The following is a 72,089-nucleotide window of genomic DNA, read 5'->3' on the forward strand; positions in this document are numbered from 1 at the left end:
CCCATTTTTGACCGTCCTCAAGACTTGGACGTCATCGTTTGAACACGCGATGATCATCCATGCTCGTGTTCGTTTTGAGTTCTCGGGGGTCTCGGTCGCGCGCCTTGTCTCAAGATCTCTCAACTTGTCTATTTTGTGCTTGGTTGTAGACCAAGAACTTGTGTTTTTGCTTCTGAGGGAAGAGGACGGCTTATTGGCCATCCCCTCAACCCATCAGCCAAGGCATGAAGCCATTGTTTTCTTGCCATCAGCCAAAAGTGTTGGCCGATCGGCACTTTTTTTAGTCAGTCGGCACTTATGTTGGTCAATCGGCCATATTTTCTAGTCGAGCCCTGTTCATCTGCTTTATGCAGATATTTTATGCCAGCTGTCATAGCTGGCATGCACAATTCACATCCTCCATACACGTGTATGGAGAGATTTGATTCAATTGCTTAACTTGCTCAACAAGCTTAGGAATTGAACTTCTATAAAGAGGGAGCTCCTCCTCCCTTTTCAGAGGTTCAGAAAATTAGGGTTAGGGTGATAGATATAGTTTTGTATCTATTTTGCCTTGATTCTTCATTTTTGTGCTTCAAAAATGTCATTTTGTCTTACTATTGTACACAAACGCACACTAGAACACCATCCTCTTGGAGCTGAGGTCCCTTGAGGGTGATTTTAGTGTTCTTGGGCTGGTTTTGATCAGAGAAGTCTGCTGGAGCAGTGTTCTTGAAGGTGGTCTTCAAGGGTGAGTTCCTTACTTTTAAACCCCCATTCTTGTTTTAGCTTTTAGACCTACTTGCTTATTGTTTTAAGCTTAACTCTTAACTAATAAAAGTTCTGTTTTTCGATGCTTTAGATCTTTGTTTAAGGTCATTTTGAGGTTGGGGGTGATCTACCACCTCTTAGGCCTTGTTAGGCCTTGTTTTAGGCCATCCCTTTTGGCCCTTGTTCTTGGCTTTGCATGACCTTTGTACCACTGAAATCCAGAGGATTTTCAGTGGTGGAAAGGTAGTTTTGAGGTCTTAAATAGGAGAGGGTCATCCCCTCTCCTTGATGTCTTGTATGCTTGCATAAGTGACTTATATTGGTAGCATGTTGGCTTAGCTTGTTTTAGCTTCATTTCAGTATGTATTAGGCTTTGTTTTTCCATGATACAACACTATTTTTGCTTGGTTTTGTCACTCCATGCATGCCTAATACACTTGTAGTGTAAATTACACAAACTAGTCTTATATACTTCATGTTTGAGCATGTCTTTCTAGCTTATGTTGACTTCATTTCAGTGGATTTTTGGTGTTGTTTTAGCATGCCATGACTCTATTTTGGGTGGGTTTAGTTGGCTCTTACATGCTTCATGTACTTGTCTTGCAATCCTCTCATTTGCCTTAACATGTATCTTGCGTTTAGCCTATCATTCTTGCATGTTTTGACTCAACTCAAAGAAGCTTTTAGCCTTGTTTTACCATCCTTGAGCTCTGTTTTATGTTGTTTTAATCATATATGCCACGCTTTGTATAGCCATAAGACATTCTAGCTTGTTAGCCTTGTGTGTCCAAGTCACTAGCATGCTTTATTTGGACTATTATCATGATTTGGCATCATTTGAAATACTATTTCAGTTCATGTTTCATGCTCATATACTTGCACTTATCACTCCTTTAATGCTTTAAAGAGTTGATGCCTTATGCCTCATGAATGGACCATTGTGTATGCCTCCATGCTTAGGTCTTTGGGATGCCATCTAAGTGGATTTTTGGGCTTATTTTGATATTCCATAACTCTGTTTTTCATTGGATAATTCATGCCATGTTTGGTTTTGATAGGTGTAGTGTAACACCCCTTTGTAGCCTTACATGCCTCATGCCTTTTGGAGTTGCATTCTAGCTTGTGTTGGCTAGTATCGAGCATGTTTTTGGTCTTGTCTTGACCTACCTTGGGACTGTTTTGAGTGCCCTTAGCCCTTTGGGGCTTGCCTTGCATGGCCATGGTTTGAGTCCCTTGGTTAGCCTCAAGCTTTGGGCTTTCTTGTATGCTTTGCTTGCTTTGTTTGGTTGGTTTGACACATTTCCATGCATGATTTCAGAGCTTATAATGTTTGTCATATGTCCATATTTGTCCCCTTTTAAGTGCTCTTGAAAGTTGCCCTCCTATGCCTAGGTGTTGGACCATTTACATGTGCATATTTGTTTCGCATTTTCATGCTTCCAATTCATAACTTTGGCCACTAATTTAGGCCTGTTTAAGAGCTGCCCATTTTAGTTTAAGCCCATTTTCGCATGTTGTTGCATGCTTGCCTTGCATATTGTTGCATGTTGTTGCATATTTGGTATATTGCATGTTGTTACATGCTAATTCCATTACATGTTATTGCATGCTAATTTCATCACATCATGCTTGCATGTTTGCATAGCATTGTGCATGCATGCTTTGCCTCTTGATCAAACATGATAGAGGTTGAGGTCTCTTGTGTGATTTTGTGCATTCATTCCATATTGAATTGCACACTTGGCTCTTTTGGCCATCATGCATTGAAATGCGCGATTGGTGGTCCAAGGGTCGGGAACTACACTCTTTTGAGTCTTAAACATGATAAGGGGTGTAGTTGCAAACATTGTCTTGTAAGTATTGTAATAATTAATTGTAGCTAGTTATTCATTTGATTGTGTAATAATTAATTAGCTTGTTAGTTAGTTAATTAGATGGTTTGTATTGTTTTTTCGGTCTCTCCCTCGAGAGAGCCAATTGGTGTAATAAGCGTGCGTGAGTGTGTGAATGTCTTCCAACCCCACGTCTTTCTCCATTTTACTTAACCGCTTACGATGGTTAGTTTTAGGGCATATTTCATTTAGCATCCTTATGCTATGCATGTTTGCATCATTCATCTGTACTACATGCACTGGGCTCGGCGCATCATACTAACTGCATCGTATTCCAATTCCTACTTGAATACATGTATTGAATTGTCACATCTCATATGCCATCTTAGGATAGTCGAGCCTATTTCTAATTACATTTTGCATGTGTTGCATTAGCCATCTTAAACATAGCTAGGATCATGCATGATTACTAACTAGCTATTGTTTTGGCTCGGAGTACACTGTGAGTGTTTATGCTTTAACATCTTGCATGTGTGTAAGTGTTGCCATGATAGCATGCTTACCATGAGGCTATTTGCTTATGTGATATAACTGTCTGAATACCTGTGGGTGAAGGTTGGATTGCTTCAATTGGAACGATTCATTGAATCTTCGATTTAGCCTACTTGCGAGTAGCAAACTTCAAACCATTTTTTTCAAACAAACATGAGATGTTTTGTTCCAACTTAGGCAATCTGGTATATACTTGTATGCTGTGCGCATCACATAGTAATTCTAGCTAATGAACCAGAATAAGAAGACATGTGTTTTCAAAAATAAGATATCATGCTTAGTACAGACCGATCTTTGATCGAGCGAGCGGGAGTGCTCATTGCATGACATTCCCTTCTCGTACCCAAGTTCCCGACCCGTGGCAACTTTGGTGATAACGGACACGTGGCCTTAGGCAACGAGTCAGGGTTTCCTAAATTTTCCAAAACAAAATATTTAAGTGGCGACACTGTATCTGGCAAACCAGCCCATGTTTGGCACTTCTTTACAAAAATTAATTTTCCAAAACGATTTGCCAGATTTGGACTCTTTGGTGATTTATCGGTCTTGCATTGCACTTTGCGAGATTAGATTTAGAACCGTGACATTGAGTCCGAACTGTAGTAGCTAGAGAACAAAACGAGATTTTCTCGGGAGTTCTCCGGGCACGTCTACACACCCCTTGCATATCAAATCCTCTACCTGGTCTTTAAGGTTAACACATTCCTCAGTATTGTGGCCGTAGTCCTGATTGAAGCGACAGTACTTTGATTGATCTCAGTGGTCGGAGGGAGATCCTGATGGTCGGGGCCATTTCAGGTTGCAATCTCATTGAATTTGGTTCAAGACTTATTCTATGGGGAAATTCAGACGCGTGTATCGTTCGAACCGACCAGGTGGTCGAGTAAGTGCCGGTCAGTCGGCTCAAGCAAGTCATTCAGTATATTGAGGGAGTTGTCGTGTATATTGGGAGGATCTGGTCTCGAGTTCCTTTCTTTTGTCCTTAGGGGGTGGATTTTTAGGTGTGGAATCTTGGCGGGCTGCCAAAGAGTCTTCGGCATTCATGTATTTTTGGGCTTTGGAAATGAGGGTGGCTATGGCGGTCGGGGGGTTTTTAGAAAGGGAGAAAAGGAAATCGGATGGTCGTAAATTGGCCATAAAGGCTGTGAGGGTGACCTTGTCATCGTTTTCCACCACCTATAGGGCCTCAGTGTTGAAACGGGTGACAAAGCTGCGTAAGGACTCACCTTTCGTCTGCCGGATATTGAGCAATTGAGTTGTCGGGCATCGTTGGTGCTGAGCACCAATGACATGGCTCAGGAAGGAATCACTTAGATGTTGGAAAGTAGAGACAGAGTTCGGTGGTAGCTGACTAAACCATAGTCAAGCCGACCCCTTAAGCATTACGGGGAAAGCCCGACACATGATCTCGTCAGGGAAATCATAGAGAATCATGAGGGTCTTGTAGGACTCCAAATGGTCGACCGGATCGGTTGTGCCGTCGAAGGTGTCGATCGAGAGCATTTTGAACTTGGGAGGTAGGGGTTTGTCCCTGATGGAGACAACAAATGGGGAGTTGGTTGTACTGAAGGGTTTGTTCTGTATGTTCTGCATGACACCCTAAAGTTGGTGTTTCATGGCTCGGAGTTCTGCATTCCAAATAGGAACATTGTCCCCTCCAAAGTGCAGTGGGGGTTGAACACTACTAGCCTCCCCTTCAGGGATAGGTGCTTGAATTGATGGGTGTAAGCCCCGAGGTGGTGGGTTCATGTCTTGGGGTGGGGCTTGTAAACCTTCTAGATTAGAAAGATAGGCTTGTTAGAAAGAATGGCTCAGGCCCTGTTCTCGATTATGAGGGATATCTTGTGGTGGTGGAGGAGGTATAGGGAGATTTCGCTGGAGTAAAGCGTTGATCAAGGCCTGGTTTTGTTCAGCCAAGCAGTTGATGTTGTTGGTGAGCTCTATGAAGTACTGAGGTGGGTTGTTTGGGTTAGAAGGGTTGGCTTGGGGGTTAACGACATTGTGTTGAGAAACGATGGATCTCGTTGTAACAATCCACCTTGGTGGAAGGTAAGGAGAATTTATCGGGAACGGGTCTCCAGCAACAATGAGCACAACTATTAACCGGAGTGGTGTTCCCACAGACGGTGCCAACTGATGATTTTGCTGGACGGCCAGGTGGACGAGTTGGGCCGACCCACATTTTCTACACCTTTTACCGATCTATGAGCTCGCTAGTGTGCCTGCAAAAATGTCCAATGGGGAATAGGAGTCCCCCAGTGGACCCTCCAACGATCAAGTTAGAAGATAGGAGATTGACTGTGTAGAGAGAGAGAAGAAGAATGTAGAACTTAAACTTTGATGTGTCTTGGAAACCTCCTTATATCCTTTGTCCATCATTTCTTTGTCCACTCTAACTTGTCGTGTTGGCCGAAAGTCTATACTCTAGCGTGCATTGTTCGGTGAGGCTGTCTATTCCGACGTAAAGGGGTTATCATAGTTAATGTTGTGGGAGCCTCATTAATGGCTGATGTGTGGTGCAATAACTTTGCAGGATCTTTGTCTGCTTACGTGGCTGGTTCCCTGTTTGACACGTGTTTAGATGCCATTGGTTCCTTGGTTAACACTGGGTTCTCAAGAGTGTTGGCTTTAATACTTGAATTGTGAATTGGGCTCTAAGTGGTGGGCCACAACCTTTTGTGGGTCCACCGATGTCAAAATACATATAAATTATTAGTCATTACATGATATTAAAGTAATTTAGATTATTAAATTATATTCAATATATTTTATATATACAAATAACACAAAATCTTACTCTTTTTTTATTTTTATTTTCACTCATAAATTGTAAAGACTACTATAGCGACATTTCTCTTATATTATATAAATTATTTGTTTTGATATTATTAATGATTTTCTTAAAAAAAAATGTAAATAGAGTCAAATTTTAATAATTTAAAAGAAAAATCATTTACAATTTGGGCAACTCAGGCAATTCAGGTTTAACTTGGGTCGAATTTGGACAAGCAACCTCGGGCTACAATTCGGGCTTAGGCAGGTCTCAGCACAACTTAGGCTGGGTTTGGACAATCTCCTAGTCCAACTGAACCCGCTTGAGTTGCACTCCTACAGTCGAGTGGACCGCAATTGTGAATGTTTTGGGGATTAATTTTTTTAGCAATTTATTTATTTTACAAAATGACAGAAAAGTAAAGAGAAATTGACTTTTTATAATGATTTTTTTTTAGGTTAAAATTATAGTATTTTTTTTATTAAAATTGTGACTTTCCAAAATAGGCATGATTCTCAACTCTGAGTGGGACAGATGATCCGCGCCACATGACAAATAATAACGCACGCTACTTCACAAGACTAGCTTCTCGACTTTTTAGAAGCCAAGGGCTCAGGAACCTCTCGCATATTTAATCAATATGGTACTCTCACTCTACCTACCACTTTCCGAGCCACATGGCAAATAATAACACACGCTCCTTCACAAGACTAGGTTCCTGAGTTTTTAAAAACCAAGGGCTCAAAAACCTCTCGTATATTCTATTTTTATTTATTTATGGTTAGGAACCTCACTCATTTTAATCAATGTGGTACTCAAACACTACCTACTACTTTTTTTTTTTCTTTTTTTTTCCTTGGAGGGTTGTTTCTGGGTTAAGTTTATCTGTATGATTTTTTTTGGGTCCAGTTACAAAGCGTGCCTTTAGATTGATTTGGATTGGAAATTTTTAAAAGAAAGAGATTGGATTGAAAGGCCCCAAATGCGAAGGCTACAGCAGAGGCAATATATATTTATATATTTGTTCTTCAACTAGTTGAAAGGTGCCTCACAATTTTCTTATCATTCATAATAATATGCTCATGAGTCTTGAAATTTTTTGAAGCTAGGGTTGGGGGTATATGAACATTGAACTAGCCTGTGTTTTATGAAAAAGTCCAGGGACACAAACTTAAGAGCCCAAATTTTTTTGGGTAGGGAATTGTATGGTGGAGATTAAATTTGGGTAATGTGGGATTCATATAAATTTGAACTATAAGATGATAATTCTAAATAATTTGTAGATAGTTAAGTTTGCGTTCGTAGTATTGCTGGTGTTTTATAGACTCTAGAAGAGTCAAGTCTACAATTGAAACAGGGCATGGAGACTCCAATAAGCTGATTTGAAAATCTGAACGTGAGACAACCGTTATGAAGAAGTTGAGTCTTATTTTAAAGATAAGTTGGTGTTAATGGGAAATCCTATGGTAAAGGTGTGCACCATATGCACCCTATCATAATTGACATAACATTATCACAAAAATTCGTAACATAAACCACAAAATGCATAATATTGCCACAAATTAGCATAACAAAATGTCCAAAATTTTGTGATTCATATAACAAAAATCACAAAATTTTGTAATTCATAGAACAAAAGTTTGCGACTTGGTTACGATATTTTTTGTTGCGTCAATTTGTGACGATATTACGCATTTTGTAATTGATATTACGAAATTTTACAAGAAAATTATATTAATTTATAATAGGGTGCATATGGTGCACACCCTTAGAGGGATGTGTACCATAGAATTTCCCTAAAATTGATTAAATTATAAATTTATAGTAGTATCGTGTTATTCCAAAGATTAGATATGTTATACAACCCAGATGAGTTGATTATTATAGAATTAATAGTTCTTAATCCCATCTAATCCAATTTGCCAAACAAATATGGCCTTCAAAATTGTGGCACTTAGGTTGTGTCTGTGTGGTTTATGAATTTCGGTAGGAATTTAGAGGGGGGGGAAAGAGTAAGTGAAATATGAATAAAATATAATTACATTTTATACATCTTTTCTCTTTTATTTTTTAATTTCTACCTAAATTTATGAACCTAACACATAAGAAAAATAAAACCTCTATAAAAGTAGGAAACATGTCGATATCGAATTACAAGCATTCAAAAACTAAACCAATCCATCTCAATATCTACTTCATCTCAATCTTTCATACCCCCCATTACTTGTTATACTATAGGAATTTGTATATATTTCTATGTGGGACTACTAGACCCTGTTCAATCCATTTTCTTTCATGTCCTCACATGACTAATAGTTTATGATGAAAATGATAACACCAAGTTGAGAACCATAAGCGACTTAGATTGGACATTTACGTTATGTTTGGTTAGAGAATTTGGAAAGTTATTTGGAAAGAAAAAAGGAAAATGGTGTGTGAAATTAAATGAAATGTAAGTATATTTTATTTATATTTCACCTACATTTTTTCCCTTTCTCTTTCTAAATACCTTCCCAAATCTCTTAACCAAACACAATGTAGGAATTCCTTTGCTTGGATAATAGATTTGAAAAGGTAAAGAGAAAATATAGATGAAATACGAATAAAATATAATTATATTTCAGTGGTATTTTTTCTTTTTCCTTTTATAACCCTATCAAAAGTAATGATCTAAACCCAACCTAAAAGTATAAAATTTGAACAAATGGAATCATGTAAAAAAATAAAAATACAATCTTATTAATTGGAGGAATAAATAAGTGATTGCATATAAGCTTAGACCATACACCATAAGATGACAACTTTACAAAAGCAAGATACACATATCCTTACCCAAAAAAAAAAAAAAAAAAAAAAAACTATAATTCAGCTGCAGATTTAATAACCAATTTAACAACATATAATGAAAAATGAAAAGAAAAGAAAATACGAGAAAATTAGCTATTAGTTGATGCGGGAACATATTTTTTAAATTTCACAAGAATTGCCAGTAAACCAAGCACAACGACAAAGAACTTTGCATAAACAAAAGCACAATTACTCTCAAATGCAAAGAGAACTCCTTATTAAATTAAAGAACCAACATGGCTATTAAATAGCCTTACATCAAAGCAGAAAGGGAAATAACAACCCACGACTTTATAGCCCTAGAATCGTGGTGCATGACTAAATCTAAACAAAAAATAACTTGCCCCTTAAGACTAGGGATTATTATGCAGGACTTCAAAGCACTACAATCCTAAAAACAAGGAAACCTGAACCCTATCAGGTAGAAGATCCCAACAACTTTAACATCCTCCTTAAACTGAATGCTATCAATATTCAGTTTATCCCTGGATATTCGCAGACACCCATAAGACCACGCATCTTCACGAACACCGCGAGCTTTAGTGGCTTCGTCAAAATATTTGCTATTTGCTCCTGAGTAGAACACTACACCAATTCAATAACTTCATCTTTGATGAGATTTTGAAGAAAATGAAAGCGCACATCAATGTGTTTGCTACGACCACGCATGACTGGACTCTTTGACAGTTTAATAGCTGAGATGTTATCATAGTGAACCACTGTTGGTTTGTATTGACCATGATTAAGCTTCTCCAAAATCCTCCTTAGCCACACAGCTTGTCAAGCACTAGATACAGCAGCGATGAACTCTGCTTCGGTAGTTGAAAGAGTGATTACTGGCTGTTTCTTAGAAGACCAAGACACTGCACTTGAACTCAGAATAAAAGCATAGCCAGAGGTGCTCTTCCTATCGTTCTGATCACCAGCGTAATCGCTATTTGTGTAGCCAGCAAGTTCCTTAGTTCCTCCATTCTTGTAGAATGATCCAAAACTTATTGTACCCTTCACATACCTTAACACTCTTTTCACTGCTTGCAAATGAGTCTCAGTGGGTCGTTCCATGTATCTGCTAATTAAACTTACTACAAACATCAAATCGAGACGAGTGGCAGTCAAGTACATAAGGCTTTCCACGATCTGTTTGTAATATGTCCCATCGATCCTTACTCTATTTTCATCCCTAGTAAGTTTAAAGCCAAGAACCATTGGATTGTGCACTGGATTGCACTGGGCCATATTGAATCTCTCCAAAACCTCCTAAGCATACTTCCGTTGACTGATGAAAATACCATCCACCCTTTGCAAAACTTTAATTCCAAGAACATAACTCATTTTACCAAGATCAGTCATGTCAAATTCCATCGTCATGGATTTCTTAAAGTGTTCAAGCATAATCTTATCATTACCAGTGAATATAAGATCATCAACATAAAGGCACACAATCAAAAATTTACCTCCATTGTGCTCATAAGGGCACTTCTCAAAGCTTTCTTGAACAAAATAGGTCTCTATTCGACTGTACCAAGCTCAAGGAGCTTGTTTGAGTCCATACAAAGCCTTCTTCAGTCAACATACTTTATGTTCCTATCCCTTTTGTTCATAACCTGGTGGTTGATTCACGAACACTTCTTCATCTATTTCTCCATGCAAAAACGTAGATTTGACGTCTAGTTGCTAGATCATCCAGCTTTTCTGGGCAACAAGTGAGATGACTACTCGAATGGTATCTAAACGAGCTACTGGTGCAAACACCTTAGCATAATCCACTCCATACTGTTGATTGCACGATTTCACAACGAGCCGAGCCTTGTATTTGTCCACTTCCCCATGTTCATTGAGTTTCGTTTTAAAAACCCATTTTACTCTAATTGTCTTTACTCCAGATGGCAGCTTGGTGAGTTCTCATGTATCATTCTTCACAATAGCTTTGATTTCTGCATTCATGGCTTGTCTCCATTTGCTACTCTTCACTGCATCCTTGTATGTCAAGGGATCATGTTCAGAGAATAAGGCTAAATGAGCCACATCGACATTTTCTTCATCGAAAAAGCCCTGCCCATTTACATAATCTTGCATCCACCCTGGTGGTCTTCGAACTCGTCCTCCATGAAAAGGACTGGCATCACTTGAAGACTCTCCCTTTTCGAGTAAGTCACTTGGAACGTATCCTATATTTTCAAGTTCATGTTCAAGAGTGATGTTTGCATCAGTTTCCTCCCCAAGGCTTTCATTTGTCCCTACATCTTCATCTTCCTCTCATTCCAAATCAGCCAAAATATTTTCCTTATGACTATCATCCCAGTTCTACCTATGGTCTTCTTCAAAAACCACATCTCGACTCATGATTATTTTTTGAGAAATTAGATCAAATAACCTGTAAGCCTTGGATGCTTCACTTACCCCAAGTAATATGCATTTCAGACTTTTGGCATCGAGCTTTACTCTCTTGCTATCAGGTACATGAACATGGGAAATGCATCCAAACACCCTAAAGTGACTTACTGAAGGCTTGAACCCACTCCAGGCTTCTTTTGGTGTCTTGTTTCTCATAGCAAGTGTCGGGCTTCTATTCAAGACATACACTGTCTAATTCACTGCTTCAGGCCATAAATTCTTTGGGATTTGCTTCTCTGACAGCATATTGTGCACCATATTCGTGATAATGCGATTCTTTCTCTCTGCAACCCCGTTCTATTGAGGTGTATAAACTGCTGTTAATTGCCTTTGAATGTCGTTCTTATCACAAAAGTGAGTGAACTCTTGTGATGTAAACTCATCCCCATGATCAGTTCGAAGACTCTTTATGAATGCACCGATTTCTTTCTCAACTCTAGCTTTGTAGGATTTAAAGGTAACAAATGCTTCTCATTTTTCAACTAAGAAACAAACCCAGGTTTTTCTACTAAAGTCATCGATAAAAGTAATGAGATACCTTTTTTTCCTATTCGAGATTGGTTTTATTGGCCCACATATGTTTGCATGCACTAACTGAAGAATTCCAGATGCCCACCATATGCTTTCCTTTGGAAAAGGATCGCGATGTTGTTTTCCTATCAAGCAGTCTTCGCAGATCTTTAAAGGAGCCTTCAACTGAGGCAAACCATCCACCATATTCTTTTGTTGGATCACCTTGAGACCATTCTAACTATGATGACCGTAAGAGCAATGCCAGAGTTGAGTTTGATCTGTGGTTATAGAGGAGAAACACTTTTCCTCTTTTGGTGGACAGTGACCAAGCACAGCAAACATTCTGTTGCATGCCATCTCGGTGTCCATGATTAAACCTTTTTTCAGGATGATAAATCTTGCACTTTCTATGTTGCATGAGCACTGCAAGACCTTTCTCTTGCAATTGATCAATGCTTAGTAAATTATTCTTCAACTCTGGCGCAAAGAAAACTTCAGTAATCACCTGCACAATCCCATTTATCTCCATTCGAATGTTGCCCGTCCCTTGCACAGTGAGACTCATATCATTGTCTAGCTTCACTTTCTCTCTGAAATTGTTTTCGAATTGTGAGAATAACTCTCTTTTCCCACACATATGATTACTAAACCCAGAGTCAAGAAACCACAAGTGATCTCTTCCAGCCTCATTACCATCTACATACGCCATTAAAAGCATTTCTTCACTGGTCTCGACAAAGTTGACCTTTGTAGCTTTTGCTCTTGGGGGGCATTTCCACTAAAAATGACCCAACTCATGGCAGTGATAACGCTCTAGGTTAGATTTATCAAACCTACCCCTATCTCTTCCTCTTCCTCGGTAAGAACCTTTACCACCACCTCTTCCTCCTAGTTAAAGTCTGTAAGTGATTTGAAAGGCTTGTTCATCCATAATGTGATGGCTAATCCATTATTCATGCACCAAAAGACTACTTTGAAGCTCATCTATGGATAAAGTATCCAAATCATTTGATTTCTCGATTGAGCATACAATATAGTCTTACTTTGGAGTCATGGATCTCAAGATCTTCTCGATGATCACCATCTCCTCCATTCTTTTGCCATGAATTCTCATCTTATTGGTTGTGATGAGGGTTCTTCCAAAATAGTCATTCACTAATTCCCCAACTTTCATGTGCAACATTTCAAACTCTTTGCGAAGGGCTTGGAGTTGAGCACATTTAACTCGTGCTGTCCCTTGGTATTTTTGCTTCAAAAAGTCCCAGATATCCTTTGTTGTGTCCTTTTTCAATATTGTCTCCAAAATGATCGATTAATGGCTTAGAATAGATAGTTTTTAGCCTTCAGGTCCTTCAGCTTTTGATCCTCAATCACCTTCTTCTGTCCCTCAGTGAGATCCATCTGTTCCGCTACTGCAAAGATTCCAGTTTCCACCAAACTCCAATACTCCTTTGAACGCAGAAAATTCTCTATAAGCATGCTCTAGTGATCGTAGTGTCCATCGAATCGTGCGATAGCAAGCTGCACAAAGTTTCTTTCGCTTGTCATGTTGTTCTTTCACGCTGATGGCTGTGGTACAAGCTGTTAGGCCCCGTGATAGAGCTCTGATACCATATGTTAAAACCAAGCACAACGACAAAGAACTTTACAAAAACAAAAGCACAATTACTCTCAAATGCAGAGAGAACTCCTTATTAAATTAAAGAACCAACATGGCTATTAAATAGCCTTACTTCAAAGCAGAAAGGAAAATAACAACCCACGACTTTACAGCCCTAGAATCGTGATGCATGACTAAATCTAAACAGAAAATAACTTGCCCCTTAAGACTAGGGATTATTATACAGGACTTCAAAGCACTACAATCCTAAAAACAAGGAAACCCGAACCCTATCAGGTAGAAGATCCTAACAAATTTAACAGACACGAATCTGACGTATCTTCACCATCGAATTTGCAAAATCTTTCAAGAAAGTAGATCCTTTGGGAGTTTTCTGAAGTTAGACTTAAGCATTGGTAGTACTGTTAGTGAGAAAAATAGCGTCGGATTGAAACAATCCTCTTCTTTTACTCACTACAGTGTAGTAATCAGTATCAAATATTTTTGAGCTTCCTGGGTCTATCTGAACAATTGTAGTTGTATCTCCTGGCTTGCATTTCTTCTTCGACTGAGCTATGTAATTCTGGTCCATTTTCGGGTCAGTGTCACCTTTGCCGGTGAAGTTGTACAAGCCGTTCGAGAAGGAAGGACAGTGAGAAATTCCTATGGTGTGTCCTCCTTTAACCAAAAAAAAAAAAAAGAAAAAGAGAGAGAGAGAGAGAGATAGAGAGAAAGAAAAGGAATTAAATCAATATTAAGTCAATTTTTTGGGATGATTCTTGAAAGATTTCTTATTACTAGTTCAAACACAAGAAAGGTTTTAAATAGCCCAATCCACCGTTATCAAAAGTATAAAGTAATATGTATAAAAAATTGAGTAATGCAATCATGAATATTTTAGAAAATCCAATGCCTAAAAAGTACTTTATAGCAATGAATTGACTATATCAACTATGAATCGACTATGAACCAAAATCGGTCAATATGCATGTGATTTTCATTCCTATTGAGAAATTGGGATATATGCGTATCATAAACACAAAAATCTAATACGTATCAGATGATACCGTATATATATTTAAAATAAACTTCTAATTTACTTGACAAAATTGCAAGGTCTTTAATGTTTAAACCCTTAGAGGCAAAAGATGCTTTCAATTGAGTTACGTTAAAAAAAAAAGGGTTGGTAGATTAGTCAAGACTTCAGCGGCAATTGAAATCTTTCCATCTCTTCGTCCGGTTGGAACTAGCCAAAATGGTCCATTTATCTACAAAGAAACTTCATAATATTAGTGAACATGTGAGTGATTGATTCTCAAGCTTGATAAATCTAATAGAAGATATTTGTTACCACTAAACTGCATTACAAGCTGCTAGGCCTAAAATATCTGCACATGAAACAACACCAGGACATGCTTTCTCTATTGCAGCTTTCACAGCATCAATAACTTGGAATCCTCTCAGGCTTAGATTGGGAATTGCATCTCTCTCTGCTTGGTTATTATTGGTAGAGTTCAAAAGCACAGATGCCTCACAGCCCTGCACGAATAACTCATTAGATTCAAACTTTCCCAAAATTACATAACTAGAAATTTGCACTTTTTTTTTTTTTTTTTTTAGCGGCAAGCAAGAAATATTATATTAGATAAAAGAGAGAAAAATATACAAAAGTTAGGAGGAAAGTGCATCATTATCTTAGCAAAGCATCCCAACTAGGTTGACAGCCAAAGCAAGACTAATTATGTGCAACCCCAAGTCCCCAAAAGGAGTTAGAGAGATTCCAACTACAAACACCCCAGTAGCCTCCTCCAAAACAAAAACAAAAACAAAATGTCAAACACCACAATAACAGAACCTCTAGTTCCTTCCACCTAAACAAGATCTCATTTGTGACAAGTTATGAATGAAATCATCAATCGAGAATGGAGTCCCCTTTGTTGTAACTTTATACCAAATAGCAATCCTTGTGATAATAAGTTCCTATAGCTCCTGCATCTTTGGTTGAGAGCTTGCAAAAAGACACTCATTTTTGTGCTTCCATATCGGCCAAAGAGCCACTAGTGGAATTGCACCCCAAATTTTTCTTTCATTTTTCCTGCAGCAGTGCCCTACCCACCAGTGTAACAGACCTTGTATAGATCCAGGTGCAGCCCATAAACCCCCCCACTGTTGCAACAGCCCAGACCAAACCCTCCACACTATGGGACAAAGTATTAGTACATATTTGGATGTGTCCTGATGAGCTTTACAGAAGATACACAAGGTATATCCATCCCTATCCAGAATTCCCAGCCTTTGCAAGAACACTGGAGTTTTCACCTTATTTTGCCATGCTAGCCGTCCAAAGAATTGCACTTTGGGGGAAGATATTTGATCCTTACCATTCTACAGAAGCTGACATTTTTCTCCAAACTCTAGATTAGTATGTTTATAAAAAACAGAGACAAGGGATTGGTCAGATTTTGCCACTAACCACACTACTCTACCCTTAACCTCCAGATTCAGTGCAGGAGCTGCTTGTAAGATACCATTGAGTTTGAGAAGTTTTTCCTTTTCCCATTCAAATAGGGGTCTTCTAAAATTGAGTAACCAGGTTTGTGGGTTGGTTGTGCCCACCACTAGGTCCTTAAGTGAGCTCTCTTTAGCAGTAGACAACCAAAATAACCTTGGGAATTCCTCTTTAAGGTAGATATCTCCACACCATTTATCATGCCAGAATCTTATTCTGCAACCATTGCCCACTTTTAACTATAGCTTAAAGACATAGTACAATAACAGATTATCTTTTTGCTCAACAGCTGCTAGAATGTCACTCCAAGTTCTTGAGACAATAATACCTAAGCTGAGATTTGGTAACCATTCCCCTCTTTCAAACCTGTATTTACTGCAGAGTACCCTCTTCCATAATGAATCATGTTCAGTGACAAACCTCCACTACCGTTTGAGAAGTAAGCAGATGTTGACATCTCAATTTTTCATACACCTAATCTACCTTGCTTGATCCAATGGTTGAGATTCAGCTCTCAAATCTAGAACATTAAGCTCTTGTTCGGAATCTTGTAGTTTGGATGCAATATTTCCATTAACTTTTCTATTTCATTTTTTAGTGCCAACTTCATACTATGCATCTTCCTCTACAGAATAAAACTAGCAGCTCTAATCCACTGTGATTATCTCCAAGTTGTTTCCACAAATGGAGCAAAATTAGGATGCAGAAGCCAGGCATTCAAAACCATGAAGGGTTTAGGTCCCCAATCCCTCTCATCCTCCATGAGCACAATAGGGCAGTGATCAGATGTTATTCTGGGAAGACCCTACAGTTTGAACTTAAACCTTTTCATCCACTCAAGGTGAAAAAGAAACCTGTCTATTCTACTACATCTATTTCTGTCAAACGCATTGCGCCAAATATATTTTTTACCTAGCAGTTGCACATCTACCACGTTACATTGATCTGTGAAATCATTGAACTTGTAACGCCCTTAAAAGTACACACTAAATATAACCCGAAAGCATACATAAATGACAGCAAAATTAGAGTATAATATTTTTTCATTTCATAACATTAATAGTACAACGGAGTTTAACGTAAATAGATGTTTTTCAGGCTTACACTTTTCCAAGTCTTGGTTTGGTTGCAACAAAAGTGAGACTGGCTCATACAATTTTAGCCCTAGGCTACACAAAAGTGAAACAAAATAAGAAGCTCTTGCTTCCCAAAAGTCCCTCAAATGCTATTGTCTTGGTAGAGGTATGCCATAATTACCTGAAAATGTTTTTCCCAAATAGGGTGAGCCATAGCCCAGAAGGAATAATCTAACACAGTATATGAGGTTTAACAAAGGTATAAGTGCAATATGCATTTATAATACCGAAAATAAAATGATCACATTTATATAGTCGTAGAACACCAAGCTCATATATCATTTGATTTCCCTTCAATCCGTTTCAATACATGAGCCAATTTTATTATCTTTCAATAACCCAAATGAGACTACAACTCAATGGTTTAACAATTTCACAAACAACACACAAACACTTCCAATTGTCATTTTACGGATATTTCATTCTCGAGATTGGCACCCATGTATAAATTTTAGGACTTTCACCCAGGACACTCCGGCCAACTTAATTATAATGGAGTCCATCCTCTTTCTCCTTCTAAACAATCATACATATACAATATATATAAACACAAAATCACACATGGAGTACATCCCCTTTCTTCTCCTCAATAATCATACATATATATAATTGTGGGAGCCAGAAAATTATAAGTACTAGCTTATTGGGCCTAACCCCAACAAAGCCTACAATGGGTTCAACCCAAACAAATATTACACCCCCCATCTATATAAAGGAGGGGCCATCCCAAGTGGAAGGTATGTTCTCATCTCTCTCTACAAAACACGCACCCCTTCAAATGTATATACTATTTCTTCCTTGATTCAATGACTGACTTCATCATCGGAGACTCCCCTACCAGCAACCCCGATTGGGTGGCACCAACTATGTTCATCATTGCAGATCTACAGGGGTGAAGCTCTTCTCTTCGTTGGATCTCCACAACATCCATGTGAGAGGATATTTCATGGTCTCACAATTGGCGTCGTCTGTGGGAACGACTGAATGAGATCAACGAAGAACACAACAAATATACTGCTGTAAGTAAAGATATATTAGTTGCTTTGAGGTCAGTGCACTTTCTACAAAAGCAAAATCAATCCCAAGTAATACGGCCCACAACTGGGTTTTTGGCTTCTTTCATTCTGATTATGTTTTTTGCTAAAGTTCAGGTATATATATCTGTATATATATATATATATATATACACATCTATGTATGTATCTATTTATGATCACAGATTTGATCAAAGCATTGTTGAATATTAATATTGCTTAGAAAGGTTGTCAAAACAAGATGAAGTTAGTAGCTGTTTTCTCTCTCTAAAAATGGGTTTCACACCTTTATTGGTACGAACATCTTTTCGGCAAGTCAATATAGTTGCTCGGCTAAATTAATACATGCGTCTATCTGTTTATTTATTTATTCTTTGTTTCACAAAACATATCTTGAAGGTGATTCTTTATATATATGCACATGTACACAAGTTGGTTTCACTTTTTCTATAATGGCTTACGTTGATGCCAACACAAGGTGATTCTTTATTCTTGAAGGTGTTGCATGCATAAAGCAGTCTTGCCAACCACATTCTCAGCAAAGCCAAATACAAAGAGATGCCGACCAAGTGATTCGGCACATCGTGAAGCTAAGAGAAGTTGCCAACCAAGATCCGGCTATTACAAACTTAAGATCCAGCTATTACAACTACGCCTACTCGGCAAGGCTACAAAGCTGCTCGGCAACCATTCCACACTAAACGGCCATTCAATCACGACCTCCACCCGTTTATTAATTCGTCTCTCAAACCATGTCTGACCTCCTGAACCACAATGTTGAGAACCAAGTGCTTCGGCCAGCCAAAGTGTCACCGACACCGTTTACGTACCCAATTTCTCTCTCTAGCAAGTGGGTCTACATTTTTCTTCATGCGAGCAAGAATTTGGTGGCCTACCACTAGGTTCACGTCAACTAACGAAGTCACAAACACCGACTAGTAAAGCCACGAGCTAACCGTAGGCCGCAATAGTTGCAAAATCAACTAAATGTCTCAAAATTTACATTTTTCAGCCTTGTCGAACTCAAGCTTTGACTATACCGGTGTGAATTCCTCATCAAGACGAGTCCAACGCCATAAGCCGCGTCAAAATCGGACTTAAAACGAAGGAGATACAAGGCCTCAAAGTCACGAGCTCAAAACTGGAAAACTCTGCCTTTCATGGCATGCAGCATGAAGGTGATGAAATAAGAATTTATCATGCACTTCTCGGCACAATGTGCTCCGTTGCATCTTACCGCATTCCAGTTAATCGGATGGTCCAGTAATTTCGAGGATGCCTACCCTCTAGTTTTTTGCTATGTAGAATCCATTTTTGAGGTACAATTTTGTGAATTTTGAGTATTAGCTTGGGATCAATCAATTGGCAAATCGGGGACGTTAAATGATAGTTCACCGGTCAGATCATGTCCAATCAACGTGCAATTTTAGTAAGCAGGCTCCTAGGGCTGGGCCATGATCATCCATCTTCACCGATCACTCACCTCAACTCGAATTTCTTTTACATTCGGCTATCACAACTACGGATATACGGAAACCAACGAACCAACTTATATCCACAATTAATTCGGCAACTTACTGACTCAATCAGCTCATTGCTTACTCGGCAACACTACTCGGCCTCAAGACTACTCGGCTGCCCATACGTCACTGCATCAGACAATCCCGCCCCATTATCTACGTTATTCGGCTCACAACGTTATATGTCAACTTATTCGGCAATATAATTCATCGGCATTATGAACCCTGCTTGCATATGATCAACTCGGCTTATAACTTATTCGGCAAAAATTACACCGCAACATTTCTTATTCGACACATTCTTTGACGTCTGCAATATCATTCTGCAGCATTATGCGGCAACTTTGTGACTTATTCGGCACTAATATCTCGGCATAGAACTAGCATCTCAGCTTGCCGAAATCCACGTCTGAACTTACCACAGGATTCATATCAGCTCAAAGAGTCCAAACCTACCAACCCGAGAAGTCCAGAACCAAAGTATGCCGAAAATTGCGAGACGACTCACATTTTTCGACAACTGAAATTTTCAAAGCTGTCAAACTCAAGTTTTCCCCATACCAACGTGAAGTACTCATTGAGACGAGTCCAACGCAACAAATCGCGTCAAAATCGGAGCTCAAACGAAGCCATAGGGGCCGTTCAAAGTTTGCCCAAAAAATGAGTTCTTTCTCTTGGGAAGACGATCCAGCAAGATATAAAGAAACGATCATGTGCTTCGCGGTTGCATTACACCCTATTGATTTGAGCCGTTAGATCCATTTTGGCTATAATTACGCCATCAGGAGTCTGATCACAGCAATCCAATAGTCTTTTCCAGCCATCTGACGCATTCCGGGTCCATCCGTACAGTCAGAGTTTGCAAATTCAGCTCAAAATACATAAATAAATAAATAATTACAGATTTTATTCAAAAATTGAGCGCGATGACTCATTTCGCATATTACCAAGCACCTTACTTTGTCTCAGCTTCATTCCGATTTCGCCACGACACCTAACAGGGGCACGAAATCCGTTCAAATTGTTATCGGTCTAACCGATGTCATTCCAATGCAATGGGGCAAGTATACGTTGGACAAGAATCTCAACTTCAATAAATTGGCAACCATTGCCAACCAAGTTCTTAGCATATCCAACTCCGAAGTGATGCCGACACACCGCGAAGCTAAGAAAAATCGCCGACCAAAAGATCAGCACAATCACCAACCCGTGTAACTGCCCAACTTTTTGGCAAGATCACATTATATATGAAACGGGCACCGATGTTTTGGCACTAGTTACTCGGCAGTGCATCAAATTTACTCGGCAAGATTATTCGGCACCATTATTAATTCAACACTCATTATTCGGCTGTGTATCAACTTTATTCGCCTAACAACATTATTTGGTAAAACAATTGCCCACTGGGACATCTTAGTCAATTTTCTGCTTTCTAATTGGGGCACATCAGTCGATCACTATCTCGGTACCTTTGATATGCACGCATACTCGGCCAACTTGGTACAAACATTACAACGACATTTACTTGAGTTACTCACTCCCGCTCCTTTTCACACTGCTCCAAGCAAGCGCCAATTTTGGGGCAATACATTACACTTGGCATTCGGCCGATTAGCACTTGGCAATTGGCAATTCGCATTTGACAGCAGTTTGAACGTTGTTGTGCACCGTCATTTTACCAAAGCCGAATCTTCCCTGTAACATAGGGCAATGGGAATCTGCATTCCTTCCGACTAACACCTGTCATTCGAAAGCAATGGGGCAACTCTACCTTGGACTAAACGCAATCCGAGTAACTCGACAATTAAATAGTTGGCCCAATATCTACTTAGCAATTCCATACAAGCGGAACAATATTACTGGTGATTAACACGTCTACCTTACTCAGTACAGGATACATTATTCAAAGTCCTCGCCATATTGGCACTTGGTCGCCACTTAAAACCAGGAAAAGTCTCCGAGTACAGCGTAATCTTCGCACTCGGCACGGAGCGCCATCAGCAAAGGCCTACACCTATGCCCGGGGGTTAGAATACCGCGGCCTACACCTACGCTCGGAGGTTAGAATACCGTGGCCTACATCCTCACCCGGGGGTTATAATACCGCAGGTCTACACCCTCACCCGAGGGTAATAATACCGTGGTTCATTTTTTGGTTGATATATCTACCTTATTTAATCTGTCTTATTTGGTTCAGGCAATCATTTCCGTGCTCGGCATATAGAAATATTTCTAGCTCGGCACGAAAGTCCATATTTGGAAGCAATCTTTGCATTCGACAATATACTACACCCTTGCTCGGGGTTATAATACTGCGGCCTATACCCTTACCCGGGAGTTATAATACCGTTTCCCATCGTTATAGAGATAGTGTTACTCACTGGGTTTTAACTCACCCCCCTCATCCTATGATCGACATATATACATTTATACATATATTCAAGACATACATACATTTATACATACATTCAAGCATACACGCAGTCATTTATTCATACATTTTATTCATTTATCCAAAGTATTCTTTATCAAAAAACCTAACGGCTATTTGAACAGCGTAACCTGGCAAGAAAAAAAACTCTCATTCCTTCTACCGCAGACAATGAAAGTTTTGGGGCAATTGTGGGAGCCAGAAAATTATAGGTACTAGCTTATTGGGCCTAACCCAAACAAAGCCTACAATGGGTCCAACCCAAACAAATATTACACCCCCCATCTATTTAAAGGAGGAGCCATCCCAAGTGCAAGGTATGTTCTCATCTCTCTCTACAAAACACACACCCCTTCAAATGTATATACTATTTCTTCCTTAATTCAATGACTGACTTCATCATCGGATAGTCCCCGGCCGACAACCCCGGTTAGGTGGCACCAACTATGTTCATCATTGCAGATCTACAGGGGTGAAGCTCTTCTCTCCATAACATCCATGTGAGAGGATATTTCATGGTCTCACAATAATGTATATAAACATAGTCATATTCAGTGACAACCAACAAAAGATTAGTTTCAATTCACCTAATCCACATGCAATTTCTACAACAATCAAAGCTATCCTCCACCGATAGCCCAATACAGATATTTCTAAACATATATATAATCTCGAGACAGATAATTTATTCAAAATTTCCAAAGGTATGAAGTATTACATACTCAACTCCACCATATATTTCAACACTCGCTTAATTCCATGTTTACAACACTAATCTCAATTATTTAAGCCCAATGAATATGATAATCATTTTAGGGAAAAAATTTCCCTTTTCAAATATCAATCCAAGTACCAAAATCAACCATTTTGACATAACATGACTTCATTTTCAAACCCCATGTTCTTTTATTTCATTTCCACCAAAGACCCCTCTTTTCCATTTACACTCACACCCAAGGTTTGTTCAAAATGCTCCCAAATCCCACCATTGTTACACAACCACAAATAACTAAGTTCAAAATCATAACAAAGTGTAGAAAATCCCTACCTCAAAGAGAGAAGACGAGCCAAGCAAGAGTGAAACTCCAAGGACACTGGAACCCACTTCTATTTGGATCAAAAGGAAGATCTTAAGACACTCTACCTTCTTCTCAAAGGCACTATGGTGGAAATCCCAATGGATCTAGATAGAATAGTAGAGAGAATGTGAGGTTTAGAGAGAGAAACTCAATATCTAGGTTTTTGGGAAGTTTTTAGAGAGAGAGGGGAATGGAAAAGTGATTTAAAATATCATCTTCACGGACTGTTATACACGTAGTCCGCTCGAGCGTGTAAAGTGACGCTCGAGCGTCAGACATAAAGCTTTGCTCGAGCGTGGGATACACATATCTAGAAGTTTTGCAGACAAAGGACCTTGCTCGAGCGTGAGACTGGACGCTCAAGCATCCAATGCACTCTCCTAGTATTTGCAGATCTACAAAGATACTGAGAGTTGACAAATCCCGCTTGAGCGTAAGAATGGCCACTCAAGAGAAGGAGCAAAATTTGTGAAGCCCACTCGAGCGCAAAAATGCCCACTCGAGCGAAACAGCCAAAATCTAGGCATCACAAGTTTGGAAAACAAGTAAGCAACATGTTCCAAACGCACAATTACAACCCAATAATCAAAATAGAGGGGAGACAAAGGAAACAAGATATGAATAACCATTCAAAACCATATGAACACGAGTCCGGAATACGACATGTGACGGGTCAAAGCCGGAATCGCTATAGAACTCTTTCATGCCCCTATCCCTGCTTGATGTACCTACTCTTTCCCCTAAATTCCTAATCGCATTGAAATCACCACCAAGACACCAGGGTTTTGGGAAAGAGTTTTTCAGATTTAGCAAGGTCTCCCATAATTTCCCTCTACTTATAACGTCATTGGGAGCATAAATATTCACAATTACGCAATTGAAGGAGTTGTGAATTTTACCTGATAGTAGAATAAAATTTTTATTACTGCAATAATCTGATAGCTGAAAGACATTAGGATTCCAAATATATACAAGACCTCCTGCCAATCCATTTGCATCCATAGAAATGAACTTCATCCGATCCCTAGGCCAAACACTTTTGACCATTTCACTAGTGATGCTTGATCTTTTTGTTTCTTGAAACAAAGCCATATCAATTTTCTTTTCTAGTAACAGTTTCTTAATTTTTCTCTTCTTTTCAGGCTTGCTTGACCCTCTAATATTCCAGCTAATTGTCTTTATAAAAACATGTAGTCACTGTATTCACCCATATGGATCTGGTTACTCCACTGTATTACCCCCTTTGTCCAACCTCTGTTTGTCCTTCTTCTCTATGTGTGTTATTTTACAGATAATCTCAGATTCCTGCCCTTTATAGTCAATGCCCAATCTTTTCCCCAATCGTAAAGTTGCCTGAGCCTCTTGAAATAGGTCATTTCTAGAAGGAGGTTGCTTTATATTTGTATAGTGGTTGGATTTAAGAGCAACAGTGGCTCTTGACAGTGAGCCTTTAAGAATACCCTTCCTTGTTCCTACTCCTTTATGTCCAAATCTTCTTACAAAGCTAGTAAACCTACCCATGAACAAAGGATTTTTAAGGCCCTCATTTTTTAGACATTTCCTTTTACCTTTTCTTAATAGAGCTTGAAAGTGCTGGGCTCGCAGATACACTAACCTCTGATGCAGATGCTTGACTGAGGCCAACACCAATAGGCCCAATGGGCTGCAGACCATCACCAGTTGGCCCAATGGGCTGCAGACCAGAAAAGATATTGTCAATAGGCTGCAGCCTAGATTGTTCAAGTCCAAGAGATACCTCCAGATTAATGCCGGGTCCAACCTTTAGTGTCTCACTTAGGCTCCTGATAAAGCCTGCAGTGAGTGTTTGACCATCCATAGTAGGAGTAACCACACCTACTTGTGCATCGTGATTGTTTTCCACTAGAGGAGCTTCTACACCTTTTGGATTGTCACGATTACACCCCTGCCGTAGTTGCAGACTGACCACTGGCAATGATGACTCCACCACGCATGTGCTTGCTGTAGTTGAATTTCCTACGCAATCTTGAGTCTCCTTTACTTCTGAAGCATGGCTCGAACTGCCACCAGCCGCTAGCTCATCTCTTCATTTCAACCTAGATGACGTGTCCCCATTTGCCACCACTTCATTTGCTTTGTCATCATCTTCTTCCTCCAAATTGGTTTCTTCAATAGGTTGAAGTAACCTATTTACTTTGGAACATCCATTTTCTTCGGCCCCGTTGGTAGTAGTTCCATTGCAGCTGGTGGTGACATCCTCTGAGCTCTGTTCCTCGAAAACTCTTATGGAATAGACTCTTCCTTTGCACTCTAGATTCAGGCTTGTACTTATCGGATCTATAACACTTGTGACTATTTTGAACCTTCCACATCAAAAAGATTTAGGTGTGCAGACATCACCATCTAAGATGATCATGTCCCCCAATAACCTGCCAATCTTTCTGAAGGTATTTGATATCCATAGATTAAGAGGCACCCCATAGCAACAAATCCAAACATACCTCTCCTGTTGAAGATACAAACCTGATCTCCACTCAGCGATGTACTCACACCATTCATGAAACCATTATGTGAGTGAAGACTTGTGACTCAAAAAATTGTCCTTGGAGTTAAATGATATGATTGCGTCTCGCCCACCTCCTTCTCGCACCATCGCATTTAGCAAACCTCTTCTTTTGAGTTCCTTTTTCACCTCCATAACAGAGTAGTTTGTTTTGAGTCACATGAGCATGCTCTCATATAGCCACCCATTACCTAACTCTTCTACCCTGATAGTTGTCTTTGGTGTGCATCTTGGTTCTGTCCCTTTGATGACCTCTGCAAATAACCTTTCATCACTGCCTTGATACCATATTTGTTTGGCTCCATGATGGATGGCTTATTCGCCTCTGTTTGTCTTGTTGGTATCAGTTTAAGCCTCTTCCTTTCTTCCACTCCATTACCATACTCTGCGATTTTGACTGTCAAAGATGTATCATCCACCCACAAACCATTCGCCTTTTGTTCTACCACTCGTACTACAGTAGAGCAGTCATACCTTACAAACCCAAACCATGTATTTGTTAATTTCCTTCGTTTGTATGGTATGAACACATCCTTGACAACACCAAACTTACTGAACAGATCATGCAGTTTTCATGGATTCATTGACTCAGACAAGTTATCCACAAAGAGCGTAAACAATCCTACTCTTTGACCTCCATACCTCAGACTATGATTCACTGATCGTCCTCTTTGCTTAACCACTGGAATCCAACCTCTTTGCTCTCTCATCCTATCACTTTTTACCTTTAAATTTGCACTTATTACTGGTTATAAATTGTTATAACCCTTATTGACCATTAAGCCATTCAACTTTTGAGAGCTAGGAATATATTCTCTATTCCCAAAATTCTTCTCCCTGCCTCTAATGCATTCTCAGCTGCACAATTATACTTAGAAATTCTTGCCACGTTGTGCAATTGAAATTGAGAGGGCATTGGGGTCATCGGGACAAAAATTTTGAGAACAAAAGATCCCGTGCCACTTTTGAGTCGTGAAAATTATCCTATTGTTGCAAGCTATTTGGTTATAATGGATTCTAAAAAATAGCCAGGGCCCTTACCATTCACATGAAAATTAACTATAATGAAAAGCATCATTTAGGTAAAAACTTTAGCCATGCAAGGTTGCAACCCTTGACAAGTACCATAAACAAAGAAATAAGCATCCACTCATACCCTAACAAAACAATCATGAAAATGCATTCTTAACAATGGAGCTGCAAGAGATGGAGCCTGATAAATAAATTGAGTTGTTATCTTTTTGGTGATGGCCTCGGCAGGGGGGCATGATGTGCTGTAGAACCCTAGTTTCAAGCTTTGTGCATTAGAAAGGTCTAAGAGGATAAGAACAAGTGTCAACTGAATAAACAAAACTGAAAGAGACTTTGGATTAGCCATTGACTAGAGACACAAGTAATATGAATTTGGTTCTAATTCTATTATATATGTGTTGGCTACATATTTTGTAAAAGCCAGTTACAGTTCGACACGTGGCAGAATAAGGGTAATAAAGGGAGGTTATTCAAGCCTTTAATCCTGATCGTACACGTGGCAACAAATATTGGTCCTCACATGATCTGAGTAACACTAGATCAATAACGGGATGCAAGATGACATATCTTCAACGGTTACTCATATTCAAATTCAAGTACAAGAGGGAAACTCAACTGCCAGTAATGGCGTAATGGAGCTACTTGTAAGGAAGCATGATCAGCGATCATGGAGGAGCAGTTCGACGGTTCGAAGTGCAGTTCGAAGGTCATCACTGACGAGTATAAATAGTAGGGCAGCCCCCAGAAAAAAGGACGGACTCAGATCATACAAACCAGTCATTTACTTCATATATTTTCTTTTCCAGTCTTTTACATTTCCAGTCTTTAAATACCTGTTCTTTAAATACCTGCACTTTAAATACCCGCACTGCACTTCAATTCATAGGAGTAGCTTCAAGTAGATTCAAGTAGATCGCTGTTGTAAACCTCTCTGAGGCTGAGTTCGAACCATTGTAAGTGTTCATTTTTATGAAATACTTCAATTGTTCTTCATATTACTATTATTTCTATTAACTTCTCCTAAGTCAAGCCACCAGTAAAAGTCCTCTTCATTGAGGCTGAAAAGAACTAAAACACAATCGTCTGATAATTGGTTGGCAATCACAATTTCTGTAAGGACTGATTGATCCTTACTGGCACGCTCACATTCACAAAAATACCCTTCGAAAAGCCAAAAAGCCAACATATATTTTTGGCACGCCCAGTGGGACTTAATTAAAAATGGCTACAAGAAGACGACAATGAGAAAATGAACGCTTGGAAGAAGGCGTGGAAGGAGAGGTAGAAATACCAAATCCAGAGGATAATGTGGTAACACATCCTGTGGAAACTCCTATATTGTTAGAACCTATGGTCGAACAGACCAGTACTTCTGGACAAGAACCATATGTTCATATTATTGGACAAAACCAAGGAATTGGACCGTCCACTGTGTCATTTATTCAACCAACAAATCCATGGGATGGTTTAGTAAATGCCATGGGACAACAATTAATGAACACAATGGAAAGGTGGGCAACATCCTTTTTGGATCGAATGAATACCCACCAACCAACAAACACAAGACACACGGAGGAAGTTGTAAATGTTCCCCAACAAAGATTGGCTAGAGAAAAACAGCCTATGCAAGTTAATGGACATTCTAATGGTCAAACTAGTACCCAAAACTTTGAAAGAACATCACCTCAGTCTTGGTATGAACCCATTTCAAGGCCTATAGCAGGCCAAAATGCCTCAGTACTTAATAATGAAGCCACACAGGTTGGTGGATCTGGCCAAGTACAAGAAACTGGCATAAGAATGGTTACAAATCCCATGTTCGAAGCCATGCCTGGCACAAGGGGGTACACTAATCCCTTATTCGAATTTACACCCGGGGGGTTGGAGGGTTTTCCTACAAATGGCAGAGACACGACACCTGTTCCAGCACCTTTTGCAGGTCCTTTCGCAGGTCAGGCTCAAAGGGGTTACCCATACCCTCAACAGCAACCTGCACCGCAAGGACAACCAGCCCCAAATTTACCACCTTATGGACCAAGAGGACCACAAGCACAAGTTTGTCCACCAAATCCTGTGTTTGCCCCTCCAGTAGTGGTTCAGCAGGCACAAAATATGGTCCCTAGAGACCAGATTGCTGATATTGTTAGGGAGATATGTGGACCAATGGCTCGGGGGGTCCAGACTCCTATATACAGAAAACCATACCCAAAATGGGTAGATAGGGTACATGAATACCCAAGGGGATTCAGGATACCAGATTTTACCCTTTTTTATGGGACTGGAAATCAATCAACGATAGAACATATTGCTAGGTTTGCCGCTCAATGCGGTGAATTTACTAACCATGACTATATGAAACTGAGATTATTTCCAAATTCCCTAACGGGGGGAGCATTCGTATGGTACATCAACCTTACACCTGGCTCCATTCAAAATTGGCAACAAATAGAAGAGGCATTTCATGCCCAATTCTTCCAATCAGAGCCAGAAGTATCTATGGCAGATTTGGCTAGATTGAGTCAAAGGCCTGAAGAAAAGGCTACTCAGTTTATTGCCAGATTTAAAAGGGCTCGAAATAAATGTAGAGTCATCCTGCCAGAACCAGAATTCGTCAGATTGGCTCAAAATGGTTTAGAATTCAGGCTTCGAAAGAAGTTTGATTCAACTGAATTCAGAGATTTGGTCGAATTGACCTATAAGGTGTCTCGATATGAAGCATTATTAGAAGAGGAACAAGATCGAAATAATGCATCATATAAGACATATTATAGAGATCCTAATTATGAAATAGATGCAGCAGAGATTGTAGGCAAAGAACCTGTAATTTGTGAAGCATTAATTCATAAGGATACAACTATAGACCAGCAGTTTAAAAAGAAAGACTTTCATAGAAAATACTCTTTCGATTTAACAAAGGCAGATGACATCTTTGATCATTTGCTCGCGGCTAATTTCCTTAAGTTACCTAAAGGAATAAAACTACCATCTCCAGATGAACTAAAAGGAAAAGCGTACTGTAAATGGCATAATTCTTGGACTCACTCGACTAAAAACTACATTATTTTTCGAGACAGGATCCAAGAACAGATTCGAAAAGGAAGTTTGAAGTTCTCAGCTAAAACAGAAAAAGCCATGGGAATTGACAGTGATCCCTTTCCAGAAGTTGGAGAGGCAGCAGCCAATGTCATTACATCAGACTTTCAGAACTTGTCCTTGACAGAATTGGAGGAAGTCAATGTGCAGATGCATGTTGCTAATCAAACCAACATCAAGAAGAATGCTAGAAGCCTACCAGTTATTGAACAAGGTTTCTCGCACCAGAAGGAACATTCTGATGAAGAATCACTAGATGATGATTCTTTAGAAGCAGCGGTGATGCAGAGAATGTGCCCCAGGTGCAGACTCAGTTACAAGTGGTTGAAGGGGCTCCCAACTGATGGGAAGCAATACTACAGGGATGTTCAGAGACGTCCTAAGTCAACCAATGCTTACAACAAAAGGCCGTATCCGGCTAGTGATAGGCAGAGACCACCAGTGGTTGAGCCTGTGGTGAACAGAATGCATGACAAAGGCAAGAAGCTCTTGCATGAATCCAGGCCACATAACTGTTATAGAATGGAGAGTAGCCATTCTGAAAGAAAACTGGAGAGAGGTTCGGTTCATGGAATCAAAGCCAGACATTGGCCCCCTAGACCAGTTTTACGCAGGACAGAAAATGGTCACCCTTATCGAAGGTCTGAATCAGATTCAAAACATAAGGACAAAACCAAGCACTTACCTTTACGGCCAGTTTCAAAGATAGCTTCGAAGGTGGAAAAGGGCAGTTCAGCATCTGAATCAGCAAGTTCATGGGTACCTGGAGTCCCAGACTGGTTTGTAATGCAAAACAAACCTAGAGAATTGCCTGTTCGAGGAGATGTTGTAAACCAAGGCAGGATGATCAGGCCTCCTATGGTGGCTCCAAATAATTGGGTGCTGCTTAAACACCCAAAGACAAGGGAACCAGATATGGTCCCAGTCATCTCAAGATCACAGAGAAGAAAAATTCAGCGCAGGTACACCCAGTATCAGAAAGATCTGAAGGGAAGTGGAGAAAATTCTTCACCAGTCAAAACGGAAGGAAGGAAGAACCCAAAGTCAGACCATGCTCCAAAGCCAGTTCCACAGAGCAAAGTGGTCTGCAGCCGAGAACAGTTGGCCAAAGTTCATTCTGAACTGAAAACCAGAGAGAAGGCTAGTTTGGTAGGGTTGGAGAAAGCTTTGATGGAGACAGATAGCGAGACCGAAGAAGAGATTAGCATAAGCCAGAAGAAAGAGGTCGTGGAAGAAGAGATGTTCGAAGCCTTCATGGCTGAGCAAACGTTTCTGACTGAAGAGCCAGTTGAGAAAGATCCTTCGAAGGGATCAGTTAGCAATGAAATACCAGAATACATCATGCAGGATGTTTCTGAGGGAGTCAACCATAGTAACCAAGAGGGGGAACAAGTACAGCCAGCCATCCAGTTTGGCTCGTTTCCCCCAGTATCAGTGAACATGGTACACATACTACCACAGGAATTCCAAGCTCGAGATGAAAATCAAGAGGGGCAGGAAGCTGATCTAGTTCAGATCTCTAGTGAAGACTCGCAAGCAAGCATGGTGCAAGATAACTTCGAAATGGTTACCCCGATGGAAGATGAATATGAAAGTGAGGAAGTGGTAAGCATCAATCTATCGTATCCATTCAAGTACCCCTCAGATTCGATGACGCAGCACGTCAGGCCATTGTACATCAAGGCTTTCTTTGATGGGATACAGCTGAACCGAGTCCTGATAGACAATGGGGCAGCAGTAAACCTACTCCCGAAATCTTCTTTGAAGAAACTAGGAAAAAAGAATCCCAGGTTGATACCAACTAGCACAACCATTGCTGGTTTTGCTGGAGATAAGCAAATGGCTCAGGGGATTCTACCCATTAATTTAAGTGTGGGAACCAGGGATTGTATGACAGCATTCTTCGTAATCGACAGTAATGCTAAATACAATGCTTTGCTTGGAAGGGATTGGATCCACACTAACAAATGTGTGCCTTCTTCTTTACATCAAAAAATCATGATGGCTTTAGGCAATGGAGAGACAGAGGAAATCGATGCAGATCCTCAACCCTTCATAGCCTGTGCAGACTTTGCGGAGGCTAAATTGTATATTGAGGGAGTGACACCTCTCAGTATACTGATGAAAGATGACAGCTCAGCCGAAGTGACGGCTGATGAGGAGGTGACGCACCTGAAGCACTTAGTCCAAAAAAGTGCTGATGAAGAGGTTGTCCTTAGAGATGACAATGATGCCTGGTTATAGGCAAAGAGAGGAACCACAAGAAGCCAAGTCCTTGGCTTTGATTAAATTTTCAGCATTGGACATAAAAGCAATAGTCCAGAAAGTTCAGGAGCAAGAGAGAGAGGTCATGATAATTGGCTGCAAACAGCAGCAGCAACAGGCTAGAGACTCTTGGTAAGTACTGTGCCTTGGACATTGAAACAAAAGTCCAGGAGATACAGGAAGAGGAAGCCTTGTGGACAGATTTTTTCTATGAGGAGGAGGACAGAGATATTGAATTGAAGAACCTGGGGGCAGAACCAAGCTTGAAGATCACTTCAAAGGTAGAAGAAACCAGAGGGAGTTCTCATGCACAAGACCCTTTAGAAGAAGTAAATCTAGGGGAAGGTTCTGTACAACAGCCCACCTATATAAGTGCTTGTTTGAATGCTCTGGACAGAAACCAGCTATTGGTTGTTCTGAAGAAATACAAAGATTGCTTTGCATGGTCTTATAATGAACTACCAGGATTGGATAGGTCATTAGTGGAACATAGACTCCCCATGAAGCCTAATTTCAAGCCTTACAAGCAGAAATCAAGGAGGATGAGTCCAGAAGTAATTCAGAAGGTCAAGGAAGAGATCCTTAGACTCCTCAAGGCAGGTTTTATTAGAACAGCCAGGTATGTCGAGTGGCTATCTAATATTGTGCCTGTAGTCAAGAAGAATGGCAAAATGAGGGTATGTATTGATTTCAGAAATTTAAATCTGGCAACTCCCAAAGATGAGTACCCTATGCCTATAGTGGACTTGCTGGTGGACAGTTCAGCAGGTCACCATGTCTTGTCAATGATGGATGGGCATTCCGACTATAACCAAATCTGCATTGCAGAGGAAAATATCCACAAGACAGCATTCAGATGTCCTGGGAATATTGGCACCTTTGAATGGGTTAAGATGCCATTTGGTCTAAAGAATGCTGGAGCTACATATCAAAGAGCCATGAACACTATCTTTCATGATCTTATTGGAGGATATTTGGAATGTTATATTGATGACATTGTGGTTAAGTCCCAATCCATGGAGGAGCACCTGTTTCACTTAGAAGCAGCTTTTGAAAGGATGAGGAAGTTCAAGTTAAAGCTCAATCCTCTTAAATGTGCTTTTGGTGTATCATCTGGAAATTTCTTGGGCTATGTTGTTCACAAGAAAGGAATACAGATTGATCAGAATAAAGCCAAAGCAATCATTGAAGCCAAACCCCCATCAAGTAAGAAAGAATTACAAAGGTTCCTTGGGCAGGTTAACTTTCTTCGAAGGTTCATTTCTAACACTGCAGGGAAAACTAAAGTATTTTCTTCCTTGTTAAGGCTGAAAGATGAAGAGGAATTTATGTGGACAGCAGAGCATCAAATTGCTTTCGAAGGTATCAAGGCCTACTTGGCCAACCCTCCAGTGCTGATGCCACCAAAGGGTAACAACCCCTTGAAGTTGTACATAGCTGCAGCAGAAGATTCATTGGGAGCTTTTTTGGCCCAAGACAATGAAGAAGGCAAGGAGCAAGCTGTTTATTACCTTAGTAGGTTTTTAAATTCTTGTGAATGTAAATACTCAGCTGTTGAAAAGTTGTGCCTTGCTTTGTATTTTGCTGCAATAAAATTGAGATACTATCTTTTACCTACAATTGTCTTGGTAATTGCAACCACGGATTTGGTTAAATATATGTTATCTAGACCAATGTTGAGGGGAAGAATTGGCAAATGGATGCTTGCCTTATCAGAATTTCATCTAGAATATGTCCCTCAAAGGGCAGTAAAAGGGCAGGTTTTAGCCAATTTCTTGGCAGATCATCCATCTCAAACAGAGAGCCAGGAGATAATGGAACTTGGTATGGCCAGTGTTGAGCCATGGCAAATGTGGTTCGATGGGTCGAAAGCAAATGGGTTAATTGGAATTGGTATTGTAATCAAGTCTCCACAGGGGACAGAAACTACCCATGGTTTTAGAGTGGATGAAGCTACCTGTTCCAATAATCAGGCTGAATATGAAGCCTTAATTGTGGGACTAGAGATTCTTATTGGATTACAAGTACATGCAGTTGACATATTTGGAGATTCTCAATTGGTGGTTAACCAAGTGAAAGGAATTTTCAAGTGTCAAAGCATAAGTATCCTGCCATATTATGTTGTTGCATTACATTTGCTTTCTCAGTTTCAAATAGCAAATGTAACCCATGTTCCAAGATTCTTGAACAATAGAGCCAATGATGTGGCTCAAAAGGCTTCGAACTTCAAGAGAAGGGATAATACCCAAAGGGACATAAGCCAAACAACATATCAGAGATTAATACAACCTTTGAATAAAAGGAATGTGATCTTGGAAGTCAATCATAATGACTTACAAGAACAAGATTGGAGGCATCCAATAATGCAGTACTTGGCTGGTCCATCTTCGAAGGCCAGTAGAAAAGTTAAGTTGCAGTCTATGCAATATATGATATATGGTAATGCTCTCTACAAAAGGGGGGGAGATGGCTTATTGTTAGAATGTCTAGGCCCGAAAGAAGCATTAATAGCCATGGCTGAGGTTCATGAAGGCATCTGTGGTGCTCATCAACCTGGTGTAAAAATGAGATGGTTGCTTCGAAGGCATTCCTATTATTGGCCAACCATCCTTAAAGACTGCATAGAATATGCAAAGGGATGTCAGGCATGTCAAAAGCATGGCACAATAAGGCACGTGCCCATAACTGACCTACATGCAGTAGTGAAGCCTTGGCCATTCAGAGGGTGGGCCATGGATATGATGGGAAAAATACACCCACCTTCTTCGAAGCATCATTGTTTCATTTTAGTGGCCACTGACTACTTCACTAAATGGGTCGAAGCTAAGCCATACAAGGCTATAGACCAAACAGAGGTTATTGGTTTTTATTAAAGATTTGATCCATAGATTTGGCATCCCGCAAACCATAACAGTTGATAATGGAACTGTGTTTGATGGGAAGATGGTGAAGGCTTTTGTGGCAGAATTTGGAATTAGCCTTGTTAATTCCACACCCTATTATGCACAAGCTAATGGTCAAGCTGAGTCATCCAATAAGTCCTTGAAAAAAGGAATACAGAAGGTTGTGGATGACAATCCCAGGGATTGGCATAACTTATTATTGGATGTTTTGTGGGCATATAGAACCTCACCGAGGTCAAGCACAGGAGTCACTCCCTACGCCTTGGTGTATGGACATGATGCAGTCTTACCAGTAGAGATTAATGTTAAATCTTTGAGAGTAAGATGTCAAGATCAATTGAATCCTGAACAATACCATCAAAGTATGTGCTTAGAAATAGAAGGCATAGATGAAGCCAGAATTTTGGCATTAAATAGCATTCTTTTCCAAAAGAAGAAAGCAGCCAAGAATTATAATAAGAAAGTCAAACACATTGGCTTTGATGAAGGTGATTTGGTATGGAAGACGATACTCCCAATTGGGATTAAAAGCCATAAGTTTGGCAAATGGTCACCTAACTGGGAAGGACCATATCAAATTCATAGGGTTTTGCCTTTTGGAGCATACCATTTAAGAAATTTGAATGGTTATGTACATCCCAAAAAGATTAATGGCAGATATTTAAAACCTTATTTTCCAACCATTTGGGAAACACGAGGGATAGAGTAAACATCATATGCAAGCATCATATGCAAAAACACAAGCTTGCTCAAATGATATACAAAATATTGTGCTTTCATAAAGAATCAAGTACATTGTGCCACAAATTGGCCCAAAAATCATTACAATGCTTTAGTTGTTTTTCTACAATAGCTTTCCTATTGCTAAGGGAAGGAAATAATTGGATAGCCACAGCCATGTCTTCTTTTCGATTAGCCAGCCCTTGATTGGTGATGTGCAGTTTCTTATCAGTTCGAACCAAGGCTTGGTTTACTGCGGCTAACTCTTCTTCAAGCTGAGCTTTTTTCTCCAGAAGTTGGACTCGAAAGTGGGAGGCAGAAGAGTGTTGTTCTTTCAGAGTCGATACTTCAGTATGCACTTGAGAAACAAAACTCTGGTCCTTAGCCAGCTTCTCATCCGCAGTTTTAGCAGCATGACAAATATCGAGATAAAAATCAATAGTAGCTGCAGCCTGAGATAGATGACTTGAGACACTCATGGCAGACTGCTCAGCAATGTTACAGCATTGAAGGAACCCATTCCTGATGATGGGCCTTTGTAGAGCCTCGAAGGGGATCCTTGAAAAAGAAGTCAACAGTTGCAAGCATGTGTCCAAATCTACTAAAGGTGCAAAAGGCTTGTTGCTGGAGGAAGGAGAACTCTTGAAGATTTCCAATAGGGAGTCAGCCAAGGCTAATGGCTCAGCTTCAGCAGTGGAGGTAGGAGAGGTACAAGGTATGTCAAAGAGACTAGCTAGTCTTCCTTCAAAAATGTCTACCTCATCCCTTGACATGAAGGGCATAGAGAGTGTTGTGGTGGAAGACGCAAAAGGCTGCATAGGGATGGGAGAAACGGATGGAGCATCTTTGACAGCCTCTATGGTCTTGGCCACCAGCAAATCAAGAGAAGAGGGACTGGAAGTGGGCATTGGTGATGAACCATGAATTGAAGGGCTACCAGTGTCTTCTGTGGAAGAATCAACTGCCATTGGGAATGGAGTAGCAGTTGGAGTTTCTATAAAGGATGGAGAAAGAGCAAGGCTTGAAGGAAAAGTAGACTGAGGTAGGTTGCGAGCCAAAAAAGGGAGGTATGGCTTTAATCCAAGAAAAGGAGATGCAGGAATACTGGAGTCTAAAGAAGGTATGACAAATATAGGCTTTGGAAGTGGAAGTACGACTCGAACAACCCTGACATTTTGTATTTGGTCAACCTCAACCGAAATTGAGGAAGGTCTCATTGGAAAGGTGAGTGCAGTAGTTGTCACTGCAAAAGGAAGAAATGCAGAACAATGTTAAACTTCAATACCACAAGCTGACAAAGTAAAAAACAGCAGAGGTATGAAAGAAATTACTTGTTCCAGAGGCGCTAGTACTGATGGGAGAACTGCGGAGAGAGTAATGTCCAGCAGTCTGCTGCCTTCTTACCATTTCCCCTTGTGTTGCATCGGCAGCAGCAGCTTCCTCTCTTTGCTCTTGCCATCTTTTCTTGGCCCTCTCAAATACAACGATTGCCTTGGAATGTTCTTGTTCGACTGCCTTGGCGGCTGCTTTATGAGTAGAGTCCTCAACATAGTCAGTGACAGGAACAGTCATTTTCTTTCTCTTCTCTCTTGGCAGAGATACAACCAATTCTTTTCCAACCTCCCCTTCTTCAGATCGGGGTTCAGACTCTCCAAAGATAAGTTCTTTCTCCGCTATTATGGTGGTTGCTTTGCTAACAGGATTTTCAATGACATCAGATGAAGATACAGCTACCTTTTGTCTCTTTGTTCTTTGTAAGGGCACTTCCTTCTCTGACTCAACCTCTCTTTCTTCTTCAAGAGATTCAGGTACTTCAGGAGGAAGGACTAGTCTCCTTTTTGTTTTTTGTTGTTGTTTCTTCTTGAGAATAGCTAAAGTCTCGGCTCTCTTGGGAGACTCTTCTTGTGGAGACCCTACACCAAAAGCATGAGTATAAGGAAACCAACAAAAGATTCAGAAATAAAAAGGGAGGAGAAGAACTTGAAGATACTCACCCTTCTTCGAAGCAGCTCTAGTAACCCTGGCTGGAAGGGGTAAAGTGGCAGGAGTAGTGGTGACAACTTCAGGAGGGGGAGAAGTGTTCTGGGCTGTTGTTGACTTATCCTTCGAAGGCAATCCCAACCCCACCAACAAGTTATGAGGGTGTGCAGAGAGGCGCACTTCCATATTGGCTGTCCACCAGTTCTTAAACCTTTTTAAGACTGAGCCAAAGGGGCGAAAGGGGATAAATTGGAATTCACTCAATTCCTTCAGCAATCTGAGTACTGCTGCCTCTGGCTTGGATTTGGGTATTCTCAAATCTCTGGCAGTGAGATGGACATTTGAAAGACTGCAAAGAGGAACAGGTATCCCTTGAGAGAGCCCAAATTGCCTTGCAAATTGAGAAGGGTAGTATACCTCAGATATGCATTTATAGGCTCGAGGGTTTAGAGTGCCAATGAACAGCTCCCTTGGTAATAATATAGAGGCCCACATATCTTTGTGGGGAGAAGTGGAACATTCCTTATCAGCCAGAAAAGATTGTAGCCAGGTTAGCCCTTTATTGGCTTCGAAAGGACAAAAGAAGGAAGCAGATGGAGAGATAGGAAGTTGATAAAAGAAGGTGAAGTAATAAGCAAAGGAAGCAGGGTAAAGGGCAATCCTAGCATATTTTGCCCCGTAAGTACTAGGATCCTGAACAAGGAATCGTAAACACTTGGGATGTAGGTCAGTGAAATAAGCAAAGAGCCAGAGTTGGAGCACCCAGAGGGGACCTCCTTGGTTAGCATCGAGGGGTTTTTCGCAAAATTGGGAGCAGGTTCTGTAGACATGACCTAGAAGATAAGGAGCAAGAGCGATATGTTTCTTCAAGACGAGTGCCTTCGCAAGTGGAGCAAACTCAGGCATAATCCTCTGAGATGAGGTGCAAAAGAGGAATTTGCATAACCAGTATAATATGAAGGAGAAGAATTCTCTGTCCCGCACAGGACCTTCTCTCTTATTTTCAGCCTTTACGAAGTCACTATAAGAAGAGTTTAAGGCTGGGAGAGAAAATTTGACAGGAAGGTCTGGATAGTTGGGAGTAAAAGGAGAACCATGGGGTGAAAGCCCTAGGAGATGGCAAATATCAAGAACGGTGGGGGCCATCATACCGCACCGAAACTGGAAGAAATTGATAGCCATATTCCAAAAACATAAGGCAGCAGGAATCAAAAAGGGGTCTTCAGGAATAATGAACCTCGAAAGTCGAAGGGCATCGAGGATATAAAGCTCTTGCAGGTCATCTTCTCTCGCAGGCACCACTCTGTCATACCATTCCTCCCATTCAGTCCTCAATGTCGGCCAGCAGCGATGAGGACGGTTTACCCTCCAAGTTCCCCAATCAAGCCTTCCTTCGTAAAGAAGGAAATGGTCCTCCAAACGAGGGTACAGAGCTGGGAGTTGAGCAGGAACCTCCCGGAAGATAGGACCTAGGACGTACTCCTGTTTGTTGCTGTGGCGAGGAACGAAAAGACGACCATCGATGTTACTTGACTCACCAGATGTCAGCTTGCTGATTTCTTCATCGATACAATGTTTCAAAGCCATGGTAGGACTGATATGGTCGCCAGCAAGTACTTTTAGAGAGGAAGGATCCATTGGTAGTAAGCAAAAGAAGAGCAAAGAAGATCAGAAGAACCAGTAGAGAGAAGGGTTTGTAAAAGGCAAGAGATTTCGGAACACGAAACGAGAGGGTTTTAAAACCTTTGTGTCCGAAATTATACCCCGTAAGTCGTTAAGTACTAAAAGTACGAATGCGAGGAATTTCTTCCAATATTGATAGTTTTGGAGGGAAAAGCTTATTTCGGGGATTGGGGCCAACTTCGAAATGAAATATTTGGCTTCGAAAACAAGATCTTGGCGTCAAAAAATCAAATAACAACGGCTTCGAAATACATAAGTCGGCTTCGAAGCCTAGTATATGCTTAAATGTGCTAAATTGCTTGGTTATGGGTCTGTTTAGGGGTTATAAATCAAAGTAACGACCTTCGGAACAAAACCTAGTATTCTCTGAGTATGAGAAACGTTGTTCGGAGCATACTACATGCTTAAAAATGCTTGAATGCTCAAAGTATTGGTCTACTTCAAAAAATCTAAAGACCTGTTTGAAAGTTATCAGTCAAAATGACAACATTCGAAGCAAACCCTAGGACTCTTTAAGGAAGAGGGGCACTGTTCGAAACATCCAAGACCAATCATTGGTTTCTATATGAGCAAGAAGGAATTGCCATAGGTTGCCCTTCGAAGCCAAAAGAGATCAGTTTAAAATTAATTGGCTTTATCAACCATGACCATATATTGGTTACAATTAGTGTTGAAGAGTAAAGTCATTCGAAGTACTAAAATAATATCTGCCAGAATTGTCAATTTTACACCATGAATTGGAAAAAGACATGATTGGTTCTTTTAGTACTTCATTAAACAATTGATTCGAAGGATGAGATTGTTCAAATTCGAAGTTACGAGTTAGCTGTTAAAGATAAAAGGAAACAGAGTCAAACAGTGTTAAGTACAGAAAGACTTTGTTTATATTAAAGCCAAGACGATTACATTAAGTGACCCTATCTGGGTACAAATTCAAGTTCATAAAAATAAGGAATAGAATAAATAACGAGGTCATGAAATTTTGTCCAGCAATGGTCAATAAATTTCTGTTCTTTCTTTATTATTTCTTCTATCTCTTCCAAAGTTGGCTGCATAAGCTGATGAGCTCTCACTTCATAATAGAGTTCTTCAGCCTTTGTTTCGAAAGCCTCTTCCCTCGATTTTTGTTCCAATTCATCTATAACCAAATCATCCCAGTACGCAGAATCTTTATTCTTGAAGTCATCGAACTCTTCGATAAAATTCTCTGCTTCATACTGGGCATGAATTCGGAGAGATGAAAGTTGATCCAGATTTTGGATGGTGATCTTAGAATTCTGATGCCAGTAGAGGAGCACTGGGAGTTGGTCCAAAAACAAATAAAGCTCTGCCTAGGCAAGAGGGTTGAGGACATGGCCCCTAGTTAGGATATCACAAGCCCATTGAAAGCTCTTAAGAGGAATGTCATCCTCAAGAACATTGAAGGGCATGTGGGAGAAAGCCGCGAGCAAAAGTTGAGCTTGCTTTCGCTCAGCTGGAGAAGGGGGTGACGGAGGTTGGTAAGGTGGAAAAACTTTGTCCATTGGAAGGGCAAGTCTTAGTTTCTCTGTCCAGGAAAGAATGGGAGAAGGAGAAGGAGAAGATGATCCTGCTTCGGAAGATGGGAAGAGAGTAGATGGCTCTGCTTCAGAAGACAAAGGGGAGGGAGTAGATGTTTCTATCTCAGAAGGTGCAGAAGAAGGTGTGGATGCCTCTATTATGGGAGATGGCACGGGAGCAGAAGGAACAAAGGCATTAATGTAATCAAGCCAATCAGAAGAACAAATCTTCGCCTTCTTGGCTAAGAATGAAGGGGTATACCCTTGTGCTTCTTCTGGTCGCCGGGCAGGGTGCATTATCTTTGTAGGCATGGAAGAAGTATACCAAGCCACAAGCAGAGTCTCTTCCAAGCTACGTCGAAGGTCAATGGGCACGTAAGGGTAGACCACTGAGCTTCGAGCGTAGGAGGGAAACTCCAAGGGGTCAGTGAACTCAACAAAATGGTGATTGATTCGCTCCCTTAAATCATAAGTCTCAGGAGTTGACCAGCTTGTCCAGCCAGAAGCCCCAGAGAGTGGAGAGGTTACAGTTTCATCCCATGCAGAGGTCTGTGAAGAAGAGTTTCCTAAGTCCATATTTTCAACTTGTCGAAGCAAAGGCTTGAGAGTAGTTCGGTCAAAATACAAAGGGAGCTTAGGGGAAGAACTCTTTGTGTCTGTAAGTTTGTAAACCAAGGGATTAAAGGCAATGTGTTCGTAGTCCAAAGGTTTATAATCTGCAAAAGCCTCCATTACCTGAATAGAGAAGGGCGGGTAAAGGTGGCTAATGAATGCGTGGAGATTCTTTCGAGGAGGAATAACATCACTCAAAGGCTCTTCATATGCTTGATCAGTAGTAAGGAAAGTTGATGCAGCCATAGCCTGTTCGAATACGAAGGTATTGGGATGTTCAACGAGTTAATGCAAATAATCACCAAATGGATGACGGTTGTATTTCCAGAATTTGGACTCCATACACGATCTAGAGGCGCGGGAAAACTGTAATCCACTAATATCACCAAGTATTGGGTATATTAGTGCGGGGGGTAATGTTGGCTACATATTTTGTAAAAGCCAGTTACAGTTCGACACGTGGCAGAATAAGGGTAATAAAGGGAGGTTATTCAAGCCTTTAATCCTGATCGTACACGTGGCAACAAATATTGGTCCTCACATGATCTGAGTAACACTAGATCAATAACGGGATGCAAGATGGCATATCTTCAACGGTTACTCATATTCAAATTCAAGTACAAGAGGGAAACTCAATTGCCAGTAATGGCGTAATGGAGCTACTTGTAAGGAAGCATGATCAGCGATCATGGAGGAGCAGTTCGACGGTTCGAAGTGCAGTTCGAAGGTCATCACTGACGAGTATAAATAGCAGGGCAGCCCCCAGAAAAAAGGACGGACTCAGATCATACAAACCAGTCATTTACTTCATATATTTTCTTTTCCAGTCTTTTACATTTCCAGTCTTTAAATACTTGTTCTTTAAATACCTGCACTTTAAATACCCGCACTGCACTTCAATTCATAGGAGTAGCTTCAAGTAGATTCAAGTAGATCGCTGTTGTAAACCTCTCTGAGGCTGAGTTCGAACCATTGTAAGTGTTCATTTTTATGAAATACTTCAATTGTTCTTCATATTACTATTATTTCTATTAACTTCTCCTAAGTCAAGCCACCAGTAAAAGTCCTCTTCATTGAGACTGAAAAGAACTAAAACACAATCGTCTGATAATTGGTTGGCAATCACAATTTCTGTAAGGACTGATTGATCCTTACTGGCACGCTCACATTCACAAAAATACCCTTCGAAAAGCCAAAAAGCCAACAATATGTTATGAAATGCTAGTAAACAAAACTTCAATATTTATAGTTATGTTGAAGCCTTTGAATTTGTCATAACAAAGCTGTCATTGAGTTGTTCAGAAGATTTGATTATGTCTTACACGAAGGGTTGACATCTGATTATTTATGCTATAAAGATGTTTGAAGTTGAATTATGGATGATTTCATTTGTTGAGAGCTTTAATTACAGGCGGATTGTGAAGACTAGAACACCACCTCTTATTCACACAAAAAAAAAAAAAAACACCACCTAACATGACTGACTAACGCGATTAATTCGCTAGTTGTATGTAACTAGGCTATTAAAATATGCAAATTCCCAATTCCTTGCAATATATTTTAAAGAGCTAATGCCAATTACTCTTATAATTCAAGTCATAATCAAATTCATCCTCGCTGGCCTCTTTCACCCAACAAATTCTAAAACTTAATTCCACAATCTGTTAAAAATTAGAAATATGATTTTTATTTTTTATTTTGTGTGTGATTAATTACACTTTGTACCACTATACTTTCATCAAAATCTCATTTTGTTCCTTTCATTTTTAATTGTGACAGTCAATAGATTTTAAATCAAATTGTTATGTCACATTTTTATTCATTTGGTTTTAATGAGGTTGACGGAAATTAACATGTGACCTTTCCATGACATTTTTTAAACCTCATTAGCCCTACATTACCATAATCCAACTTTGACCCCTTGTACATCTAACAAAATCTCAATTTAGCCACTCTAATTTTAATTGTGCAATTATTCTTTCTTTTTATTTCTGTCTTCTTTATGTTTTTCATTCTTCTACTAGAGTGGATTGTGATTATCACCTAGCCGAATTGCTTCTGGCTCTCTTTTTTTCTTGACACCTACAAATAGTATAAAATATACAATCAGATATGGGTTCTAAATCACCAAGGATCCTTTAGAGTGTTTTTTTCTTAAAGTTTCTTAAAGTGGTGTATTGTGTAGTGGTGTATTGTGTGGTTGAGATTTAATACTAAAAAATTGATGTGACTTGTCATTAAATCTCAACCACATAATGCACTACTCTAAAAAACTTTAAAAAAAAAAAAAACTCTAGAAAATTCTTACTCTGACCAAATAACATAGCCGAACCGACACCGTGTTGGTTCAGAGGAATCTCCATATTTGAAGCCTACAATATTAATTTAATTCAATTAATGCACAACTTGCTTCAGACATTCTCTCTCTCATAGTCATCAATTAATATACACATTCCAACTTCAACAAAGACAATGTCAAAATAATATTAAAGGATTGAAATATGGGTAATGTTAGGGACACCAAATTTTCTACTAAACAAATGACCAAATATCTCACATGGGTGTAGGATCCGCAATTTTGTGGGCCCTTGTGAGACATTTTGTCATTTATTTGATAGAAAATTTGGAACCTCTAGTATTTTTCTTGAAATATTTTTTAAACACGCTAATCAATGAAATTAATGATATAATTGTTGATAGTGCCAAGTTGTAGCCCAATTAAAACAGACCAAAGAATAGTGTTGATAGTCTAGTCGATGTGCTTGTTTTATGAGAAAACATCAGGCAGGCAAAATTAGATGATTTATGCAACATCACGGCTCCGAACACAGAAAATGTGCACAATAAAAATAATTATGTGACTGGTATTCATATTCGATTTGAGTCGTGTGTCAGAATTTGAATCATACTCAGTCTGTGTTTGTGAATCTTTTTGATTTTGTATCTGATCAATTTGATTTTTTTGTATACATGATCCTGTCAACGGATTTGATAATTTAAACAGTTTGAATATATCAATAGGAAACTATTGGTTATCAGGTTTTTATTGTGTGCTGAATTATAATTATTAAATTTGATATAATTTTTTAAAATTATCTAATATTAATTTTTTACTGATTAAACAAATAAATAAATAAACATCACAAATAATATCAAATTTCCTTTTATTAGAGTTCAACCTCTAACCTCACATGACAAAATGATATTACACAGCCACTAAATTAAAAATATCACTTTATTATATAATAATATAACAATTTTAGTATTAGCAATCTAATCTGTTGGTATGAATTACGTCGTGAGTAGTCCTAGTAGTAAAGTTAACTTACCTGGCTTGCGATTAAATTGGCCTTTCACGGTCCGGGTTGGGCTACTTAAGAAAAATTAATGGTAAAATTATCCAGAAGTCTTATTTGAAAGAAAATTTAATTTAATTCCATAATCTTTTGAATATTTTCAAAAGTTCACCACACATTTTTCTTCTTCTTTTTTCTCTGTGCTTTCGTTCTTCTCTACCTCTTTCTCTTCTTGATTTTTGGCGACTGGCGACGACGCTTTATTTCTTCTGTTTTTCTTTCTTGTTTATAGTTACTGACAACTAACAACCACCATTGATTAGGTTTCACCAACAACCAACAACCAACGACCACCGATTTCTTACTTCATCCTCACCAACGGCGAAGAAGTTGAGTAGATCTACATCAGATCCGACTAGATTTAAATCAAAAATAGTTATCAGAGTACAATCTTTTCTCTATATCTATTTGTCTCTTTCGATCTCTTAATTTTTACCTTTTCTCTGCTACATATTTCTATTTTCCTGTTTTAATAGAGAAAATTTTCAAATTCTGAACAAGTTGTTTTCAAATTTTAATTACAAGTGGTGAAAACTATAAAATTTTATAGTTTCAATTTTTTTTTTTTTTTGTGTGCTAAAATAAATCATGTTTTAAAATTACAAATTTTTGCAGTTTCATAATATTCTTTAGAATCGCAAAATTTTGTAGTTTCATAACATTCTTTAGAATTGTAAAATTTTGCAACTTCATAACATCTTTCCAGTTCAATGGTGCTATATGCACCAATTGGTATATCAATTAGTGAACTAACATATGCTTGGACATTGCCACTTTAAATTTATGGACTCATCCATTATACAAATTACAAAAATTCAAAACCTCTAAAATTATACCACATCATCCATTTATACATTAATTAGTATACCAATTAGTGCATATAGATTTATTCTTTCCAGTTTGATTAATATAGATAAATGCTTAATAGAATCATACTTTAAAATTGTAACATTTTATAGTTTTAAAACTTGCTTTTTAGTTTGATCACTATTGGAGATTATTTGATTAAACTCTACAAAAATTGAAAAATAATACTATATGTTTTTTCCTATTGTTATTGTTTGTTGTTATTTTTTTTTTCCTTTTCAATTTATAAATATTTAGCACATTTTGTTATTTTTTGCTCTAATTTCTCCATTTATTTTTTTTTATTTTTCGGCAATATTCTAGACATTCTAGTGAGTCTCTGACAATATTCTTCTGGACATTTCGGTGACTTCCAGTGACATTCATAATACTCCAACTATACTCCGGCGAACTTCTAGTGATACTCCAGCGACTTTCCGGTAATGTTTACATTCTAACGAGTCTCCAATGGCCATCTGATAGAAGTCCGACAGTGGTGAAATGTAGCGACATTTTTAAATTTTTTTAAAAAAAATAGAAGTTTTTGGTGACAATTAAAAATATGTAAAACTAATTTGTACAAATATTTTATTTTGAAATTAGGTTAATTTTAAACTTTATAAATGAAACATACTGATAAGTGCCCAAGAATAGATTAGTAGCAACTATCATATGTACTTCATTTTCCGGAATAGTACAGAACATATACATCTCATAAAAAATTTTATAGACAAAACTTGTACTATTAAGTGTTATACGTCTTATTATTTCAAATTAAAAAAAAAAAAAAAAGTTTTTCCCCAGTTTATTGTGTAGATTAGAGTATACTATTGATCTGTAAGGCTCATCATGAATTCTGTTTCGATAATCCGAACTGTCTAATGTATAGAGCTTGTTGAGTACTTCACGTCTATAAAAAATCACGTTAATCAGATATCGATAGCCCCTTGATCGGAATACATTTTTGTCATTGGTAAATATGATTTCAAAATAATTTGTTACAAAGATGTGTTCCAGTCAAGGAGCTACTGATATCCGATCAACTTGATTTTTTGCAGACATAAAATACTTGATAAATTCTACACATTTAACGATTCAGATTATCAAAACAAAACCCGTGATGAAACTCACGAGTTTAACAATACACTTTAATCCACACAATACACTAGAGAGAAGCGTCTTTCTAAATAAATAAAAATAAAATAAAAAACTCATAAAAGGTGTAGTTGTTCAACGTTAAAAGTGTATGATTGTTTCGTATAGTTATAGAATTATGTATTTGTGTTAAACATGTGGATGTCTGTCTTTCTAATAATATTTTTGTAATTTATTGATCATATTTTTATTTTCAGATTTAGCCTTTTGTTGTTAGAGATGTGAAAAATATATTTCAATCCCCTAAAATCGCATCGATTTATATCAATTTATCTGTCAACGGCGAATTAAACTTTAAAATTTTTAATTAATTTTTAAAATCACTCCCCTATGCTATAATTAATAATAATATTTGTGTAGCAATTTTTTTATTTTCAGTTTAGTCCTTTGTTTTGTTAGGTTCCCCTACTAGAAAATTTCTCCCTGCAGACAACGTGGTTTTAAAATAGTCAATTACAAGTATACTTTTTTAAGTTTGTTTAAAGTATGCATTGTCCTATGTGATTTGAAAAATTACAAATATTTTTTTGTCAGAATTTTTTATTTGACATAATTAACCAAAAAAATTGAAATTCAAAATTGTGCTCCTATCCAATAATAAAATTATCTAAATTATTAATTGAAACATATTTCTAAAATCATTAAAAATTGTTAATTGACTTCATGATTTATTAATAAAAATAGTGATTTGTTATGAAATTAGAAACCTCAAGAAATGAAATGTAATTTTTAGAATCACAGAGAGCGATTTGTATTTTAATCAAACCTCAAGGGTGTATTTGTAATTTACTCTTTTAAAAATAATAGTCACATTATTTTAGCTAAGTACTAGTGGTAACCCGTGCGATGCACGGGTACATATGATTTAAAATAAATAACATAAAAATAGAATTGCAAAACATATGATGTGTTATAATTTTATGTTTAATATCATCCGCATTGATTATCTTTTATTATTTATTTTTTATGAGACTTTGATAACCAAAAACATAAAAAGTAATTCAATTAAACAAACAAATAAATCGAAAACAATTGCAAAGAAACATCAATAAGTATCCTATAATTGAGAACAATATTTTGCTATGATAAAAATAATATTCTACTGCTAACCTACAAACAAAACAAAATTTCTTATTAAAAAAAAATTAATATCAAATGTAAAAGAGCAAAATTAAATATTACATAAAAACATATAAACGATGTGAACCCATCACCAAAATATCATCGAAAGATAAAATTTTAAGCAAAAGAATAGAGTAGATACTCAATGGCTAAGTTAAATTACTCTAAAATTCTTAAATAGGAAATAATTTTTTAGTTTGGTGAGAAATTCATTATGAGAATGGTACACACAAATAATTTTATCACACAATTTTTTTAATTTTTTTTTTTTTTTTGTAATTTTGGTACATAATGCAATAAAAAAACTCTATAACCTTTGGTAAAATTAAAATTTAGACAAAAAATGCAAATGTATGGAGCATTTCAGCCATACGTATAACATAAAATTATATATTGAGAGACAGGGAATGTCAATGTGTGAAACTTTTCAGCAATAACTGTAACAATATAAAATTATATATAGAAAGAAAAAGAAAGGGAGAAAGAGAAAGAGCAACATAATAGTTTTGTATTTGTTTATAATCAATTGAAATATAGTTGTTTATAGAGGAGGAGAGAGGTGTGAAATTGGATAGATAAATATAGATTATCTTTATTATATATTCAAATTTAAATTATCTTTATTTTGAATTTTATTGATAGATATAGATTATAATTATATAGATTTCCAATTCAAATATTTTTGAATTTTGTGATAGCTTTCTCTCTCTTCTTTTTTCTTTTTCTTTTTTTTTTTTTTTTTGATAAGTTTGTATTCGGATAACTATTATTCTAAGAGGATATATTATTAAATTATTAAAATAATAATTTTTATTTTAAATGGAAGTGATGGGAGAGGAGTGAGTTTGAAACTTAAGTGCCACATAATATTTTAAAATTTCAATGGATTTTATAAGAAATTAAAAATAGAGATTTGGAGGTCTAAGAGCACACCCACTATATTTGTCTATATATATAGTATAGATCTTCAAGCAAAAAAAAAGAGATTGAAAGTGATGTGGTGTAAAAGAATGGAGAAATAATATTGTTGAAAAATATTAATGTAACGAGTAAGAAAAAAAAATTAAATATTAACTAACTTTTAACAATCTAAGAAAAAAATAATAAAAATGGTGTGATGTTCTCTTGCATGACTTTAGGGATAAGCAAGTTGCTTATGACATTTAAAAAAAATATTGGAATTGTGTAAGGTATGTATGATTTTTTAATAGAGATATGGTCTGGGGAAAGAAGGGAAATAGTGGGATAAAAGGTTTTAATTTTTTGAAAAGTGGTGAGAGAGATTATGATGGGGGATATTATGGAATATTTTATTATCTTTCCATTTTAAATTCATAAATTAAGGAATAATTATTATTTCTAAAATAATTAATAATTAATTAAATATATTAGTCAATAATTTTGTAAATTGAAAATTCAATAATTTTAGAATGAGGGTTTGACGCTCTTAGAAGGTTTCTCACTAACAAGTTCATTTTCCTTATATAATATATAAATTTTGTACAAAATTTATTTTCTTTTTTTATTTTTTTTTTTATTTTTTTTTTTTGTAAAAAAGCTTTCTTTTATGACAAGGGGACACCAAGACCCGTGTAATGCAAAGGCTAAACACATTTGTTTTAAAATATTTTTTTAATAAAATTTAGTTAAATTATTTATATTTTTGAATATAAAATATTTAAAATAATCATTAAATTAGAGAAGAAAAAAAATCAATAATTTAAAAGTTAAATAATGATTCTAATTTTTTTTTAAATAATTTTAGTCATATCGTTTCATAAAATAGTTACTTAAATCAACACATATACTCATTTTAAATAAATTATTTGTATGTATTTTAATAATTTTAGCTTTATCGTGCTATAAAAATGTAACTTACATAAATATATATAATAAATTTCATACAATTAAATATTTTTAATATTTAATTTTCAAAAAACGTGAAAAAACTAGAATAAAATTAATTGATAAAATATTTTTAATATGTATAATTCCAATAAATTTTGTTTATAAATAATTTAGATTAAGTTGAAGTCTTTTAAATATTAAATTTTAGAAAGAATTTTGGTAAGGGTATATTGATCTAAAATTTTAATTAAAAAGAAAAAAAGAAAAAGAAGAAAAAGGGAGATGCGCTAAATAGGAGAGAGAGAAAAAAAAAAAAGAGTTAAAAGTAAACTGTATTTTTTATTTTGTTTTATTTTTTTGATAATTTTAGTCTTATCATTTTATAAAAGTCTTATTTAAATCAACACAAATAATAATTTTAAGTAAATTATTTGCGTATATTTTAATAATTTTAACTTTATCATTTAGGGGTAAGAATTTGCGATACGATACAATAATAACACAACTCGAACCGTACACGAAATTAGTAGGTTATGATTGACAATTTCCTAACATGAATACATATATAATACGACCCGATGACACGAATATTAAATAGATCAGGTTAGTACCAAATTTGTATAATACAAAATTGACATGGATAACCCGTATAATAAAGAATTAGTTATACATTTTAATATTATTTTCACTAAATCATTGTCACGACCCAAACCCGGCCCTATGGGTTTAGCACCGTAACCGGCCAGTAATCCGAGATTACCGAAGGCCTGCTTAACAGTAATACAGTAAAACAGAGTACAGGGCCTGGCGGAAGCCAATACAGTAAGTAAATAGTGTCCATTGAGCTGTGACAGTCTGTATGCCAAAAACATTTTTTTCATGCATTCATACATACACAAACAGTACAGTCTATACAGAATTTACGGTCACACAGTACAGGGACCTAATCCTTTGATAACAGTACAGTTAGCAACTGACAGTCTAAACAGTAGTCCAAACAGTATGGAGACAGACGGGGGAAACAAACAAAACACCCCAAAGCCATAGCATGGCAACTCGGAACCTCGCAGTGAGGCACAAAGGCTGGCTTGACAAAATTGGAGTTACCACGACGCTCCTAGCTCCGATCTGGTGCCTGTACACCTACATATATATATGAGCAGTGAGCTAAAGCCCAGTGAATAACATAAAGCGTAAAGGGGTTTAGAATGAATGTCCTTACAGTAATGAAAACAGTTCAATTCAATCAGTATTTCAGTTGTTCAGTACAGTAAACAGTCATATGTGGTACATCCATTAGCATAACAGTGACAGTAGGTCTTAAAAGACCGAACAGTAATGATGGCCATCAGTCAGTAAACAGTAGTGGTTCCACGAGGGAACCGACAGAGATCTCTGTAACAGTAACAGTAACAGTAAACAGTAGGTACTAAGGATGCCACAGTACAGTTCAGAAATAAAGGACATACATTTATTCAGTAATACCAGTTCAGTAAACAGTTCAGTTCAGTATTCAAAAGATATCAGTTGAACATATCTTTACACAATTGTTACTCACAGAGTTTGGGCTACAGTATGCTAGAGCGTGCCTCCCCAGTCGCCAACCCTACACAGTTCACAGGTTGAACACACACTAAGCTACACAGTTGGGAAAGATAACAACTTAATCCCTAATGCCTCGGTGTGTTCTACATCTATATCCTCAACAAGATGCCTTAAACTAGGCCTAAGAATGCCTAGAACGGGATGAGGATGTAAAGATGCACATTTAAAAGCATTTTCAGAAAAACAGAGTCCCGCTCGAGCGCACGTTTCCCCGCTCGAGCGGTCATGCAACAAAGGTACACGCTCGAACGTAAACTTCCCCGCTCGAGCGTACTGTAAAAGTACTGGATAGGTGAAATCTCCGCTCGACGCCCGCTCGAGCTTGAGACAAGACTCCGCTCGAGCTCCCAATCCTCCGCTCGAGCGGACTGTAAAACAGTGCAGAGAGATGCTGGATGCTCGGATTCCACGCTCGAGTGGCACTTCCCCCGCTCGAGCGGAAGTGCGAAATCTGGAAAACCCAGATTGCACCTCCAAGCTCAAAACCAAGTCCAAAAGCATCAAAAATCGACCTCTTGAGCTAAATTTCCAGAAAACACATGTAAACTCATAGTTAAACATGATTCAAAACTCAATTTGAGAAATCAAAGCCCATGGGTGTTTTATTCAAACCCAATTTCAAACCATTTTCCAAGGACAATCCTCAAACATGACATGCATGATCTTTAAATCATTTTAAAGCTTCAATTTAATGCTCTAGGGAGCCAATTGATCCAAAAACAAGTTGAAAACATGGACCATTACAAAATTATGAACATGCATGTGAGGAATTATGAACTACAACCTCAAAACTTCAATATATGTACATGCATGCAACAATCAAGCTTCAATTCAACATGTATGCACCAAAACATGGCTTAACTCTACAATTAAAGCATGAATTGTGCAAGAATGGATTCTAAGACAACAACAAGAAGATGATGTCCTACCTTAGTCTTGTGTTCAAGGTCTAGGAGCTCAAAGTAGCAATCAACACTTCAATTCCAAGCAAGATCAAGCAAATCTCTCAAGAACAACTCAACTCTCTCTCACTCTCTAACTTGGGTCGGTTGAGGCAAGAAGAGGAGAAGAAAATGTTTGTTTGATCAATATGTGGAGTGTATACAAGGTTCAAGAGATAGTGGTCCACTAAGTGGCGGAACGGTAATTAACTCAAACTATGCGATTAATCGATATTTAATCTAATTTAATCATACCTAATCAATTTTCAGATAATTATACTATAAAATCACATTAATTCTAAGGATCATAGAACATCAATCGGTTTCTAATTCGGCCGCCGATATGGCCTTCAATTAGCAGTTTAAACATATAAGCATGAACAGATAATCATACAATCAAACAGATAGAATGCAATTTAACTAACATATACTCAATCAATTCGGTTTCCAATTTCAGTCAGTCAGTTCAGTACTTTAATCAGTTCAATTATCAGTCATAATCAATTCAATTTAACGGTAATTGATGGTTATCGGTAATCAATCAGTCATAAGTCGGTAAACAGTATGAGGGTTGTTACAGTCTCCCCTCCTTATAAAGAGTTTAGTCCTCTAAACTCGAGTTACCTTCATTCTGGAAGAAAACAGGATTCAGTGGAAACAGTTCAGGATATCGTTTGGCCATGTCATCTTCCCTTTCCCAAGTGGCATACACGCCACCGTGGTTTTGCCAGTCAACTTTCACTAACGGGATCTCTTTGTTCCTAAGTTTCTTGATTCGTCTGTTTACAATCTGTATAGGCCGTTCCTCGTAAGTGTAGTCATCACTCAACACTACGTGGGTAGGCTCTATTACATGGAAGGGATCCCGGAGATAGTCTCTCAACATAGAGATGTGGAAGACGTTATGCATGTGCTCCATTTCAAGAGGAAGCGCAACTTGATACGCCACCGGATTGATTTTCTCAATGATCTCGTATGGTCCGACGTATCTCGGTGCTAACTTGCCTTTGACTCCAAAACGAGTCTGGCCCTTCATTGGTGTCACTTTCACAAAAACGTGATCACCCACTTCATACTCTCTGTCCCGTCTTCTGACATCTGCATAACTCTTCTGTCTACTCTGTGCAGTTTTCAGTCTCTGCTGTATCAGTTTCACTTTTTCAGTTGTTTCATACACAATCTCGGGCCCAAGCAAAGGCCCATCTCCAACTTCTGCCCAGCAAATCGGAGATCTACATTTCCTGCCATACAATGCCTCGAAAGGCGCCATACTTATACTCGAATGGTAGCTGTTGTTGTAGGCGAATTCAGCCAAAGGTAAATGGCTTTCCCAATTTCCCTGAAAATCAAGGACACACATTCTCAGTAAATCCTCCAGAGTTTGGATGGTCCTTTCTGATTGGCCATCTGTCTGAGGATAATAGGCACTACTCAGCCTCAATTCAGTACCCAATGCAGTCTGTAGGCTTTGCCAAAACCTCGATGTAAACTTCGAATCCCTGTCAGAAACAATAGACACAGGCACTCCATGCAGTCTCACAATTTCATCAATATAGATAACAGCCAATTTGTCTGCATTATAGATTGTCTTGACAGGTAAGAAGTGAGCAGATTTGGTTAGTCTATCAACAATAACCCAAATTGAATCCATACCTTTTCTGGAGCGAGGCAATCCGACGATAAAATCCATCGTGATATGCTCCCATTTCCACTCTGGTATGGGTAGGGGTTGCAATAGTCCGGCAGGTCGTTGATGTTCAGATTTGACCTGTTGGCAATGAAGACATTTGGATACAAAATCAGCAATTTCTTTCTTCATTCCCGGCCACCAGAAATTCCGTTTCAGATCTTGGTACATTTTCGTATTCCCCGGATGGATAGACAATTTCGAATTGTGGCCTTCTTGCAGAACTCTTCTTTTCAGTTCAGTATCATTTGGTACACACAGTCTTTCTTGAAATTTCAGTACATTATTCTCAAATTTGAATCCCGGTCTCGGTTTAGATTCTCTTTCTTCGATGATCTTTTTCAAGAAGTCATCCAGTTGCTGTTTCTCTTTAATCTCCTCAATCAGCGCCGGTTGAGCAGAAATAGCAGCTAAGATTCCACCTTGTTCTCGTAAAACAATTTCGATTTCAGATTTTTCAAGGTCACAAAGCAACTCTTTCTGTCCTGTAAGCAAACAGGCTAAGTTTCCAATCGATTTCCGGCTCAATGCATCGGCAACGGTATTGGCTTTTCCCGGATGGTACAATATCTGTAGGTCATAGTCTTTAATCAGTTCCAGCCATCTCCGCTGTCTCATGTTTAGGTCTTTCTGTGTGAAGAAATACTTTAAACTCTTGTGGTCGGTGTATACTTCACATGTCACCCCGTACAGATAGTGACGCCAGATTTTCAGTGCAAATACTACTGCAACAAGTTCCAGATCATGGATCGGGTAGTTCTTTTCATGCGGTCTCAGTTGTCGGGAAGCATAGGCAATTACTTTCCCATTCTGCATTAAAACACATCCCACACCCTTATGAGAAGCATCACTATATACAGTATAACCATCCGTACCTGATGGTAAAGTTAAAACCGGTGCAGTCACAAGTCGAGTTTTCAACTCTTGGAATGCTGATTCCCTTTGGTCGGTCCAGTCAAATGATGTCCCCTTTTGTGTTAACTGTGTCAGTGGTAGGGCAATTTTGGAGAAATCTTTGACAAATCTTCTGTAATATCCAGCCAGTCCCAAAAAGCTTCGGACTTCAGTCACATTTGTCGGTCTAGGCCAGTTCACTACAGCTTCAATTTTCTGTGGATCAACAGAAATTCCATTTTTGCTAACAACATACCCCAAAAACATAACATGGTCAAGCCAAAATTCACATTTAGACAGTTTAGCATACAGTTTCTGTTCTCTTAAGGTTTGTAGGGCAAGTCTCAGATGATGTTCATGTTGTTCTACACTTTTGGAGTAAATCAATATGTCGTCGATAAATACAACAATAAAGTCATCAAGGTATGGTTTAAAAATTCTGTTCATGAGGTCCATAAAGGCAGCTGGTGCATTCGTGACTCCAAAAGGCATAACCAAAAATTCGTAGTGTCCATACCTTGTTCTAAAAGCAGTTTTATCAATGTCTTCCGGTTTAACCTTCAGTTGATGGTATCCTGATCTGAGATCGATTTTAGAAAACACTTGCACACCCTGTAACTGATCAAATAAATCATCAATACGCGGTAATGGGTATTTATTCTTTACAGTTACCTTATTCAGTTCACGATAGTCAATGCACAGTCTCAGTGAGCCATCTTTCTTCTTGACAAACAAAACAGGAGCACCCCATGGCGAAGTGCTAGGTCTGATGAACTTTTTGTCTAACAGTTCTTGCAGTTGCACTTTCAGTTCTTTCAATTCAGTTGGAGCCATTCGGTATGGAGCTTTAGAAACTGGTTGTGTTCCGGGAATCACATCAACGGTAAATTCAATCTCCCTGTCAGTCAAATCTCCTGGAAGATTATTTGGAAAAACATCTGGAAATTCTCTGACTATAGGAATGCAATTCACATCAGTTTTAACACTATCATCAGTAGACACAGTCAGTATAGAACACAGATATCCTTTACACCCCTTTCTAATTAATTTAACAGCTTTCACTGACGAAATCAAATACGGAGGAGGTACTACTCCACTCCCATTAAACACAAATTCAGGCAAACCAGGTGGACGGAAAACAACTTGCTTGGTCACACAGTCAATAGTGGCATGATATTTTTGTAACCAATCCATCCCCAATATTACGTCAAAATGATCAATGTTCAATGGCAGTAAATCAATAAACAGATGCATATCCCCAACAATAATTTCACATGCGGGATACATATATGCACAGGTCATAGATCCTCCTACGGGTGATGATACGGCTAGCAGATAGTTCATAGGTTCTAAGGGTCTATTCAATTTCCGTGAGAAAGCATGCGATACATAAGAATGTGTAGACCCCGAATCAATCAGTACATATGCATTTTGAGTACAGATAGAGAGAATACCTAACACAACGGTCTCGGTATTCTGCACATCTCCCGGTACTAGTGCGAACACTCGGCCTTGCCTCATAGGCTCTTTTCCGGTAGCTTTAGGGTTCAGTTTTGGTGGAGCGTTTGATGCTGCGCCGCTGGCTGCAGCTTTGCTATTGCCCTGAGGAGCAGAAGGACAATCTTTAACCATGTGGCCCACCTTGCCACACCTGTAACAGGCTCCTGATAATTTGTGACAAATTCCTTTATGCTTGTTACCACATACAGAGCAGGGTGGAATGAACCCACTCCCTTGGCTGGGGCTAGTCGTCGACCCCGTGTTCTATTTCTTGTTGGCTGGGTTGTGCTTGCCTTTCTTGAATTTGAAACCCTGCCTTTTTCCATGCCATTCAGTTGTTAGTGTTTCAGATTGTTTCACTGCTGCAATGTTCGACTCGGCCATCAATGCCCGGTCGAGAACACCCACAAAAGTCGGTAGTTTCAAAACATTTATCCGGTCAAGTATTGCCACATTAAGGCCACCTTCAAATTTTCTGGCCTTCTTATATTCAGTATCCACCATGTGCGGTGCATAACGGGCAAGTTCAGTAAATTTGGTTTCATACTCTGCAACGGACATTGTGCCCTGCTTCAGCTGTTCAAATTCAGTCACTTTTCTATCCCTGACATACTGAGGGAAGTACTTTTCAAAGAAGGACTCCTTGAACTGAGCCCAAGTCATAACAGTGCTTGTATCACGGATCAACATCCACCACCTTCTAGCCTCTTCTTGTAGGGTGAAGGTAGCTAGCAATACCTTATTCGCTTCCGAGCACGGAAATACTTCAAATAATTTTTCTGTTTCCAGAACCCAAGCTTCAGCTTTTAACGGTTCAAGGCCTCCCTGAAAGGATGGCGGTTTCATCTTGCTGAATTTATGGGTGAGAGCAATAATATCCCCATCATTCACATTCACATTAGGTTCCGGTTGTACTGGAGGAGGAGGAGGGGGCGGTTGGTTCTGTTGATCAAGTCTAGCAGTTATCAGTTCCATCATTCTTTCCATTCTTTTCATTCTTGCCTCAGTAGATGAGGACTCAGGTTCATTTGCATTGTTCATTTCACTATAAGCAGTTATAACAGTTTTAAACATAAGCAGTCATTTGTTTAACAGTTTACCACATTAGCATGTATTCAGTCATAACATAACCACACACTTATCATGCTCATGAGATGCCCTAATAACTTTTCTAGGACACCCTATAGCTCATTTGGACACGTGTGTGCGGTATAACTCGTGGTAAGTATCGCTCTCATACCACTCTGTCACGACCCAAACCCGGCCCTATGGGTTTAGCACCGTAACCGGCCAGTAATCCGAGATTACCGAAGGCCTGCTTAACAGTAATACAGTAAAACAGAGTACAGGGCCTGGCGGAAGCCAATACAGTAAGTAAATAGTGTCCATTGAGCTGTGACAGTCTGTATGCCAAAAACATTTTTTTCATGCATTCATACATACACAAACAGTACAGTCTATACAGAATTTACGGTCACACAGTACAGGGACCTAATCCTTTGATAACAGTACAGTTAGCAACTGACAGTCTAAACAGTAGTCCAAACAGTATGGAGACAGACGGGGGAAACAAACAAAACACCCCAAAGCCATAGCATGGCAACTCGGAACCTCGCAGTGAGGCACAAAGGCTGGCTTGACAAAACTGGAGTTACCACGACGCTCCTAGCTCCGATCTGGTGCCTGTACACCTACATATATATATGAGCAATGAGCTAAAGCCCAGTGAATAACATAAAGCGTAAAGGGGTTTAGAATGAATGTCCTTACAGTAATGAAAACAGTTCAATTCAATCATTATTTCAGTTGTTCAGTACAGTAAACAGTCATATGTGGTACATCCATTAGCATAACAGTGACAGTAGGTCTTAAAAGACCGAACAGTAATGATGGCCATCAGTCAGTAAACAGTAGTGGTTCCACGAGGGAACCGACAGAGATCTCTGTAACAGTAACAGTAACAGTAAACAGTAGGTACTAAGGATGCCACAGTACAGTTCAGAAATAAAGGACATACATTCATTCAGTAATACCAGTTCAGTAAACAGTTCAGTTCAGTATTCAAAAGATATCAGTTGAACATATCTTTACACAATTGTTACTCACAGAGTTTGGGCTACAGTATGCTAGAGCGTGCCTCCCCAGTCGCCAACCCTACACAGTTCACAGGTTGAACACACACTAAGCTACACAGTTGGGAAAGATAACAACTTAATCCCTAATGCCTCGGTGTGTTCTACATCTATATCCTCAACAAGATGCCTTAAACTAGGCCTAAGAATGCCTAGAACGGGATGAGGATGTAAAGATGCACATTTAAAAGCATTTTCAAAAAAACAGAGTCCCGCTCGAGCGCACGTTTCCCCGCTCGAGCGGTCATGCAACAAAGGTACACGCTCGAGCGTAAACTTCCCCGCTCGAGCGTACTGTAAAAGTACTGGATGGGTGAAATCTCTGCTCGACGCCCGCTCGAGCTTGAGACAAGACTCCGCTCGAGCTCCCAATCCTCCGCTCGAGCGGACTGTAAAACAGTGCAGAGAGATGCTGGATGCTCGGATTCCACGCTCGAGCGGCACTTCCCCCGCTCGAGCGGAAGTGCGAAATCTGGAAAACCCAGATTGCACCTCCAAGCTCAAAACCAAGTCCAAAAGCATCAAAACTCGACCTCTTGAGCTAAATTTCCAGAAAACACATGTAAACTCATAGTTAAACATGATTCAAAACTCAATTTGAGAAATCAAAGCCCAAGGGTGTTTTATTCAAACCCAATTTCAAACCATTTTCCAAGGACAATCCTCAAACATGACATGCATGATCTTTAAATCATTTTAAAGCTTCAATTTAATGCTCTAGGGAGCCAATTGATCCAAAAACAAGTTGAAAACATGGACCATTACAAAATTATGAACATGCATGTGAGGAATTATGAACTACAACCTCAAAACTTCAATATATGTACATGCATGCAACAATCAAGCTTCAATTCAACATGTATGCACCAAAACATGGCTTAACTCTACAATTAAAGCATGAATTGTGCAAGAATGGATTCTAAGACAACAACAAGAAGATGATGTCCTACCTTAGTCTTGTGTTCAAGGTCTAGGAGCTCAAAGTAGCAATCAACACTTCAATTCCAAGCAAGATCAAGCAAATCTCTCAAGAACAACTCAACTCTCTCTCACTCTCTAACTTGGGTCGGTTGAGGCAAGAAGAGGAGAAGAAAATGTTTGTTTGATCAATACGTGGAGTGTATACAAGGTTCAAGAGATAGTGGTTCACTAAGTGGCGGAACGGTAATTAACTCAAACTATGCGATTAATCGATATTTAATCTAATTTAATCATACCTAATCAATTTTCAGATAATTATACTATAAAATCACATTAATTCTAAGGATCATAGAACATCAATCGGTTTCTAATTCGGCCGCCGATATGGCCTTCAATTAGCAGTTTAAACATATAAGCATGAACAGATAATCATACAATCAAACAGATAGAATGCAATTTAACTAACATATACTCAATCAATTCGGTTTCCAATTTCAGTCAGTCAGTTCAGTACTTTAATCAGTTCAATTATCAGTCATAATCAATTCAATTTAACGGTAATCGATGGTTATCGGTAATCAATCAGTCATAAGTCGGTAAACAGTATGAGGGTTGTTACAATCATGATATTTTTTAATCTCTTACGTAATTACATCTAATTTATTAAAAAGTATGTAAAATGCGATAAGTTTAATATAGATTTTGCTTTTGCATTTAATTGAACTTAATGTATTTTTTGTTTTTTATTTGAGTTAATCTAGTAAAAAATAATAATAAATTATAATTTTTATAAATTAAGAAAATCAAATTAAGTTGAAATCAGATATTTTTTATAAATAATTTCATTTAATAGAGATTAGTTTCATTAAATTTAACTTGTGATGAAATTTTCAATTTTTTTTCATACATTTGATATTTTCAGTTAATACTAAAATTCTTTGCCATGACACATTGACACAACACAAACCGGACACAAATCTAAAATGAAGCAGTACAATAACATGAAATAATAAACAGGTCGGGGTAGTGTTGAGGTAATTTTGACACGAATTTAAGATAACACGACACGAATACGATCCAACATGACACGGCGCCCACCCCTTCATACTATAAAAATATACATTAAATAAATATATATATATATATATAATAATTTTAAATTATATTAAATTATAACACAAAAAAAGAAGCATTCATTGATAATTTTAACCTTCCGTGCTACAAAAATGTAACTTAAATAAATATACATAATAAATTCATATGATAGTAAATTATAACTTGATATTAGAAATAATTGTTATAAGATTAATAGTGATTCTAATTATTTAAGAAATTCTGTATGATTAATATTATAAATAAGATAGACATAAAAATAAGAAATAATTTTAATATTTTATTTTAAAAAAGTGAAAAAAATATAATAAAATTAATTGGTAATGTATTTTTAGTATGTACAATTTTATTAGGTTGTTTATGGATAATTTAGATTAAATAGAAGTTTTTTAAATATTAAATTTTAAAAAGAATTTTATTAAAATGATATATCGGTGTGGCATTTTGATAAATAAAAAAAAAAAGATGTGCCAAATAGAAGAAAGAAAAATTGAGAGCAAATATTACTTTTAATAATATATATATGATGAGGATATGATATGATCAGTGCACTATAGCCTTGTATATAATTTTTTTATTATTGGAACCTTGTAGAGAATTAGGCCTATTTTGGCAACTGAGTTAAAAGTTAGCTTTTTAATTTTTTGATTTTTTAGGACACATTATCTTTTTATTTATTTTTTTACATATTTAAAAAAAATCAAAAAACTGACTTTTAATAATAGCATAATCAATAATACAAGTAAAAGAACCAAATACCGGCTCTCTCTAAATTCCTCAATATGATATGATTAGTGCACTATAATCTTGTAGAGAATTTTTTTTTTTGAAAAATGATATAAAAGTCTACTTTTTAGACTCAGTCTGTAGATCTAGTGATGTGTGAATAAGATAATTGGTTAATAATTAGTTGATAATTTTAATTATCAACCAATTATTTTCTTGACATATCATTAAATTTAACAAATAAATCTAACATTTGAGCCTGAATAGCAATACTCTTCTTTCTTCTTTTTTTTTTTTTATTTATTTATTGGAACCTTGTAGAGAATTAATAACATCATAATTAATAATACAAGTAAAAGAACCAAATATCGTGTCTCTAAATTCCTCAATCTCCTTGATTTAATATATGTACTGTTATGTGTATTTATTCATAAATCTCTCTTTACCTACTTGTATTTCTCTTAATCTAAATTATTTTCTTATGTTTCAATAAATTCTATGAGTGACATTATTATCAAAATACCTTTAATAATAATAGTGTGAAGTCCATGTTCACATTAACAGTGTGAATGTTTTGTAATGTGAACATTCACACTTTCACATCGCTAAATTGCTAAGAGTTTAAAAAACATTTGTAAAGATAAAATTATTCATAAAATATCTTAAATATGGGAATTAAGATTTTATAGATTAAATGTTCAAATAATAAAACTTGTTAGAATATAAGAAAATGTTATGAACTAATTGAGATACAAGTACTTAAGAGGGAATTTCTTAATAAATTCCCCTACTTTTATTCAATAAATCATGTGAAAATTTTGAAATACAATTCAATTATCAAAAATACATCAAAACAAAAATTCATAAATTTAAGAACAGAGAAAATTGTGCCTAAAGTACTAACAGAAATGAGTCGATAATACAAATTGCCCACACACATCGTTCAAAAAATAAAAAATTGCCCACACACAAGTACAACTCTGCTTTGCTCATCAAAATACAAAAAACCAAACGTTGTGAATTGAAAACACAACCATCTAATTAATTAACAAAAGCACATTGTTTTCTGATTTCACCAGAGCTACCAGTAAGGACTCCAATTTGACCCATCTTAATCATGGATTCCCCAAAATCTTTCATGAAAGTCCACCCGTGAGAGGTGGCCTGAAGTTTAACATAAGATTTTGTCTCATTGTCGTCGAGAAGAGCTGCATCGGATTGGAACAATCCTCTTCTCTCGGAAACAAGAGTGTAGTAATCGGCATCGAATGTTTTGAAGCTTCCAGGGTCCATTTCAACAAAGGTTTTGATGTCTCCTGGCTTACATTTGTTCTTCAAGCGAACGATGTAGTTGGGGTCTAGTGAAGGGTCAGTGTCGCCTTTGCCGGTGAAATTGTAGAGGCGGTTGGTGAAGCTTGTGCAGTGAGAAATCCCTATGGTGTGTGCTCCTGTCAACAAAAAGAAACACTTCAAGCTAAATCTTGATGTTTTGACATAAATTTTATACAGAATTTACGATCTCAATAATGTTTCTATGGAAATCTTAAAAATTCAACAGTCTTTGTTGTAATGATAAGCTGAATAGTTGCCACCTTATTAAATGTATATTGATTTTCTACATAGTTTTTATTTGTATAACGTTACTTTTTTCATCAAATGATAAGTAAATTTATATAAAAAATCGATCATTCTAGCATTACTCAATAAAAAATTAAAATTTTCATACAGAAAATTAATACACAATGAGGTGGAAGATCTTTTGATCTTATAACTTCAAAACAAAAATTCCATCAACGTGGTTTAAGTTTTTCCAAAAATACACTATTGTATTATTTTGATCTTCATTTGTGAATAAACATTATGTAAGAACAGAGTTTTTCTTCTCAAATATTTCAATGTCAATATTGAAAATTTAATTCTACCTGAAAGAACAGCAAGGTCTTTAACACTCAGTCCCTTGGATGCAAAAATTGCTTTGAGGAGAGTGATGTTGCCAAAAGGAGGTGGTAAACCAGTTAAGGCCTCTGTCATGATCGATACTCTTCCATCTCTACGTCCCAATGGCACCACCCAAAATGCTCCATGGATCTGCAATGTAATCAGGAAATCAAATCAATAAAAATATGTTTTTTTGTGACTGTTAGACCAACCAAATTGAAGAAGCGGGCAGAGAAAGTTTCGTAAGTTTAGGCCTAGTTGGGAACCTCCTTTTTAGTCAAAAAGTCAAAAAGTTATTAAATTAGCCAAAAAGCCAACAACTTATACCAAAAAATCAAAGATTCTCTTTTCTCTCTACTTTTTACACATCTTTTCGTAAAAAGCTAAAAAGTCATCCCAAACATACTAATTTTTTTAACTCATATTTTATTGAAATAACCAAAAAATTACTAAATTAACATGTTCCCAGACGAGGCCTTAGTTTAGTTTAGTTTTTTTTATTACCAGTGAGATTGCATCTCGAGCTACTAAGGCTAGGACATCGGCACAGGACACCACTCCTGGGCACTTCTTTTCCAGTGCTGATTTTACAGCGTCGATAACTTGGAATCCTCTCAGGCTTTGGTTTGGAAATGCATCTTTCTCCGCTTGGTTGTTCTTCGTTGAATTTAGTAGTACTGAACCATCACATCCCTGTGAACAAAACTCAGATTATAAACTTACTAGCTATGATAAAATTGATACCATTGATGATCGTTATGAGAGTTAAAAAGCTTTTCAATCCCTAGTATCATCATCCTGTTATGTGCATATTTTATGGCTTTTCTTTCTTTCATCAGACTGATTCTAATGCTCAGTCACTTTTGTTGTTTTTTTTTCTTCTCAACTTTTGTCTTTAGGGAAGGGTTTTTAAGATTGGGGGAATTACTGATCAGTGGGAATTAGAAAAATAATTTACAAAATGATGAAAAAAATTGTAATTATAATTATTAATATTTATAACGTTTATCACTTTTTTATAAATATTCTTTTTATCCTCTCTTATCTATCATTTCCCCTTTAAGATTTGTGTCAATTCTTTTTTTTATTTATTACATTTTAGGTATGTCTAGTCTAAAATGCGGTTAAAAATTATATATATATATATATATATATCTGGAAAAAAAAAATTCTTTTCAGGTTTGTCTAGCCAAGTAAGATCTAAAAATGAAAAATTCTTTATAAATTTTGAAAAATAATAATTCATTAAAGACAAAATAAATAAATAAGCTGTTGAAAAGTAATTGCCAAACTCAACCTCATTATCATTATAAGAGTAAGTAATCGGCATGATAAAACAACACTTTCGTAAATATGTAAAATGAATAAGAAAACCAAAAAATACTATGTATCTAGAAAATTGTCCAAAAATTAAAGTCTAAATTGTTTTAGATTTAATTTAAACTTCTTGTTATGGGGTCAAATCAAACTAAATTTGGTCCTATAAATTTTAAATTCTAAATATTTTTTTGAATAATTTTTCTGATTATATAGCATTATTTAAAAATAAATAAATAAAAATAAAAAACAGAAATCTAGTGCCTAGCGAAGTACCCTGACGAAACAGTCATGAAAATGCATTCTGATCAAAGGAGCAGCAAGAGTTGGAGCACGAGAAATAAATCGAGCAGTTGTCTCTTTGACAATAGCCTCAATTGATGGGCAAGTTTTGTGGTAGAACCCAAGCTTCAGGCCATTTGCATTAGCAAGGCCTAATGCAAAAGGAACAAGAAGCAACAGTTGAAAGATAACAACTGAGAAAAGCTTTTGAGATGCCATTGTCTAAAAAGGGTAATGACTAATGACTATATGGTTCTAACTTGTGATATACTGGGCATTCAACACAAATCTGATATTTATAGTTAAGCTGAGGCCATTGAACTTGTCAGCTCAGAGTTGTGATTGCACCATGATGGATTATAAATAAAGACTTGATAATATCTCAGAACTAAATAGTTGACTACTGATTTTTTTATTATTTTAAAGAAAAATGAAAGATTGAAGTTGCATGGCTGCTGGCTCCTTTTTTTTGTTTGTTTTTAGAGCATAAAGTAGGAAGAATGAAGCCCCAAAAGACAAAACAAATATAATGTCTCTCTGTGAATAACCTAACCACATTTTTTAAAACCTTAATTTACTCAATCATGCATGAGGAAAGACCAAAACATGAATGAGTAATGAATTATCCGACCAAGACAAGAAACTTAGAAGTATGCATGAGCCTTCTAGGGAAGGTGAAAAGCACCATATCACTCTCCGATTTCGGTGGATAATTTACCCTTTTAAAGGAGGAGAAGTGCAGAGACAACCAACCAGCAAGTCTACCTTGAAGCAGCCACTCTGTGTTTGTTTTGATGGAAAACATTACTGTTAATCATATTGTTTGACTTTGGTGATATCTAAAATATATTAGATATATTATGATTTTATATGATATATATTTTTCATCATTTGGCACAAAATATTATCTGCTTTGCTACATGCTAATGCAGTCAAATACAAATATTATTTAAATAGAATTTTCTGTGCATCATATATTTTAATAGAAAAGTACTGTATAAATAGTATTTCACTATTCATCAAGAGCGACCTTTGACTTATAATTTTAAATTTTACTTTTCATTAAAAATGGTCTTTGGCCTATAATTTCAAACTTCTGCTTGCAAATTTGAAAGAGAAAAAAGGTTGTAGCGGCGTGTCCGAATTGCAAAAATTGTCTTCTCCGCGTGATCGAGTTGTCAGAAGAGGAGCGTCTTCCTTCTCCAACAGATACATCAGGCGTGCATGGAGCGTCACCCTCCTCCAACGAATATATTTTTTGGCTATAAAAAAAGCATTTTGTTTAGAAAAAAATAAAGAATTTGAACAGAAAAAATCTGAGTATTCAAGCTTTATTCTTCGAATGCATTTTCACTTTGTTCTTTCACTTTCAGATTTGATATTCTCTAAGTGTTGTTATTTATTCTCTTTGTTCTTACACTTTCATACCTACTCTTTAAGGAAAAAAAATCATTGTAAAAGAAGGCTGAAGTACCTCTAATCTTTATTAATTATTTTGTGAGAGAATTTTGTAAATGTGAGACATTTATTGTTGAGTGAGACTCAACAGATAAAGTAAGATGTGTATACAATCACAAGTTCGGTAAAACTTTGGTGGCATATTGAATTGATTGATAATAAAGATATTCTCAAGGAGGATCCTTGAGGAGTGGGCGTAAGCTCGATGTGCTGAACCACTATAAACCTCTGTGTTTTTTCTTCTCTCCCTATCTCTTTTATATTGATTATTATTGCTTTATTTTTTTATTTGTTGAAATTTGAATATTTTGATTATTATAATTTATATTGTGTAATTATTTTTATTTACTCAATTCACCCCGTTTTAAGTTATCTACCTGGGACAAAAACTACCTTCTTAGGAATGTGTTTTTCTTATAAAAAAATATTTTCCTAGAACAATTTTTTACAAAAACAATTTCATATGTTTGCTTGGAATCCTAAAAATAATGCTGGTGCCACTATTGTTGTGTGAGGGTGATGGTGGCTGCAGTTGCGGTGTTTTTGGTCATACTGCACAAAAAAATATTTTATATTTTTAAAAAATGAAAAATATTTTTTTCACTTGAATCATTTCATATTTCTTTGACAATGGAATACATTTTCTCTTGATTTTCATTCAACATTATACCAAACATTAAAAAAAAATGCACAACTAATTTATACTAAAAGAAAGGGATAATATAGATACGAACAAAATCTCAAGGCAAAAAGGATTGGTGAATATGATATCTATATCAAGAAAGCAAGGATTGGTATGAATTACAAATTAATAAAAGATTGCAATTGCTTTTAAAAAAACAAAAAATAACCCAATAGAAAGAAGGAAACACTCTGTTGTTATAAAAAATTAAATGATAAAACTTATGATTGAGAGACAGTCTCAAGACCTTTCAACATGTAGCAGTTTATAACATGCATAAACATGTGCTGATATATCCAAAAAGAATCTTTATAATTTTAATCCAATAATTAAGTAACGAAATCAAGGGATCAAGTTGCCACTACCTACTCTCATTGATGGTCGACGGATCAAGTTGCCACCAACTACTCTCATTGGTGGTCAACGAACTTAATCGATCACAGCTCAAAAACATAGATAATGTTGTGATAATTTAGAAATGAAATGTTTAGTATTATGTACCCTAATCTTGACAAATTTTCGATTGTGTGAAGTTTAAGTAGTTAAAGGACACGATTTAGGGGGGGCGACTGGGGCGATGGTCTAAAATCATTATAGTTGTTAAAATGAATTGATGTATATTATTGATTGATTTGTTGATGATACAAGATTGATGTGTTTCTGTATTGTATGTGATACATTCAAAGAGGAATGAACTCTCTCTTTATAGAGAGAAGAATGGTTACATTGGATACCAAAGTGCTCCACTATCACCGAAAGCAAAAAGGAAAGCATAAACCTATACAATTAATAATTATACTAAAGCTAAAGATTCAATTAACAATTATATACTAATTTAACAATTATATTAACAGCCCCCCTCAAACTCAAGGAGGATAGGCACTAGCCAACTTGAGTTTGGAGAGAGTCACAAAACAGAAAAATAAACTGATAAATAAAACAGGATAGGAGACACGGTATGGTCGTGTCAGACCGATGTAGCAGACAGTTTATGGGGTCGTGTCGGACCGATGTAGCAGACAGTTTATGGGGTCATGTCGGACCGTTGTAGCAGACAGTTTACGGGGTCATGTCGGACCGTTGTAGCAGACACTGTGTGGTCGTGTCAGACCGTTGTTGTAGAAGCTAACCGGAATAAATGTCGGGACAGTTTACGGGGTCATGTCGGACCGTTGTAGCAGGACAGTTTACGGGGTCATGTCGGACCGATGTAGCAGACACTGTGATCGGGACAGTTTATGGGGTCATGACAGACCGTTGTAGAAGACAGTTTATGGGGTCATGTCGGACCGGTGTAGAAGACAGTTTATGGGGTCATGTCGGACCGTTGTAGTAGAGGTTGTGGTGGTGTACCAAGGAGGCGACTTAGGGAGTGCGCCATGAGCGACTTATACATGATACTGTGTATAACCCCCCCTCAAACTCAAATAGGTGTGAAGATAGAAACCTATTTGAGGTTGAAAAGGGATTGATAAAGCTGATCGGTGTAGAAGACACTGTATGAGTGTGTATATAGGCTGCCCAAAAAATATACATGGATGTAGATATCGAGCCCTCAAAAGTCGTGCCCGCAAAAGGTGTGCCCGCACCCTCAAAAGGCGTGTCATCAAAAGGCGTGCCCGAGGCATCAAAAGGCGTGCCATGAAAAGGCGTGCCAGTTTGTCGGCGAGAAGAGGCGCGCGATGCGCGTGGCTGCCTCGGCTATTTAACCAAGACAGAGCTGAGGCAGAGGCGAAGACAAACAATTGGCGAAAATCCTCTGAAAAACTCTTCGTTTTGCTGAGAAGGTTTTGCTGAGAAGATACTCTGTAACACTCTCTATAACACTCTGTTGCCCAGAAAAAATGGCTTCGTCTTCCCGCGGGCTGCTTACCCTCTTTCCCGACCTCAACGAGTCCACAGGAGAGAGAACTGGTGCGGTGGCCAGTGAACCTCAACCAAACACTGCTGGGTTTGCTCCGCTGAACTTTCCGATGCGGTCTGTGGAGCAAAAAATGGCGGTGCAGTCGGATGTGGAAGCCAATCAGTATACGTTGAAGGCATGTGTGGAGTCCATGACGGCGGTCACAAATCTGTCGCACCGGCTACAGAGTAGGACAAATGAGGTGCAGCAGTTAAACTCCCAGCTGGCTCTGCTCCAACGCATGTATAAGGATGCGCGAGCAGAGATGAGCGTGCTAAGGGCAGAAAACAAGGAGCTGAAGCGGAAGGCCACCGTGATGTTCCGATTTGGAGGGCCGCCATATGCTGCAGTGGAGGAGCAAGGAATAGTGGTCATGCCCAGTGGAGTGGGAAACACGGAGGCAACACCGGCAAGGGCCGCCCATGATGGAGGCAAGAAGAAGAGACCGGCGGCAGAGTAGAGAAGAAAAATCCCGTCGGTGGATGTGGTTGGTTTGTTGTTTGTTTGGGTGTCGATTTGTTTGGTTTTTTTTTTTTTTTTTTTTTTTGGTGTAAAATGGTGATCGGGGTTGATCCCCGGCAGGAAGAAATGACAAGTGTGTGGAATGTTTGTGGTGTGATTTTGGTGTTGTTGTGTTGTAGAATAATAAAAATAAAATAAAATAAAAAAATATATAAAAGACAATATTTGTGGAAGGGTGATTTGAGAAAGATCGGTGTGAGGTTTTTTTTTTTTTTTTTTTTTTTTTAATATAAAAGTATATATATATATATATATATATATATATATATATATATTGTATATATTCTAGTGGGATGAATGATGGGTTGTATGAAAAGATGGGAACAAGCCCATGTGGGTTAGGGAATTGCGATGATAATGTTTCGTGGGTGGTGGAAAAAGTAAAGTGAGAGAGAGAGAGAGAAAATCTGATTCCCGGATTTGAGAGAGAGAGAGAGTGAAAGAGAATGGCGTCGGCAGCGAGAGTAGATCTGGATGGAAACCCCATCAAGCCGATAACGATATGCATGATTGGTGCCGGAGGCTTCATAGGTTCGCATCTCTGCGAAAAAACTCATGGCGGAGACGCTGCACAAGGTGTTGGCGGTGGACGTCTATAACGAGCTTGAGCGGTTCGCGTCTCAGAAGATTATTACTAAAGCATGCCAAAACTCTTGGAACACCCTCACTGGGGCCATCGATGCCGGGAATGAAGTCCATCCTGGGACCAATCCAGTTAAAAGGTCTAACAATAGTGAATTCGAGACCGTTCTCCGCACCCTCAGCATAGATCAGCCTCTCAATCAATTGCTTAGCGCAAGCATAGGACCACCTCTGCTTCTCAATAGGGCCAAAAATGCAGGGGGAATCATCTTCTTTAAGAACAAAATAAGCAGGATCCAGCCGTAGAGGGTCATCTTTAGGAAGAAAGCATCCAATTGTTTTCCCATAGACTTCACAGGTAGAGAAGTGAATGATACGCTTGTTGTTTTCCGAACAGTACTTAACCACAGGGAGAGCATCAATGAAATTGCTGTAAATTGTATCAAGAGGACGTGTGTTGTAATCTGCCGGAGTACAGATCGCCGCTAGATTTATAGTCAGATCTGCCATCTTGATGAGGCCTTCGAGCCTGGAATCGTTCTTGATGTTGATGCGGTGGAACTGGATACGATCAGACCAGGGGAGGGTGGCCGACGGTGGTTCACAACAGTCGACGACGGTGCAGTAACGGTGGTGGCTCGGTGCACAGAGAGAGAGAGAGAACTTCGGAGATGAGGCTACCGGTGGTGTTGGTCGCCGGTGACAACGACGGCACCTGGAGTGGCAGCCATGGGCAAGCTGGGTTTTGCCCCTGTGGAGAGAGAGAAGGTGATAGATAGAGAGGTCATGCATGTGTCTCACCAAAACACGCTGTCTCTCCCACCCCCAGTTTTACCTTCACCATTTTCGTGTATCAAGAAGCATCTGCTTCATCTCCAAAACAAAGTTGAGAGATATGTGTGAGAGGTCTCCGTGAGAGAGAGTGGTAGAGAGAGAGAGTTCAGCCCCTCCTCTATTAGCTTCTGGACTGAAAACAACCCATGCTTGGATTGTTACATTGACAAGGCACCGAAAATAGAGAGTCTGTAGAGCTATCTTTGAGTGAAACGGAGAAGAAGATGATGGTGAGATGGTTGGTCCTGGCAGTGGTCATTGCGAGCAGTGCAACACGACAGGTGTCCGGCGAGGTGGTGAAATTGTTGTATGCGTTTGTAGAGACTTTTAGCGGACTAGGTTGAGGTCCGGCGGGCGGCCAAGGCGAGGTTGCCGCCCGCCGGTGAAGCGAAAAATACTAAGTGCTTAACCTTGCTCTGATACCATGTTAAAATGAATTGATGTATATTATTGATTGATTTGTTGATGATACAAGATTGATGTGTTTCTGTATTGTATGTGATACATTCAAAGAGGAATGAACTCTCTCTTTATAGAGAGAAGAATGGTTACATTGGATACCAAAGTGCTCCACTATCACCGAAAGCAAAAAGGAAAGCATAAACCTATACAATTAATAATTATACTAAAGCTAAAGATTCAATTAACAATTATATACTAATTTAACAATTATATTAACAATAGTAATGTAAGTTGATAATATTTTTCATTTTAAAATTTGAGTTTTATTTTTTTATTATAAATAAATTGGAGGACCAAACACACAATAGTGGGACTCAATATGAGATTTATATATAGAATTCACCGTTTGTGAGACTTTGTATCTCATTTTGATTTCCATATTCTTAGCATTGTTGTTTTTTTTTTTTTTTCTAGTTAGAGAGAAGCATAATTTTGTCTCGTTAGATTTGTGTTTTCTGTTGATTTGAACTATTTATTTTATAGATTGTTGCATTAAATCATCTATAAAAAATAGAATGATTTGATAATTGTATAATTTTATCAAATTTGTATTTGAAAAAATAAATGATAAACATTGTTTTAAAATTTGTCATATGTTCTTTTTAAAACAAATTTGATGAAATCATGTACTTACAATTGTTATATAAATTTGATTTTTTTAACAAATGATCTATACATAAAAATTTATAAAATAAATTATTTAAATTATCGAAATGTGACCCATTATATGACTCAAAAGAACAACGTAAAATAAATGATTTAGATTATCGAAATATGACCCTTGGTATGACTCAAAGGCCCAACTGAACAGACTTTCAAATCATATAGTTTGTCTCTCTAAATTTTGTTTTGAAAATTTAATTCTCCCCTTCTAAGATAAACTGAGTTTTGCTGAGACACAAAATGAATCTCACATCTCTTGTTT

General features: G+C 37.7%; 2 protein-coding genes and 2 pseudogenes across 3 annotated transcripts; all 4 read right to left on the reverse strand.

The window, feature by feature from the left end:
- Positions 1 to 8,772: 8,772 nt before the first annotated feature.
- LOC145798208 (secreted RxLR effector protein 161 pseudogene) lies at positions 8,773 to 9,990 on the reverse strand (annotated as a pseudogene).
- A 3,668-nt stretch (positions 9,991 to 13,658) lies between these two features.
- LOC114266633 (Peroxidase superfamily protein) lies at positions 13,659 to 26,890 on the reverse strand. Its single transcript, XM_028207560.2, is given in 5 exon segments — positions 13,659 to 13,939; positions 14,362 to 14,431; positions 14,434 to 14,529; positions 14,621 to 14,800; positions 26,669 to 26,890. Coding segments are annotated over 5 exon segments (840 nt in total). The 3' UTR covers positions 13,659 to 13,667.
- Positions 26,891 to 61,940: 35,050 nt separating this feature from the next.
- LOC114266646 (peroxidase 27) lies at positions 61,941 to 65,484 on the reverse strand. Its single transcript, XM_028207569.2, has 4 exons — positions 64,716 to 65,484; positions 63,627 to 63,815; positions 63,107 to 63,272; positions 61,941 to 62,632 (listed from the first exon to the last, which is right to left on the reverse strand). Exons 1-4 carry the CDS (start codon positions 64,938 to 64,940, stop codon positions 62,226 to 62,228), a joined length of 987 nt encoding a protein of 328 aa, XP_028063370.2. The 5' UTR covers positions 64,941 to 65,484; the 3' UTR covers positions 61,941 to 62,225.
- Positions 65,485 to 69,687: 4,203 nt separating this feature from the next.
- On the reverse strand, positions 69,688 to 71,216 carry LOC145797234 (UDP-D-apiose/UDP-D-xylose synthase 2 pseudogene; annotated as a pseudogene). The gene has a single exon (XR_014338506.1). The product of XR_014338506.1 is annotated as a UDP-D-apiose/UDP-D-xylose synthase 2 pseudogene (transcript).
- Positions 71,217 to 72,089: the final 873 nt, after the last annotated feature.

The sequence above is a fragment of the Camellia sinensis genome, chromosome 8, assembly GCF_055761805.1.
Source record: "Camellia sinensis isolate YWXY chromosome 8, ASM5576180v1, whole genome shotgun sequence".
Lineage (NCBI taxonomy): Eukaryota > Viridiplantae > Streptophyta > Magnoliopsida > Ericales > Theaceae > Camellia > Camellia sinensis.

What these genes read in the sequence shown, in the direction of transcription:
- LOC114266646 (XM_028207569.2), bottom strand. Translation starts at nt 64,940, where the DNA reads ATGGCATCTCAAAAGCTTTTCTCAGTTGTTATCTTTCAACTGTTGCTT. An exon ending in CTCGAGATGCAATCTCACTG is followed by an intron (nt 63,273 to 63,626) that starts GTAATAAAAAAA and finishes ATTACATTGCAG; the next exon opens with ATCCATGGAGCATTTTGGGT. An exon ending in AGACCTTGCTGTTCTTTCAG is followed by an intron (nt 62,633 to 63,106) that starts GTAGAATTAAAT and finishes TTTTGTTGACAG; the next exon opens with GAGCACACACCATAGGGATT.